Source organism: Megalops cyprinoides, chromosome 7 (genome assembly GCF_013368585.1).
Source record: "Megalops cyprinoides isolate fMegCyp1 chromosome 7, fMegCyp1.pri, whole genome shotgun sequence".
Taxonomy (NCBI): domain Eukaryota; kingdom Metazoa; phylum Chordata; class Actinopteri; order Elopiformes; family Megalopidae; genus Megalops; species Megalops cyprinoides.
This window is the reverse complement of record NC_050589.1, coordinates 26,248,892-26,309,204: the sequence shown is the minus strand read 5'-3', so window position 1 is coordinate 26,309,204 and position 60,313 is coordinate 26,248,892. Positions and strand designations below refer to the sequence as shown.

At 44.9% G+C, this 60,313-nt stretch overlaps 4 protein-coding genes across 13 annotated transcripts; all 4 read left to right on the top strand.

The window, feature by feature from the left end:
* The first annotated feature begins 1,354 nt into the window (after window positions 1–1,354).
* On the top strand, window positions 1,355–10,085 carry LOC118780941 (adiponectin receptor protein 1-like). 4 transcript variants are annotated; one of them, XM_036533730.1, is made up of 9 exons: window positions 1,355–1,434; window positions 3,342–3,426; window positions 3,743–3,983; window positions 4,168–4,311; window positions 4,392–4,563; window positions 5,044–5,230; window positions 6,565–6,752; window positions 6,861–7,054; window positions 7,140–10,085. In XM_036533730.1, the coding sequence occupies exons 3-9, from the start codon at window positions 3,837–3,839 to the stop codon at window positions 7,266–7,268; spliced, it is 1,161 nt and encodes a 386-aa protein (XP_036389623.1). In that variant the 5' UTR covers window positions 1,355–1,434; window positions 3,342–3,426; window positions 3,743–3,836; the 3' UTR covers window positions 7,269–10,085. The 4 variants fall into 4 exon arrangements, with proteins under 4 accessions (XP_036389623.1, XP_036389622.1, XP_036389620.1 ...); XM_036533729.1 differs by having other exon boundaries at window positions 3,746–3,983; window positions 6,565–7,054; XM_036533727.1 differs by having other exon boundaries at window positions 6,565–7,054.
* Window positions 10,086–10,777: 692 nt separating this feature from the next.
* On the top strand, window positions 10,778–20,084 carry LOC118781051 (kelch-like protein 12). 4 transcript variants are annotated; one of them, XM_036533905.1, is made up of 12 exons: window positions 10,778–11,378; window positions 12,386–12,598; window positions 14,747–14,903; window positions 15,355–15,572; window positions 16,621–16,770; window positions 16,906–17,020; window positions 17,252–17,358; window positions 17,549–17,744; window positions 18,082–18,240; window positions 18,335–18,433; window positions 18,523–18,709; window positions 19,253–20,084. In XM_036533905.1, exons 2-12 carry the CDS (start codon window positions 12,416–12,418, stop codon window positions 19,377–19,379), a joined length of 1,698 nt encoding a protein of 565 aa, XP_036389798.1. In that variant the 5' UTR covers window positions 10,778–11,378; window positions 12,386–12,415; the 3' UTR covers window positions 19,380–20,084. The 4 variants fall into 4 exon arrangements, with proteins under 4 accessions (XP_036389798.1, XP_036389797.1, XP_036389796.1 ...); XM_036533904.1 differs by having other exon boundaries at window positions 10,778–11,382; XM_036533903.1 differs by lacking the exon at window positions 10,778–11,378 and having other exon boundaries at window positions 11,401–12,598; window positions 14,750–14,903.
* A 3,390-nt stretch (window positions 20,085–23,474) lies between these two features.
* Window positions 23,475–29,180, top strand: tuba5 (tubulin alpha 5). The gene is made up of 5 exons (XM_036532799.1): window positions 23,475–23,597; window positions 25,769–25,991; window positions 27,401–27,549; window positions 27,767–28,447; window positions 28,539–29,180. The coding sequence occupies exons 1-5, from the start codon at window positions 23,595–23,597 to the stop codon at window positions 28,830–28,832; spliced, it is 1,350 nt and encodes a 449-aa protein (XP_036388692.1). The 5' UTR covers window positions 23,475–23,594; the 3' UTR covers window positions 28,833–29,180.
* A 3,629-nt stretch (window positions 29,181–32,809) lies between these two features.
* Window positions 32,810–59,746, top strand: kdm5bb (lysine (K)-specific demethylase 5Bb). 4 transcript variants are annotated; one of them, XM_036532566.1, is made up of 28 exons: window positions 32,810–33,148; window positions 41,794–41,871; window positions 42,241–42,363; window positions 42,636–42,806; window positions 43,431–43,487; window positions 44,945–45,079; window positions 45,614–45,707; window positions 46,548–46,651; window positions 47,290–47,448; window positions 47,987–48,106; window positions 48,239–48,397; window positions 48,953–49,134; window positions 49,565–49,727; window positions 50,384–50,503; window positions 50,595–50,789; window positions 51,386–51,567; window positions 51,740–51,864; window positions 52,133–52,283; window positions 52,776–52,890; window positions 53,045–53,400; window positions 55,383–55,521; window positions 55,895–56,074; window positions 56,233–56,391; window positions 56,562–57,020; window positions 57,310–57,418; window positions 58,177–58,376; window positions 58,787–59,068; window positions 59,571–59,746. In XM_036532566.1, the coding sequence occupies exons 1-28, from the start codon at window positions 32,996–32,998 to the stop codon at window positions 59,706–59,708; spliced, it is 4,608 nt and encodes a 1,535-aa protein (XP_036388459.1). In that variant the 5' UTR covers window positions 32,810–32,995; the 3' UTR covers window positions 59,709–59,746. The 4 variants fall into 4 exon arrangements, with proteins under 4 accessions (XP_036388459.1, XP_036388458.1, XP_036388461.1 ...); XM_036532565.1 differs by having other exon boundaries at window positions 46,548–46,660; XM_036532568.1 differs by lacking the exon at window positions 43,431–43,487.
* Window positions 59,747–60,313: the final 567 nt, after the last annotated feature.

The following is a 60,313-nucleotide window of genomic DNA, read 5'->3' as shown; positions in this document are numbered from 1 at the left end:
TTGCTTTATCTTCTCTCTTAAATCAGTTTTGTAGGAATTGGGTTTGATTTCATTTGACAGGATAACCAGTGTGATGCAAGAGGAATTCCCGGATGGGAGGCAGTCGATGACTTGGCAGGGTACCTCGTCAGCCTCAACCGTACAATCACTGCTCTATCAAACTCTGAAACAACAGAGATATTGAGATTGTACTCCTGTCTGGATCCCATCGACCAGTCCCCAACCAAGTATTCCCTCAAATGTAAGAAAAAGACCTTGCCAGGGCCATGGAGAGCTTCTCGGAAGCGCAGTGGCTCTGCATCTGGCCAGCAAGCAGCTGAAAGGTATCTTATGCATGTAATATAACTGTGATATTTATGCATGGGTGTTTATAAAGGTGTGTAAATATTATATATATATATATATATATATATATATATATATATATATACCTGAGATACAACAGCAATCTTGTCATCTATTCACAGACTGTTCATGATTCACGGCCAAGCTGCCCACAGACCTGATGTCAACAGGATTTAAGAGTGTGTTGCGCTCAGACTATATACAGGGAAGCCAGAAATAGGCCTAAGGACAACAAAGGCAAACCTTTTGGCATTCCTCAGTCACTTGTTATGACATACTGTCATATTAAACAACTGATTGAAGATTGTAAAGTCATAATGGACAACACCAACCTGGTACTGGTGACAATAAACAACACCACAGTGCCCTCCTGGTGAGTTTATTTTTCGGTTCCATACATTCACTTAGATATGAAAATGTATTTTATATTCATACCAAACAAAATCCAAACAACTGAAAACAATGTGCTCTTCTGATTTTTTCTGAAGGCTACAGGATCGGCAGAAAAGAACTGACCGTGATTCCTTACTTCAAGGGGTGCAGCTCCCTCAGCAGGTCCATGTGGCAAAGGATCTCCTCCTGGAGGCCAGGGACCTCCCATCTGAGCCTGTACAACATGGCCATGCAGTTATGGAGTTCCAGGAACCAGAAAACCGTGAGGGCTCTTTCGCTCTGCTGTCCTAACAAAATTAGACACCATATCTCGTAATTACGAGAAAAGATCTCGTAAATCTTGTAATCTTTGAAATACGAGTCGCCCATCTAAGAAGTCACCAAGGTCAGTCCTGGTCACATACCATTATACTTTTGAGAGCGAAGTGATCACACAACTTTGTCAACTGCAGAATTAAAACGTGTTACGAAGTAAAAGCGTGTAATTTTCTTCTTGGACAAAAAATCCCACACATTGTTGTGACCACCCAGGTACCAGAAGATGGAGCTACTGCGCTGCACTGATTGCGAGACTGCGCAGAGAAACTCTCCAGTGCTCGCCGATGATTTGCTTTGGTCTGGTTTTAGTGGGAAGCCGGAAGAAACGGTAAATCGGCAACTGTTGTGTTTTGGGGAGATCTTGGTGGATTTCGAAAGGTAAGCAAATGTAGCCAATGTTGCAGTATATGTGTTATAGGACTGACCTGCCCCAATGAATTTGGAAGAGGTCGCGACGTCTCAGGGTATCAGTCGTCAGATTTTGGGATCGAGAAGAGAAATGGGGCACCCGAGCGCAAGCTTACGTGATTGATGCAGCTAAGTAGCTTGCTAGCTACCGTGTCTGTTGTTCTATAGTTACGCAAGCAGCGTATGGCTGGTTCCTGACTTACACGAAACCATCAGTGTTGTTGGTAACAAAAATCTGAGGTAGCCCAATGAGACTTGAAAACGATCTGCAAAAGCAAGTTGATTAACAAACTAGGAAACCAACAAGCTAATTATATATGAAGACCAGAACAAGCGATGACTAGCCAGGTAAGAGCTAGATACTTATCAGATTAAGAGTTCGTATGACATGTTTGCAATTAAACTTGTCAAACCTGCTTACTAAACAGGCTGAAGTGACGTTAAAATTTCATGAAACACCGTATCGTTACGTAGATCGCGAACGTTAACGATGTGTCGATGTGTGCGATGTGTCGAAGAAGATGGGTATATTGCTAGCAATCAACATTATGCTCAACGTGAATTTCAACAGACACCTATAACACTCGTAGAACAGTACAATAACTAGCTAGCTATCTGCCTGTGATCGGTACTCTTTGAATGTAGCTAACGTTAGCTGTCTAGCTGTCTAGCATGGAACTCGACGAACAAGGTCCACAACCTAGTCCGTTTGCGTATGTTAGCTAGCTGTTTCAGTTAGACAGGTAAATCCAGACTTCCAGCCAACTAATATTCTCGTACTATTAGTCCAATTGTGTTTCCAAATATTCCTAACATTTGCAAGCTAGAATGGTGACAGAAAGGCGCTTCATTAACTGTCTTGCCATTAGCTAGGTTGTCTGTTCAACCAACAGGGCCTTAAAAGTAGCAATCTAACCAAGTGAGTGAACTGTCATTTAGCTGGGTAACGCTACCTAATTACGTACTGTTTGCATTACATGCTAGCTATATGTCGGCTAGTAAGCTAGTTAGCGAATGTTGGAGAGTGTTTTGATGTTGTGACGTGTCATGAGTTTGTTATCCATGTTAAATAAAAGTTATTTTATATGTCCAGTTCACTAAAAACACGTAGCCAAATTACTAACACTAATCTGACTCTATTTGCGTAATATACAGGGGAATTGAAATAATGGTACTACTGGTAGATTAAATTGGTAGGTGCTCTAACTTATCATATTAGCAAGCCACACTGCCAGGCAGCTCATTTTCTTCTGACGAGTGAGTGTTCTGTAACAATGGTGTTATCATTCCGGCATTTCGACTTCTTTGATCGACTTGCAGAGGGGGGTTTTTTTGCCGGCTCTAGTGAGTTTCTTAGCTCTCCTTGGTAAGGTGTCAGATCTCTTCACGGTGTGGAAAGCTCTTGATCCGTCATGTTTTTCGCCCGAGGCACGTGATGTACATGAACTGGTGAGGAGGTGTTTTAACTGAGCCCTTGGGTATATATGCTACAAGATGACAACATGTTTGTTCGACAAAGCTAAACCTCTTCCAGCTCTGCCTCCTCCCACCCAACCATTAGATGTGGCTATCATACCTGACGGAGTGAAGATAATTGACACATATATAGTTTTATAGTTATAATTCACCTTGCTGTCATGGAAAATGTCTGACCTCACAAGAGACAGCAAGCTGTGTGTCTGAAAGATCAAGCGTATTTGTTAACTGTGAGATCGAATTGTCAGTCATTTTCAGCCAGCCTTAGAATATAATGTTCAGTTGGAACTTGGCAGTGGAACTAAAAAAACATCAGCAAAATGGGATAATAAGGCATAAGAATTCAGATACTGCCATGTTGACCTTGTGTTTTAACTGCTGAAGTACTTCTGTGTTTTCAGAATCGTGGAGAGAGGAGTGTAGCCAACAGTGACATGAGCAGAAGTCTGGATCACACAACTTGCTGAGGTTTTGGTGCTCCCACAGGTATGTGGCACCTTGTGTGACTGATTACCCAAAGTTTAGTGATGAGAAGAGTCCATTTGACATAATTAGACTCATCATCCTGTTTGTAGTCTACAGTGTACCTAGCACACTGTTGGACCTGTTCTTGAACTTGCTAAGGGTCCTTGCTTCCACTACTTTCCTGGTTAGCTATTCTATGGATTTATAACAGTGTGGAGAAAATGCTTACCAGCGTTAGTGTGTAATTTGCCTTTAACCGATTTCCACCTGTGGTTTGGTTGAAGTGTGCCCCTTAGGATCACATTGTTGGTTTCTTACCCTGTGTGTGTACTGACAGCAGTGTGTGACCAGACCAGGCTCAGAGTATCAAAGGTCAAAGGTGAACAGATCAGCCAGCGGTGGGGGTCGAAATTGAACAGGACAGTCTCCCCATGTCGGGCCGTAACGGCTCTGCCAGTGATGCGGAGTGCCGTATATCTGAGGAGAGCCGCAACCTCGAAGATGTGGAGCTGACAGAGTTGGGACCCCTGCTGGAGGGGGCAGCGTGTCCAGGAGGGGCAATCGGGGTCACATCTGGGGTACGTTTGGTGCAGTGGGGTGGGGTAGGGGAACTGACATGGAGAGTCTGAAAGCATATCTCTAGAGCAGACGTGCTAAGAATCACAGCAATACACACACATATTTATAACAATAAGATGGATTTCTTTTGATGGAAACTGGTAGGTAAATGGCAGATTTCACTACAACATCATGTTTCCTCAGAGGGTCCCCGGGCCACTGGGGACCTCAGCTGTCCCTGGCAGTGAGGAGGAGGAGGAAGAGGAGGAAGAAGGGGGCTTGCGGGTGATAACCTTGCCCCTGCAGGCCCACCATGCCATGGAGAAGATGGAGGAGTTTGTGCACAAGGTAGGGCGTGGCCCCTCTCTCCTAGTGTCCTTCTGTTAGGTGCTGGCATGCCAGTGAGCCATCTCTGTCTTGTGTTGTAGGTGTGGGAGGGTCGCTGGAGGGTGATCCCGTACCATGTCTTACCGGAGTGGCTTAAGGACAATGACTACCTGCTCCACGGCCACAGGCCACCCATGCCCTCCTTCCGGGCCTGCTTCGGGAGTATCTTCCGAATTCACACAGAGACGGGGAACATCTGGACGCATCTGTTGGGTGAGATAGCTGGGCTGCCTCTTCCTTTTTGCAAGCCTGGATTGTTGACAGTGACACCTTGGATTTCAGTTATTGGCCTGAACACAGCTCTGCCTGCACAACAATAGGTTCCCACTCACTGGATGAACTAAATTGCACACACACACACACACATATATATAAATATATATATATATATATATATATATAAATGCCTATAGCCAAACACTGAGGAGGCCAAAGCTGGTTTTGAAGTGAGAAATGTTTGTCTCTATATGATAAGCTAGGGAAAGCCGTGAATACAAGTTGGTGTTCCTTATTCATGACAAGTAATTTATGAAATTTAACAAGTAAGGGTTTGGAGGAATTGCTGTGTCTCTGTAGTTTAATGTTAGGCCTTATACTAGTGTTGCCATAGTGTAGCAAGAAGACAGACAGTGTTTCCAGGGCAGTGACCTGCCTGTTTCCCTGGTGACAGTTGTTTCCTGTGTGTCCCCACAGGGCTGATTCTGTTCCTTTTCCTGGGCACGCTGACGATGCTGCGGCCCAATGTTTACTTCATGGCCCCTCTGCAGGAGAAGGTGGTGTTTGGGATGTTCTTCCTGGGCGCCGTGCTGTGTCTCAGCTTCTCCTGGCTCTTCCACACCGTGTACTGTCACTCCGAGAAAGTGTCCCGCACCTTCTCCAAGTAGGACCCACCTTCCTGCCCAACTCCGTCCTTTTTGGGCCGTCTCAGTGAATTGTTGTCTCAGTTGAAGACGTTACAGTGCAGGAAATGTTCTCTGTTGAGGCACCATTTCTAATTTTAACGTTTGTCTTACAATGAGAATGTGTAGGAATGATTTTTCCTGGTTGCCTGTCAATTTGTGCAGTAAGAGTAACATTTTATATTACCCCAATTACTTCTTATTGGCGAAATGCACCTTTCAGATTAGAACCCTGCCATGAAAAATCTATTCTTTCATCTTGAACAGAATTCTTTCATCATCTTTCCATTTGTGTCTGATTGAGGGATCATTGAGGAAATAATGAACTGTATGTCTGCAGAAGGCACAATTGCCACAAAACTGAGCACAATGACCTCTCACCATTTTAATAGGTGGGCCATGCTGGGTAGCTACAATAGCTGTAATTTTTAATATAACAAGTATCTTTTCATAGAAGTTTCCTGTCTATACTGCTTAAATACAGCTTGAGGGAGAGAAGAAATCTCTGTATATGGCCTAAAATGGGCGTGGAAGTGAATGTCTGCTTTTTCACGGCCTGAGGTTGTGTAGCAGTTTGAAATGTCATTTACTTACTCTTCATGGAAAATGAGAGGGACAAACGCAAAAAAATTACAGTCTGCTGTACAAACACGTTTTTATTATGGATGTGGAAAAAATATAGGAGGTGAACTTGAGGAATTAATTCATTCTTACTTTGAGAGAAGAAATCTCAGAATTATTGCTATGCAGGAATTCATGTAACAAAGTATTTTACATAATGACAAGGACATTTACAAAATTACTATGATAATTATTTTCTGCATGCACCTATATTAAGCCAGTTTCAGAGGCTGGCTTTTCCTCAAGAAAAACGATCATAAAAGGAAAGAGGAAGAATTAAATTTTTACCATTTGACATTTTTACATTGTTTGTCAAGTTCTTGTTTATTTTCTGCATGTCATGTCATGTCAACCACATTAAAGACTCTTCGAAACCGGGCATTTGGCACAGTAGGAAAGGCATCCCTTGGCTTATTTGGTTGAAGAAATTAATTGGATTGTGAACCACACTTTCGAGTTCAAAAGGGTGTACCGCACACTGGAGCAGGGAAACAGTAGCAGCGGACATTCACTCAAGTTCATGTCTATGTTACTGGATTAAAAGGTTTAAAGAGGGGTGTGGATGACTGTGATTCTGTGTTCAATGCCAGTTTATATAGGCCTGTCTGATGGCATGGAGGATGCTGGTGCTGGTTTATTTTGTGTGTCTGTTTTTTGGGGGAGAGGATCTGACTGCAGTCCTCCTGCTTTCCAGGTTGGACTACTCGGGTATCGCCCTGCTGATCATGGGCTCCTTTGTGCCCTGGCTCTACTACTCCTTCTATTGCTCCCCACAGCCGCGTCTCATCTACCTCTCGGTGGTGTGTGTGCTGGGCATCGCTGCCATCATCGTGGCTCAGTGGGACCGCTTCTCCACACCCCGCCATAGGCCTACCCGCGCAGGTACAGTCCACTGCGCCTCAAACCCCCCCCCCCCCCCAACTTCAGTGGTGAAACGTTCAGGACTGCATTGTTTGACTCACACCTTCGCCTCATGGCTCCTCTCCACAGGGGTGTTCATGGGCCTTGGACTCAGCGGCATTGTTCCCACAATGCATTTCACCATAGCCGAGGGCTTCGTCAAGGCCACCACTGTGGGCCAGATGGGTTGGTTTTACCTGATGGGGGCCATGTACATCACCGGTGCGGGGCTTTATGCTGCCAGGATTCCAGAGCGCTACTTCCCCGGCAAGTGTGACATCTGGGTAAGATACTAATACTGCTTGCCTCAGAACCCTTCTCTCCCTTTCCGTCTTTTCACCCCTCTCACCATGCTGTCTCCCTCCTCAGTTCCAATCTCACCAGATTTTCCACGTCCTGGTGGTGGCAGCGGCCTTCATCCACTTCTACGGCATATCGAACCTGCAGGAGTTCCGCTACGGGCTGGAAGGGGGCTGCACCGACGACTCCCTGCTATGAGAGCGCGCCCACCCCCCACCCCCCTGCCCTTCCACCTCCACTCCCCCACGCACCACCTCAAGGACAGCCCCCTGGCACCCGACTCCTTCCCAAGTGCCGCCAAGAACTTGGAGCGTGCCATCGGCATGGCTAACCCCCCCCCCGGTCCCTGTGCCTCACGGCCTGTGGTGCTTGCTCCCAGGGTGGTGTGCAACTCGTACACCCCCCACCACACCCCACACCCCACACACTGGCCATGTTCTAGTCTCATCACTCTTAAGTGTGAGTGAGATGGGATGGGGAAGGGTCACTGTGCTGCCTCTTCATTCCTAGGCACATTTCAAGACAACCATCCTGGTTTTAGTCCGTAAAACAGGTCTCTCTGTCTCTCACATGGCTGGGGAAGACCTGTGATTGGAGGACGTTGTCAAAGGGGCGGGATTAAGAGGGCACATGACAAATCATGGTCTGGGAGGTAGGGGAAGGTGGTCAGCTGAGTGGCTTTCGGTCTCAAACACACTGTTTTTTGAGCTCAGGAGTCATTTGCCAGTGCAGGTATTGCATCCCTGGCCTACCCATCAGCTCCTCCTGCTCTGCCTTCCCTCAGAGTCAGAAGGAAAAAGCAGTTCAGTCAGGGCCAGTGGGTGATCTCAATCTCACTGATGAGCACAACCCACAGTATGCCAATCATTTCCCTCAAAATTAGACTACGCCCCTTCACGTTCCGGCACAAACGTGAGGTACAGGTATATGCTCATCAGTTGTGTCCTACTGCAGAAATGGCAGTAAGAAACGGATTGTAACTGGCGACGCCTCAAGGTGTGTGACCGCATTATCCACAGCAGCAGAGCAAACGCTATAAAAGGCTGCTTTAGGGGCTGGTGACCTCTAAAATCCCGGTCTGGCTCACTAAAGGAGAGGGATGAAGGTATAATGGTTACCTGCAGTTAAAAAAACTGTTTATTGGGAAGTCTGAGGTGAAAAGGCAGTGATTGCATCAAAGCCCATTGCTGGGGGTGAGCCAGGTAGTTCTGCCTAACTGAGGTGGTCACTGTTGAATGGGGAAGAGTTAAATTATTACATAACTCTACAAAGCTATAGAAATGTATTACTACTAGGGTTGGGGTCTTTATGCTGCTGTAATTCCTGTAGAACAAGTTGGATGGATTTGACTGGATGATAGAGGGTGGGAGTTGGTTGGTCCAGCAGGTGCTTGGTGATTCTTGGGTGGCTTAGTATAGAGAACAGGGGCATTCTCCAAACCCCCACCACCCCCCTGACTTCAGTCATTCCTCATAATCAGAAGTTTTTATTAATTTATAATTACTTCAAAATTCATATTTTTCAGAATGGGGTCTGAAACAGAGGGATGAGATGATAGCCATATTGCCACTTTAAAATGGGAAGCAAAGCCACATGGGGGTAAAAAAAAAAAAAAACACACATGAAGTTGACCTCAAGCAAGGCCATTTAAGGCATCTGTGTAATAAGCTCTCATCCCTCTGTGACATCCCTGATTGATTGATTGATTGTTGTCTGAGTTATAATTTCAGCTTTGTCATTATGAGCTCCTGGAAAAGGGGGCCTTTTGGGAAGGATTGTGGAGTGAAATGATGCTGCGATAGGTGAAAGTGCACAAGGCCTGAGCACTGGGTCCCATACTGCAGCAGGCAGCATCATCCCACCCCCTCCGTCTCTTCCCCTCTTTGGTAGTCGTCAGGATGAAACAAGCTGATAGACTCAAAGTGAGTTTGCAAAGGTGTAGCCTTGACTTGTTGGGAAGAGCAGCCTCGTCACTAAGATCTTTTGTGTGTGTGTGTGTGCGACACGACAAAGCACAGAGAACTTGTAGCACATCAGAGCAGGGGCCCAATGTAGATTCACTCACAGGAAGATTATATTGATGTCACCGAACTGTGAGGTTTATAAAGGGGGGGGGGGGGGTGATTCCACCATGTCTGCGGCCAATTTTTAAACGACAAGGCTCAGTGATAGTGAAGTCAAAACATGCGAAAATGCAGGAAATATTGTTGATATTAGTACCATACATAATAATAGTTTAGATTTATGCATAGAAAGCGCCCTAATGAAATATCAAAATCAAAAATATAAGACGCGTGTCTTGTTCGACTTTGAAGCTGCTGTATTGGTGTAAGGGTCACGCTCATCTAAATGGATGTATTCTTGGATCTTTTAAAGTTCCCTTTTTAAGACTTTCTCAAGCATATACAATCTGAACTTTGCTGAATAGTAATGTCTGGTGGGCAACATAATTGTATTGTGTTGTGCAAAACACTGCTCTTCGCCTGATCTGTGTCCATAGTGAAGTAAATTGTGACTTAGTATCATTAACTTTGACGAAGCAATGAACAACACAGCTAATGTCTGACAATGTTTAATATCATGTAGAATCAATTAAATTCCAATATTTTCCTGTAGTATTCCTGTGCCTTAAGCTAATGGAAATAGAAAATAAAATGGGAGCAACTTTGTTAATGGCCTGGTTCAGTATTAAACACCAAGATGCAGGGCAAAATCTGTTCAAGAATGTATGAAACTAGGTCAGCTTAAGTTGGATTTTTAGAGGTGTTTTTTTCTGTTGATGTTATTTTTTATCTTTCATTCTTTTCTCTTGATTTACAAAGCAAGAAAAGATCAATGACACACATCAATTAGCTTTTTCAGCTGCTGTACATATAAAACAGGTATTTTTCTTTCCCTTTGAAATCTGCTTTAGGTTGGGTGCTAACATAGACTAAATGGTTTCTGTGCATTCATGACCTGGTGTTGTGTCCTTTTCTGTAGATCAATGATCATCCATTTCCTGAGATGCCCTGTCCACCTAAATGTAAAATGTTATATTAAATATTTAACAATGCTTAAAAATAAGAATCTGTGTCTGCTAAATTTGTTACTCACTGGAATTTCCATTGTTACGCTCACCTTCCTAATACCTGTGAAGGAATTTTAATGTTGTCCATGTTGATTATGAAAGACAAGTTAAAAGGCTGCCAGAGGATATAACTATGTTGTTTATCAGTGATGAGGGACTAATCTACTAGTTGAGAAAGATTGTCTTAGCATCCCCAGCTCCCACTTCACTCAGCATCCAATGTGCAACAATGTGTTTGACTTAATATTTTCATCGTAAATATGCTGAATTATACTCCCATGTTTTAACATTTCAGTGCCATTTGGACCCTGCGGCCCACAACTCTCACATTTTCATACTGGATTTGAACAACAGGAGACATTAATCGAATAACAACGTCCTGTTAACACCTTTCAGTCCGCTGCCGTGTGGAGTTTTACCTCAATCCTAAAATATGATCTTAAATTTGCAGGGATGTGCAATTATTGATCTCTTGGTTAAGTTTCTTTTTCTAAACGCATTAGCTACTGGACACACGGACTTTGGATATAAACAATTACACGCTGTTTAAAACTGAAGATTTGAGCTAGATTTGACCCTTTACCTTAGATTTAAATCTTTGCCGACTTCCTCAAGCAACATCACATGACAATTCCCACTCAAGAAGAAACTCGCTGCCTCTGCCTGTCCGTGACCAGAGTCCATTTCGTAACCCACTAATGCCACGCAACCCATCTGCTCACACAACATAAAGCCATAAACATTTGGAGTGTTTTATTTTTTGTCATTACAGGAATATTTCAACCAAATACTTGTGTTTTTTTCTTGGAGCTGCAACACAGGTTCCTTTCAGAGCGATACGCGTTCCCGAACGATGGAATTCTCGAGTTCGCGCAGTGTGTGACGTACTAATTGTGTTGCGCTTGCGGCTGGTGGTACCTGGGCGCATTACCCTCAGGGAAAGCGAAGTTGACCGAGAAAGCCTGCGCGAATTCCGCACAAACAGTATTTACGCATTGAACGTTGCATGTATTTTTTCAGAATAAAAATTGTGGGCTCGAATTGTTGGTTAGTTTCATTTATTGTTTAAGGTACTCTAACCTCACCGTCCATGCTAGCTTGCTAACGTAACTAGCCAGCTAGATAGGCCTGCAGAAGAAAACCAGGAGCGGTCGGAGTGGCGGTCGCACAGGAGTATGGAGTGCCATCCTCGGCTGCTGTAACCGCAATACACCGGAGTGTCCTGACCGCTGCAATCTGTGGGTAAATTGCATTACCGTATTTATTGACTTTCGACTACGCAAGCTTGTCGGTCTGTCATAGCTTATTAGCTGTATTACGTTTGTGTGCGTCGCTTGCTGTAAGCACAGGGTCCAGCTAGCAAGCTAGACCTAGAAACTATTATTATGTATGGGTTAGATAGTAAACCTACGCTAGCCAGCTACTGAGCTACATTGGACGTGTACTGCAGTGTTTTTGCGATATGTGTGAGATACGAACTAGCTAAATTGTTTACTGGCGAGTTGGTTAAATAGGTAGATAGCTAGCTATGTAAGTATTGGTGAGTTGTGTTGGTAAAATCCTGCTAGTAAACCGTAGCTAGTCGGCTAACCAGGCAATTACTCCGAATAATAGCAACACACAGGAATTACGTTCGCTAAGTCAGTTGACTAATGCTGAAACTATAGTATTTATTGTTCTGGCTATTTGTGTACATATTCGTCATTAGTGATTCAAGACAGCAGCAGTATTGCGAAATAATGCTGATGCATAGCTGAAACCTTGCTGGTGTCCAGCCACACCGTGTCATTTGGTTTAAAGTGATACATTCCGTATACGCTTCTTGGTCTCAACAGTCAAGCAAGTGTAGTCGCGTCTTTAATGCTCAACACATGCACTTTGAATTGCTAAAATGATAATATACGTGCCTGTCATTCTGAGAATATAGCCTCTGAAAGGACAATTGCAATCCAGGAAGTGTGAAGCATTTCAGTTTATCTTCAGGCAATGCACGATATGGGGCAACTAATTTTGGCAGGTTTTACCCTGGGCTGGGAATTGACTGGTCATTGATTTTGCAGTTCAGTTACCCAACTCTGGCATATTGTGCTTTGTCTTATATTGATTTGTATTTACTGTTGGCCTTAATAACCCTGACAGTCTGAGACAGAACAGTACTCCGAGCTCGAGGCAGAGCGTCCAGCAGCTCACTGAAATGCAGAGGATCTTCTTTTGTGTGGGTCACGCTGGTCAGTCTCTCTGCCAGGTACAGCCTGTGCCCCTCCCTCCTGTTGCCATGGCTCCCAAAGACATCATGACCAACTCCCATGCCAAGTCCATCCTAAACGCCATGAACGCCCTGCGCAAGAGCAACACGCTTTGCGACATCACCCTGAGGGTGGAGGGCACCGACTTCCCCGCCCACCGGATCGTCCTGGCTGCCTGTAGCGACTACTTCTGTGCCATGTTCACCAGTGAGGTAACCGTGTCAAAACAACCCACCCCTCACGCCACCATCCCCAGCACTCCCTGAGGGGTCTGGGGTAAAAAAAAAGGGGAGCACTCAACATGTTAGGCCGATGGGCACAGACAGTCCTCTTGATACTTTCTCCAGGCACAGTCTCATGTGCTGAGAGTTCCTCGGGTCGAAAATAATGGCCACCATCACTGGGAGGGTTGTGTAAACTGAGTCCAGAGTTGTTCTTTTATAAAATCAAAATAAAACACACCCTCAAAGGGCTGTTTTTATTAGGGCCAGATAGTCCCAACCATGGGATGTAAACCAAACACATTTCATGGGATTCTGTGTCATATACATACTTGCAAGGTTCAAGTAGGTGTGTGTGTTAAATACTAATTATAATGGGTACTGCTGTGTATTTATCAAAGAACAAGCCAAGGTCACTGTGATCAGCTGCATGCTCCCTCAGCTTCAGTAGTCAGGAATAATGTCTTACAGTGGCACATAACAGGTTTGGAACAGACAGCACTCTCCAAAACAGGCCTTTGTTGTCCATTTTCCACGATGGCTTAATTTATAGTTTTATCAGCATGATGTTGTGGCACTGTCATTTCACATTGATGAGGGAATATTTTCCCACAATATGCTGAAGTAACAAACCATTATATAGGTGCTGTTTGTGAGCTGGAGGCCTGAGCAGAGATGTGTCGGCAGAAATTGAAATTGGCTAAATAGCTTTAGAAAAAGCACTGGGTGTGGAATCCTTTGTTTGTAGTTGGTGACAAAGGTGTTTTTAGGTGTGGGGTTTGTGAGGGAGTGGTGGGCTTTTTCAATAGGAGATCATTGAGGATGAGTGTGAGTTAAAGGTCAGTGCTCAGAAATAGAATGGGACGGACCTAGCTGAAATTATATACACCAGGCTTTAACTACTTTATCCATGGGGGCCAGGATTTTTTTCAATGTTGCAGGTGGGCCAAACATTTTCCAGTTCTTAGTAATAAAACAGGTGTCACTCCCTTAAAATATGCACAGCATTATTTATCACCTTCAAAATAAAGCAGCCTCACCTATGTTTTGCTTGAGTGGTAGATCAGTTCACAACTGGTAAGTGTATATTAAACAGTGAAAACAATGCTGAAAAATGAATATGTCAGTCCTCAGTCAATAAAAATCAAGAAACTTAACTAACAGCTTAACAAGAGAAAAGCGGATTATATTTATTTGGACTGCTAGTGTTCTGGACCTACAGAATAATGTTGTGCTGGCTGGAAGTGTAAGCAAATGCAAATTGTGATGAATACTATTTGTAACTAGGAATTAACTAGTTGAATGGCCCTGATATACACTTAAACGACAGTATGAGGGCATTGTGTATGTGCAGACAAACCAACAAATAAATAAATAAAGCTTTGACATAGAGTTTTTGTCTTGATATTCCCACTAGAGGGAGCTGGTGTGCAATAGTGCAGTCATCCTTCCGAACATTCCCAAAGCATGGCCGAAAAAACATCACTGTAGGTTTGGAGAACATGTCCAGTGCATGAGCAGTATACACACTGCATCCCTTACAAGGACCTCTCGCTATCCCTTCTGCGTTACTTCAGGAATAACAGATAGAGCTCCTCCATCCAGTTAATATATCCGTCTCTTTTGTGGTTATTTCAGTCACTAGCCTAATTGCAAATGTGGCTTGATCTTTACGGATTGTGTAATGCCCACAGCTCTCTCTCACAGTTTGGCACCTCTGCTGTCTGCCTAATTTAATTTCTCTTTATTTCTGTCAGTGTTAGGTGCATGATAGTCATCATATTTGTGCGGAAATATTCAACATTGGTACAGCGTACTGTTAATCATACCGCCAGTCTGTGTATGTTGAGTGCTTTTTTGTCATGTGATTATTTTGAAATGCTTTGTGCATAGACACACACACACATATACATACATATATATATATATATATATATATATAAAATATATATTATTTTTGTATCATGTATGTAACCCATGTATGGGTGAGCGCTGCTCATGACCAAAGTCTTGCTTGAAGCTAACCAGCTAAATTATGATATTCCAATGGAACCTCCAGTTGGTCAGTTTCCCCCCTGCGTTCTCTGTGCTGCACCTCTCCTCTTGGACTCTCACGCACCCATTCCCTTGTGATTTCAGCAGCTGTCGGAGAAAGGGAAATCTCTCGTAGACATCCAGGGGCTAACAGCGTCCACCATGGAGATCCTGCTGGACTTTGTGTACACAGAAACGGTCCTGGTCACAGTCGAGAACGTGCAGGAACTGCTGCCCGCTGCGTGCCTGCTGCAGCTAAAAGGTAACCTTGGAAACGGAGCCTGGATCCCACAGCATAGCAACTGCAGTCAGCTGCTGCAAGTGTCTCAGATTGTGTCTGTGCGTTCTGCTATCTGTTTGCTTTCTGTGTGTGCTTCTGCTTAGCAAGAAGATGATTGTTGGCTGCACTGGGAGTTGTGAGGCTAACCGTCGCAAGCAGAACAGCTTCACTGTCCACTACAAACTGTTGATAGCCTTTTGGATCTGTCTTTGCCACTGGTTGTAACATCACTGGTGTAGATGCGGTCAGGCAGTTTCTCTGGAGGGTTTAATGGCTAGTTGCATTTCTCAAAAGGGCCTGTGCGTTCGTGGAGACAGCACTAGCCTGATGTGGCATATACATTATGTGTGTTCACAGAGTGTGTGTACCTCATGCAAGTACGTGCCGTGTCCTTATGTGTAATACATCCCTGTTCCCATCGGTGGCGATGTAGGTGTTAAGCGAGCATGCTGTGACTTCCTGGACAGCCAGCTGGACCCGTCAAACTGCTTGGGCATCCGGGACTTCGCTGAGACCCACAACTGCCTGGACCTGATGCAGGCGGCAGAGCTCTTCTCCCAGAAACACTTCCCCGAGGTGGTGCAGCACGAGGAGTTCATGCTGCTCAGCCAGGAGGAGGTGGAGAAGCTGATCAAATGTGATGAGATCCAGGTACGGCACCCCCTAGGGGTGCGCAACAGGAATTACTGACATCATTTACACATTTGCAACGGTCCCTGGTATTAAGATGCTGCCAGCAACATGGAAAGGGTTAAAAATGTACATAGGATAAGGGTGTCCAAATAAGGCAATCCTTTGGAGAGAGATGGGGAATTAATCACACATCTCGAGTGGTCTGTGGAAAACCCAAAATTATGGGAGATCTTAAGTGCAGACAAATGAATGCGCTGGGCTGCAAGCGCAAACCTGCAGTAATCTTACTTAATGGCGCTCTGATCCCTGCCTCCTCTGCGGTTTAGCTGACTCCTCACAGTGAAGCAGTGGAGCCAGGTGCCTGATGAAAGTGTCGCTGTGTGTTCTGGAAATTCCAGTCCCCAGCCACCCGTGTTGCCCCATGCAAATGTGATTGCAGCCACGGAGCTTAAACGTGGTGCAGACCCCAGCTGAAGGAGCGTTGGCCTGTCGTTGTCAAACTGGCTGTATCTCAAATCAGACACAGACTAGAGACATGGTGTTTTCTGAAACATGTAATTCAAGGAGCACAACTTTTGTCCTGGGGCGAAATCTGGATTCAAGTCTGCTTCAGCCCACAGTTGTTGTGAGAGCGTAAATTATACATTTTATTGGGCAATTTTAAACATTTGCCCTGTTCATTCACGTCTGGAGCTGTCAGACCACAATTAACCAGCATTTCTTTACTTGTCCCATTATGGCAAGGCTGTAGGAATTCACTGCTGCCAAAAACTTGTTCAGTTTCAGTAAAGTGGGTATCACGTAGTAGATTTTTACCAGGTCAGTGTATGTTCAGGTAACTGTGTGTGTTGGTAAATGCATGTAGGTAGGTACCAGCCAGTTCTGCACAGTGCATCTTTCTTGGACTGGAATGTCGCCGCCTCAGTGTCAGAGGCCCTTTGACATTCCTGTTGGTTCCGTGTGAATTTTGTCACTTGTGGTATGTATGTAGAAGTGTATGACCAGTCAGGTGATCAGGACGCGTGTCTGTGCGTGCGTGCGCACGTGTGTGTGTGTGTGTGAGCAGGTGGACTCTGAGGAGCCTGTGTTTGAAGCGGTGTTGAACTGGGTCAAGCACAACAGGAAGGAGAGAGAGCCCTTCCTGCCAGACATGCTGGAGTACGTGCGCATGCCCCTGCTCACCCCGCGCTACATCACCGATGTCATCGACACAGAGGTGAGGGCGACCGTGCGTGAACCTACCAGGTTTCACCCACCACCGGTCACAGTTCTGCTCGTGTGTAATCCTGTGCAGCGTTGTGCTGCAGCATGTACAGGCAGGCCCGTTTTAATGCCCCTCCCCCCTTTCCAGCCCCTCATTCGCTGCAGCCTGCCCTGTCGGGACCTTGTGGATGAAGCCAAGAAGTTCCACCTGAGACCAGAGCTAAGGAGTGAAATGCAGGGCCCTCGAACCCAAGCCCGACTAGGTACTGTCCTCCACTCCAAGGACATACACGCAAACACTCACACATAGATATACACATGTGCATTTATAAGGCAGCACTGTCTAGAGTGACAGAAGATTTTTTTGCTCAACAAGGTTTATATGTTTATTTTTAAAATATGTGTATGTAGAGGGAGAGAGAGAGAGTTTCATTTGGTACTTCTGGAAGAAGCTTTGTCATGGAGGGCGTTAATGTCACCCTTTCTCTTCTCAGGGGCCAAAGAGGTCCTCCTGGTTATTGGAGGATTTGGCAGCCAGCAGTCCCCTATCGATGTTGTGGAGAAATATGACCCAAAGACTCAGGAGTGGAGCTTCCTCCCTGTGGGTACCAGAAGGCGAGGTCTAGTCATATTTCCACAGCCTCTTCCTGTTAGCATAAGGTTTTCTACCCCTTAAGCTAACAGGTAACATTACATGGGCTTATACACAGGACTGCATCTTGATTCCTGTGTGGTGAGGACCGTACACTGTTGGGTTTTCCAGCTCTGAAGTGGTGGTCTTGATATTGCAGAACATCGCTCGAAAGAGGCGCTACGTGGCCACGGTTTCGCTGAACGACCGGGTGTACGTTATTGGTGGCTACGACGGCCGCTCGCGGCTCAGCTCGGTGGAGTGTCTGGACTACACGGCAGACGAGGACGGGGTTTGGTACACCGTGGCAACCATGAACGTGCGCCGCGGCCTGGCGGGGGCCACCACGTTGGGCGGTAGGTAGCCATGCCTGAATAATGCTCTGCTGCATCGGCAAATGCACATCTGGTAACCTAGACTTTGCTGGTTCAGTTCCCACCTCTGCTGTTGTAGTGCCTTGAGCAAGGAACATAACGCAGTTCTTCTCAGTAAATATCCAGCTATACAAAGGGATCATATGCAAGTTGGTCAGGAGAAGGGAGTCTGCTTAATAGTCTTTTTTAGACTTTGGAGTAGCTAAGTGCAAATATGTAGAGCTGAACACTATGAGTGTTTTATTTGACAGATGTAAGTGGACAGGAATGAGATTTCTGGTCACCTGTTCATGCGTGGTCTGTGTGTGTCTGCCTGCAGATATGATCTATGTGGCAGGGGGGTTCGATGGCAGCCGTCGCCATACTAGCATGGAGAGGTATGACCCCAACATCGACCAGTGGAGCATGCTGGGAGACATGCAGACAGCAAGGGAGGGAGCTGGCCTTGTGGTGGCAAGCGGGCTGATCTATTGCCTGGGTAAGTGGGGGCGGTGGGCGTACTACATTGTCAGTGCTGGTCAGAGACACGGGTGGCGTGTCTGAAATGTGGTGTGTGGTCTTTGTGACATCAGGTGGGTACGATGGGCTGAACATCCTGAATTCGGTGGAACGGTACGACCCGCACACGGGCCACTGGACGAACGTCACCCCCATGGCCACCAAACGTTCAGGTGGGTAAGCACGCCCTGCTTTAGCCAGCTGGCTGGTGGATGTTTTCAGAGCGGCTCTCCTGATTGGCTCCCTCATTTTGATGTTGCAGGGGCTGGGGTGGCCTTGCTCAATGACCACATCTACGTGGTGGGTGGCTTCGATGGCACTGCCCACCTGGCCTCTGTGGAGGTGTACAACATCCGCACAGACTACTGGACCACGGTGGCCAGCATGACCACCCCCCGCTGCTATGTGGGAGCCACCGTCCTCCGCGGTCGGCTCTACGCCATTGCTGGGTAAAGCTGCATCCCGCCCACTTAGAATACTACACACAGATTCCTCTCAGGGGAGAGCATGTGCCCTAGCAAGCTGGCAGAGTACAGTTGTTATTTGTTATTACCCATTAAAGAAAGGTATTTATATAACTCCTCAAATCACCAGTTCCTTAGGTTTTGAGGTTATTTGCCATTTTTATTTACAAAAAGTTTAATGAAAATAATTTCCAAAAACATGGCTTTTATTGTTGTAGCACTCAAATAGGTCTCAGCACTCAGAACATTAATTTCTTGTTCCTGTGTTTACAGCTTGAATAGTAGGCATGAGTGTGCTTTTTTATGACTTGTGACTGAATTTCTGCCTTTTCCATTTGCGCACCTGGATTTTTACCACATAGTAGTCTTTGTCTGCAAGTTTTTATACTGGGGACCTTCTTTTTTTCCTGCGTTGTTTTTGTGCTGGCTGTTTAAGATGCAGCGTTTTGCCTGCACCCCTCTCCTTGTTGCACTCACAGCACTTCAAACCCAATCCGCTCTCTTGTTTCTGCCTCTTTCTGTCCCTAGGTATGATGGGAATTCCCTCCTCAGCAGCATTGAATGTTATGATCCAGTGATTGACAGCTGGGAGGTTGTCACCTCCATGGCAACCCAGCGTTGTGATGCTGGGGTGTGTGTACTGCGGGAGAAGTGAGCCGCGCCCTACGTCTCCTGCGCTGTCTGTGGCAGGTGGGAGGAGGACGAGGAGGGGGGGGAGCGGTGATGGCAACTAAGGGACAAGCCAGTCTGGTTGAATGCCCTGTATTTGGGATGGGAGTGGTGGAGGGTCTCACCACACAGGTTGCCAGCTGTGCCAGAGAGACCTGCCAACACCCAACCCCAGTGTCCTCTCCCACCAGCCACCCTGTGGAGTCTGCCTGTGTAGAATTCAGTTGCCTCTAAGAGATACCCCCCTTACCCTGTCAGAAGGAAGGAAGGGGCTAGAGATGTGGATGTGGGCGTTGTTTTTATCTCCTCGTCAAAGGTCATGACTCCTGAGAAGTTGTCTCCCATCACCCTCCATGCATGGCTGTCGTCAGTGTGAACTGGGCGGGGGTCGTTGCTATGGCCGCCCATGCAGCGACCCGCCCTCAAAGTGCATTATTTCTACTGCTGTGACGAACCCCAAGATGGAAGAAGTGCCGCTCCAGCCTTACATCTGCCACATTTCATAGAGCGGGGAGGTCACCCTCGTCTCTGGGCCTTTGTGTGGGGGAGAGCCCCAGCCACTTGCCCTCAGATTGTTGTGATTGTCGTGCTATTATGGGTGTGAATACAGTGTCAGTCATATCTGGTTTGGCTGTGATTAACTGGGTAAACGCAGTGTATTTTTTTTAAGTCAGTGTGCGGTCACTGAGAAACAAAGAGGTAGTAGTCTGTGTACATTTCTTTAACTGAAATAAAGCGCTGACTTTGATGTATATGTTACTATGACTGCATGTCATTTTATACATTCATACGCTAATGCTGGTCCCATTTAATTCAAGTTTGAAAATTACTTGTCGTCCAATCCTGGAGGCTTTCTTAGTTTTTCTGTAACTCCCGAGTAACGCCCAAGTAAAGTGTACACAATAATTAGTGGTAGAACATTACCTTTACATTTACGTTACATGGTAGAAGTAGAACGGATGTCACATCAGTCAGGAATTAACTGCACTGATGGCACAACCATCCTTTTTATGGAGTGTGAGATTGGGTCCATAGGTTGGAATTACCTATGTGGTGCCACGGAGGGCCAGTCAGGCCTAAGAGCACATTAACAGACACTGGGCATGTCCAGTGAGGCTTGAGGCAGAGACAGTACATAGATCCCCATTTCTAGCTTTTATCTCTTGCTGAAGGGCAGCTCGACTGGCAGGGCAGCTTAAACTAATTATGATGTACAGGAGTAATAAAAAACATAGTGCTTACATTTTAAACAGATCTCCATCGTAAGCTCAAGAAGTGCCTGTGTTTGCCATTTATTTTCCATCTGGGGGCAGTTACCTGCAGTTTCCCTCTCCGCAATTGTGTAGTCACTGTTCCTCACAGAAACTCTTAATAAATATGAGCTAGTCAACAGTCAGAACTTGCATTAACAGAGAATGTATCCTATGACCTAAGTTACTGTGTAGAATGCTCAAGCTGCAACGCCTGGTTATATTTTCCCTTACCTTACAAACTGGGCTCCTTGGTCTGGTTGTAGAGCTGCAGTTCTGTCATAGAGGCAGGGGCACAATAAAAGCAATGCTGCGGTGGTCCAGAAAAATTGGCCCAGTTCAGTCCAGGTTCAGTCTGGTTCCCGGTGTGAATGCTTTCACCCTGGTCCACTACTGTTCGCTCCCCCACCCCTCCAGTTGTCTCACCCCAAACTAGTCTGTATCAGTGCTCTGCTGAAAACGAGAAGTTAGTTTCAATCAAACAGGATTAAAATCTTACCATTTGTTTTCAACTGTCTATGAGTACACATACAGGGTAGTTATGTTTGAGGTGCTGTTTTTGTATATGTAAGGGGATTTTTCCTTTGCCAGCAGCTTTGAAGTACTTCCAGATGTTGATTAGGCTGAAGTTTGTGGGCAGACTGAGCCCGTCTGTGTTGCGGCCGTCGACACTGGTGCTGCTCAAAGAAAAGAATTCCATGCAGTTGTTTAATATAGAGATTGAGCCACATAACAGTGGGGAACAATGTTGCTTTGAAGAGAGGCAATATAGGGCAGTATCAAATTCAGGTAGCAATGCTGGCTCCACAGTACCATGTTCAGACAGGACCACCACACCCAGATAGAGAGACATTGTTTCTCAAGAGGAAACGAGGGCAGGCAGAGCTTAACCACATCTGCGAACAGAGATGTTTATTCTGGATCTCCGTGTTCTGTGCTAGCGGACAGTATATTTTTTACTTTACTGTCCGCCTCTGTTAAAATGTATGTTAGAGGGTATTTACGGCCAGGGTAGTCACATTCTGATCTCCTGGGGCTGCAAGTGCCTCTCTTGGCACATACTTATTCGCTAGGAGGACATTTTGCACACTTAATCCAAGGTGAGAAGCACATGCCTTCCACCTGACCAAAACCAGGAGGAAGTGTCACGCCACCCAAGCAGTGTTTAGATATTCCTATACATTGCGTGTTCTGCTAGTGAGCTCAGCATAGACGGGAGCGCCAGCCCGTGTGCAGCAAAGCCTCATGGGAAAAAACATCACACTATTCATGTGAGCATGATCTCACTATAAACAGTGGCCTACGCTTTCCTGGATGCATGAAAGCAAACTGTCGCTGATGCTGTCTGCAGGTAAGTATCTCAGGCAGTTTAAAAAAGGTGCATGCACCCATTTTGTTGATTTATTTGTGAAAAATATTGCAGTTCACAATAACTGCCATAATGCATATCCTTCAATCGGATCTAAAAATATGATTAAATAAAACATTTGTTTGTGGTTGCAGGGAAAGTAACACAAGGGGACGAAAAGGGAATACATCCAAGTCATTTATTATAAAATACAAAGACTGTATGTGAGTGTCTGCACACATCTAAAACAGGCCATTAGCCTGTTGTGCAGTTTGTCATGTGACTGCAAAAATATACAATCAAGTTCACACAAGAACCATACAAGCAAAACTACAATTAACCACAGTATATAGATGGTGAATGTCAAAAGATGTTCAGCCATATTTATGCAAGAGGTTATAGAATTCTTTATGACCCTTGGGTTTTCATTGTTGGGCTTGATGTCATTGTTGGGTTGTGTGTCTATTACAGATAGATAACGGCTAATCCGTTAATGTTATTATTCTGACTTTACAACAATATTTGTTTTGCTTTCAAATGCCTCAGCCATTTTTTGTCTAGTGTTATCCAAGCAGAGCTGTAAGGATAGGTGAATTAGACACAATGGATGAATGCAGTTTTAATGCCGTGCTAACTACGAAGACAAATCTAAAACTGGTAAAGAGTACTTCTGAACTAATCTCCACGAGATCAGAACTGATGCCATGAAGTCAATCGAGAAAAAAGGCACACCATAGAGGTTGTGCAGCAGTGTTGACTCAGCAGAATTCAAACAGCACCGTAATGCGAACTTGTGAAAGGGTTTATAAAAAAAAAAAAAAGACCTTTACTGTCGTACTAAGGTGAGGAAGTCTAACGACTGCAAACGTCCGCCATCTACACACTGACTTTAGTTGTTCGGTTCTTGCAGCTATGTTTGTATTGCACACGTTTGCTTCTTTTAAATTTAACACAGCTATAAATCTGTACGGAGTGGTCTTTTTCTCAGCTAAATCATAGCGAAAAACGGCGCCTTCTTGCTGGGACAAGTTACTCGCCAGGTAAGTTTTTGAACCGCTTTTTTTAAAAATAGGCCTACTTTAAAGTGATTGGCAACCCACAAACCACGCACTTCAAAGCGATTTTGAATTTGGAACATACCTCTTATCTACGCCTACACCCAGCTGTGGTCTTCACGCCAGACTGACCCCAAACTGTACAAAAGTATGGCATAGCCTACTCCCACTACTGGAATAGAGTCTTTGGATGATTCGTGTCAAATGATTATGCAATCATTAAAAGTGAAATTTTCATGGAAATCTTCAATAGTTCACCCGCAGCAACCGGTAAAATCGTAAAATGAGATTTCACGCGTGTACCAATAAGAGCCTCGGGTTCTCAGTCTCGTCTGACTTCCACCAATTGTAGCGCTCCGCAGGCGGACAGTTCCAACAGCAGTATATAAGTACTTCTTAGTGCACTGCCGTGACATTGCTGTGTTGGCGGGGACCCGTTGCGCGTCTGAAGTCGACGGAGCTTAGAATACCAAAGACACAATTTACAATAAATTACTAAAAAGTAATTTAACAAGTTAAACTACCCACTTTAACCCATAGAGAAAAAAATGGTAAGTTTCTGTGTATGGTTTTAAAAACTTTTAAATCGTTCTTTGTCTTCATTTAAAAAGGCGCCAAAGGTAGGTTACATTTTAAAATGTAACTTTTTCTTTGAAGTTCCGCATGATGTCTGCCAACTCTTATATAGTTGTTAGTTTTGTAATGATAAAAATGTTACATGCCAGGTGTAAACGTAGGTCACTTTAGTTGGGCTACTTTCCTTTTAACAGTCGCACTTTAAAAACTGGAAGAGCAGTTTCTTTAGTGAATGTTTCCTTCCGGCAAGGTGTTGTTAAAGATTTGTTGTAATTTTTTTTCCCCATTTCCGAAGAACAAAGTTATTGTGTGTCATTTGGGTGAGGTGTATTCTTATTGTGCACTGCAGGAATTTAAGGAATCTTCCGAAGAGGCCCACGTTAGCCTCGGGTGTAGAGGAAGAGGGTAGGTGGGAGGCACATGGGGGAGGGTAACCGCAGCTGGCTCCTCTTACGTTCATTTCCTATAAGTCCTGCGTTTCACGTCGCGAATACTGCAGTTGACAAGCTCTACCTGAATGGCCATGGTGTGTTTAAAAAAAAAAAACCTACTGCTAGGAAGAGTGTTTGAAACAACGAAAACGTCTCCGAGAAATGGTACCCGTCGATGTTTTTTTACAATACAATATTGGCGCTTGTCTAATGTAAGATATGGGTAAAATGGTTAATACATCTGCATATTTTTATAGTCCTTTTATTTAGTTCGGCCTTTAGTATAAACAACCTATCAGGTATTTGTAGTCTCAATTTTATGTAAAAGCTGTAGCTGCTATTCGGGTGTAGTAAATTCCAAAAAAAAAATGCTTGGGAGTCCGAGCGTGCCCAACAGGTTATAAATCCGGACATGTGCTGACGGGGACGCCTGTCTGCTTCGTGTGAAGACCAGAAAAATCCTCTTTGTCAAGACAAACTCCGCCCCTCGCCTGCGTGTTTTTTTTTTTTGTCAAATGTGCAGTCAGAATAGGCTAAAACCGGATTGATAGGTGTTGCCCCCCTCCCGCTGCCAAGTACCTTCGGTGGTTTTGAATTGGCGGCGCTTCCTTCGAAAACCAGTTTTGTCTTCCGATTTTTTTTTTTGGATGACTAAATTTGCGTGACAGTTTTTTCAAATCATGCAAACTTTTTTTTTTCCTGATGCTTTTGTTTAAATTGTTCTATGCGTTTCCCGGGTACAGTTATTACCCAATTGCTCACACATACCGTTTTGGAATGGAATGGAACGGACCTTGAGCCTCTTGAAAGAATTGTGGTTTCGTAACCAGAATCGCTCCTGCCTTGCGTCTGCAAGCGCAACAGAACGCCCCCCCCCTCCCGTCCACTCACTGGAGGGCTGCCTATCGGACGGCACAATGGAGGCAGGAAGTTTTACCATTGACTATATGTTGAAGGTCACAGTTTCAGGACTAGTTTTCCCGTCTTTTCCCTCCCCCCCCCACATTTTTGTTTTTTAAAATGCTGGTAATTATGAAATGATCTAGTATTATCCCTTACTTGGATAAGAATTACATGTCACCCTGTATGTGTTTCAAAGGAGCTGATGATGATTTCAGAATAATATAGCTGAGACAGTTTTGGCATGCCGTTACTGATGTCATGTTCTTTTCACCTCACTTTTATGACTGGACATGGTGTGAAGTCCAACCACATGACATGACCATTGTACCCAATAATTCTCCCCACTGTTAATCATAAATTTTGTCGTCATGCCTCGTGTCCTCTTTGTCTGCAGTTCAACCAAATATTGATTTGACTAGAGGCATTTTTTCAGTTGGACGCCATTTTGAGTTTTCACTAAATCCCCTCCCTCTTCGGAGGGGAGGTTGTGATGCTGTTGTTGTTGGCCCGCAGCGAGAGTGCATCTCCATCCATGTGGGCCAGGCAGGAGTGCAGATTGGCAATGCATGCTGGGAGCTGTTCTGTCTGGAACACGGGGTGGGGCCTGATGGGGTGGTGCAGGAGGTGGCAGCAGGGCGTAATTCCCGGCAGGACCCCTTCAACACCTTCTTCAACACAGGGAGCTCAGGCCGCCACGTTCCCAGGGCCATATTCGTGGACCTGGAGCCGACGGTGGTGGGTAAGCTCACCCACTTTAACGGATTTGTTTTTCTCCCCCCTCCCTTTCCTGCATCGTGTGTGTGCTTGCATAGCGTGAGTGCATCTCCATCCACGTGGGCCAGGCAGGAGTGCAAATTGGCAATGCATGCTGGGAGCTGTACTGCCTGGAGCATGGCATCCAGCCTGACGGCAATATGCCGAGTGACAAGACCATTGGTGGCGGGGACGACTCCTTTAACACCTTCTTCAGTGAGACTGGCTCTGGGAAGCATGTGCCCAGGGCTGTGTTTGTGGACCTGGAACCGGCTGTCATTGGTAAGTATGGTGGGCTGAAATAGAGGGGTGTGTTCATCACAGCCTGAGCACCATACCCACAAGACCCAAGATCATACTATGAACATGCAAATTGTTCCCCTTGCACACGCATGTTCATGGAGAGTGGGGTGTACACAAGATACTAAGGGAATATATTGTCCTTTCATCACCATATAACCATATTTTGAGTGTTTACTGAAAAATGTTTTGTCTCCAAATTTCCTAATCTTAAATTATCCCTTGCGGGTCTCTGTTGGTGCCTATACTTAGCCATGTACAGTCTCCATGGTGATGGAAAGGGAAGTTCTACTGGTGAAAAGTAGCCTTGTAAACACTATTGTTTGCTTTAGCTTATCATGAACTTTACAAAGTACCGATGGCCAAGGTCAGATACCTTGTCTGCAGACAGCGACACTGGGCCCATGAGCTGGCAGCTGTCTGGTTTGTATTTGTGAATATTACTATGCAAATATGTATGCAAAAGTATTCAGAGTGCCTACAAACTCAATGCTCATCTTTAAAACAAGGTGGTGCACAATTTTGCCCCTCTGTCATTGTTTACTCACCATTTGATGCCATGGGCTATGACAAACTATAGAGTATTTTAAAAACATACTATCATAATTTATCCTAAACCCTTTACCTACCACCAAGTACATGCATCATGAAGCTTTTAACTGTGGATGCACTTTAGTGTCATTGTTCTGTGGTAAGTAACTTTAGCCAGTAGCGTGTTAAATGAATTTGTTCCTCTAAGATATTTTTGCTTACGTTTTCCATCTTTTTGAACTATTCAAGAATCTCTAGTAGCCAGAGCTGAGGTCAGTTCTTTCTCACTAGGTAGCTAAATCTGTGGAGCCTCTGCTAGCTCTCAACTACATGTGATGTCTGTCAACCAAATGGCTAACTTTGCTGTAGATAAATATGCAATGCAGAAGCTAGCTAACTAGAGAATAAATGCAACACAGTTGGCTAGCTTGCTAGTAGCAATTCACTCCTTTCCAAACTCTGAGGAGCTGACTTCTACCGACTGATTCCTTCCTTTACCACTGACAGTGAGTTTTGGAATAGAAAAATGAAACTTTCTGGATAGTGTGTGGCTACAGCATAACGATTTCACAACACACAGTGGTGCACTCAGCACTAGTTTGATCTTCCTGTGTTACATTCCACAGTCTTATTGCTAACTGAGCATATTTGAGTAATTACTTGACCTTCCGATTACAATGGCTTTAAGTTTTGAAATTGAGTTCTTAAGGAAGAAATGGACTGAAGGTTTATAGCACTATTTCTTGGTTGCTTGGCCCCTTGTGTGCAGTGCATATGATGTGGTTGTAAAGCATCAGTGTTGCTGTCTTTGTCCCCATGTTAGCTCATAGCTTTTAATGATGGTTTCCCTTCATTCCCAGACGAGGTCAGGACTGGAACATATCGACAGCTTTTCCACCCTGAGCAGCTCATCTCTGGCAAGGAGGATGCAGCCAACAACTATGCTCGTGGCCACTACACTGTGGGCAAGGAGATCATTGACATGGTCCTGGAGCGTGTTCGCAAACTGGTATGTGCAGCTCCTCGCACATTAGCTGCGGTCTTGGACTGTGGATGTATTTGCTTCAGTTATTAATGCCCCCCATTAAATCATTACAGGGTAGGGCCTCATATCTTGGTTTAAGTACTAATTCGGTCATGTTTATTCTCAGACCTCTTGCAATTTAAGCATTGTGCAGGCCCCAGTATGCTTTGGAATGGGGTTTAAGCTCTGTTCTTTCTCTTAGACAGACCAGTGCACAGGGCTACAGGGATTCCTCATCTTCCACAGCTTTGGTGGTGGTACTGGGTCTGGTTTCACCTCTCTGCTGATGGAGCGCCTGTCGGTGGACTACGGCAAGAAGTCCAAGTTGGAGTTTGCCATCTACCCGGCCCCCCAGGTGTCCACGGCTGTGGTAGAGCCCTACAACTCCATTCTCACCACGCACACTACCCTTGAGCATTCCGACTGCGCCTTCATGGTGGACAACGAGGCCATCTACGACATCTGCCGCCGCAACCTGGACATCGAGCGCCCCACCTACACCAACCTCAACAGGCTCATCGGTCAGATCGTGTCCTCCATCACTGCCTCTCTGCGCTTTGACGGTGCCTTGAACGTGGACCTCACCGAGTTCCAGACAAACCTGGTTCCCTACCCCCGTATCCACTTCCCCCTGGTTACTTATTCGCCTATCATCTCTGCCGAGAAGGCCTACCACGAGCAGCTGTCGGTCTCCGAGATCACCAGTGCCTGCTTCGAGCCAGCCAACCAGATGGTGAAGTGCGACCCGCGGCATGGCAAGTACATGGCCTGCTGCATGCTGTACCGTGGTGATGTGGTGCCTAAGGACGTCAACGCTGCCATTGCCAACATCAAGACCAAGCGTTCCATCCAGTTTGTGGACTGGTGCCCCACTGGCTTCAAGGTGAGTGATCCCAAATGCATGTGGCCTACATAGATAGAGCTTTCCTTCTGAATTCTACTTGAATCAATCCTGTGAATTTTCCCTCTTTCAGGTGGGTATCAACTACCAACCTCCAACTGTGGTGCCTGGTGGAGACCTGGCCAAGGTGCAGAGAGCTGTGTGCATGCTGAGCAACACCACGGCCATTGCGGAGGCTTGGGCTCGCCTTGACCACAAGTTTGACCTGATGTACGCCAAACGTGCCTTTGTCCACTGGTATGTGGGCGAGGGCATGGAGGAAGGAGAATTTTCTGAGGCGCGGGAGGACCTGGCAGCCCTGGAGAAGGATTACGAGGAGGTGGGCACGGAGTCCGTAGACGGAGACGAGGAGGGAGAGGAGTACTGAGCATCACCCAAACAAGTCACCACCAGTAAAAAGGGATCACTGTCATCTGTTTTCTGAACCTGTCCACTAAAATGTCTTATACTGTCCCCTTTCAAGGGTCAATTGCAGAAAACCCACAGGATTATCACTGATCTGTGAGCCAATGACTGTGCTGGCTAATGCACAGCTGTCTAGAGCTATGATATCCATTTGGACTGCAGCAGTCACGGTTTATTTTGTTTTGAGCACTGTCTGTACCAAAGGGATCACCTATAGTTAGCTAGTACATTTCTCTCTGTATATTGCAATTGACCCTCCTCTGCATTTGTATGAATAAAGTCTGTGAATAAAATGCTCATCCTCCTCGTTCCATATACCCTAAATATGTTTTACTTGGTGTATTTGAAAATTTCTTCTGAAATCAGTCACATATATTTCTTTTTTCCCAATGGCAATTTGTGTTGAGGGCTCCATTCTAATTGCTGTGTATCAGTTTACACAATATAAAAATTAGGTTAAATGAAATGCAGATAAGTGCGTTCACTGTGGTGTAGAAGTTAGCCATGTCGGGTAATTGCTTCATTTCCAAATTACAATATTCCGATAACCACCGCATGTCCATTGTTTTACGTTATTACGCATTTGAAAATGGAATCGTTTAAACGTTGAAAGAGTACAATGCAAAACACTTAAGACGTCATCTCTTCTGCCACGTCGACAGCCTTCGGCACAGGATCCATAGCCTACTTATTTTTGCTCCGCCTAAACTGCGCGTTGCTCATTAACCATCAATACTGTAACCTGGTGTTCCAGTTGTGGAGCTCAGCCGATTAATAGCCGGTTTAACGAGTAGAACTCAAGGGGAAATCATCTCCCAGATATATCCGTCACATGGTACAATTTCGTTTCACATTTGTTGAAATGGTGGTTTCAACCCATTTCACAATATGCTGCGCGGATAATCCCCACAAAAGCCACTGGAGGGCCTCTAATGAGACAGGGACAGAAGGACCCTGTTGCAAAAATATGAGCAGGTTTTGATGTGTTCTCATGAACTGATCCAAAATTTCAATTGCATTTATGTCTGCAAAACCTTTGTATCTAGTGTCGAATTAGCTTTAAGAAGTACCCATAACAGTTATAAGCCTATATTTTAATATGTTTTTGTATGAATGGACGAATATATTAATGTCAACATCTTTTGTAAAAAAAAAAAAAAAGTTGAACAAGGCCTAGCTTGTGACAGTAGCAAGAAAATGTCGCCCAGTTAAAGCACAGAGCAAATCTACAGTTGGACAAAAAATAAACGATTGGTGCATTAAAAACCGTTCTACCCCATATTCGGATGTCAAGATAGATAGCGGTTATTCTTCAACAAATAAAGTGGCTAAAACTGATATCACCGTTCGTAAAATGTCGTGATTTTTAAAATCTGGTTGTTGAGTTATTTCAGCACGTGTATGACGCGAACATGGCGGTTTCCTGATCATACGTGGGCTGTGTCTGTAGTTTCATATCGGATGGCAGGTAATTCAGGACATTTAATGTATGTTTTTAATATTTTCGCTCCATTTGTTACTGTACATATATGTACTGTGCATACAATCTCACATTACACAAATACATGCTGCCAGCGTCGGCTTTCCTGAGATTCTAACGAAGGACAAATTCAGCCCTGCAAATTAATGTGGCGAGTTTTAATTTTTTTACTTATGTCTATGCGTGGCCACATCTTGGCAATATTTTCAATATTTTAATTTAGTCTTCTAGCTAACAGTAGGACCTCTAGCTAGAAATATCACTACTTCGTTGGGTGTAACATCTAAAATAAAAGGAAGTTATTTTGGAACATAACTCATGAACTGCATAACATAGGCTACTATGGCCTACGTAAGACTCCAGCCAGCTACAGTAGCGTTGTCTCATGGTTAGGCTACATTCGTGTATTTCCGGACTAGTACCTTTTTATTTTTATGGTCTCTTTTTCGTATGTACTATTTATTTGTATGAAGTGTATTTTATACAAAACCAGTTTAATCAAAATATTGATTAAACACAGTAGCCAATAGCTCAACAAAAAATGTTGGACACAAGCTCCACCAAATGGCTGTCGATAACAATGCCTACAGTTTGCATATAGTAGGCTCAAGCAGAGTCATTTTACCCAACGAATTTTAAGCGGTTGTTGCTGTATAGTAATCTACATAGCGATACGATGTTAGTACTTAATATTTATGTCGAGGCCCTTTTGTCTGAGGGTGTCGGGTATTGTTACTCCGATCTCTGAAAAACGAATAATGGGGGACTTAAATCGACGGGCGTTAGTCGTGCTCACTAGCCTATAACCCTGTGCGGACCAGACCTTCACCGAGCTGCCTCCTTCAGGTGTCCGCACACATTACTATCTGAGGGAATGTTTGATTTGTCATAATAAAACAAAAACGAGGTTAATCAAGGAACAGATTTCTTCTTTCCCGTATGATGTCGACGGCGAATTTGGCTTCTATTTATGGAAACTAGCTAACGTTAGCTGGATTGCTAACTTGGCATTTAAGTTAGCTCGCGATGCTATTAGAGGCGTGACCTACTTCCATCTGCCACTTTGTTGATAAAGTGCGCTACATGTTTGTCATCTTCAAGACAAGTCAAAGCAGAAATCCTAAATGCTCATTTTCACACTTTCTATAACTGAATAAGAGCACATGTTTTGTTTACTGTACACTTACGTGTCCACTCCTGCGTTTAACAATGAGTTTATTGCAAACCCCTCCCTTCTCCCCCACCTCCTAGCTCACAGGACTGATACCCAATCAGCAACTCTACAGAGTCTATTTAAAGAACAAGTACCGGTCACCGTGAGGCTGTCAACTGAAGCATATCCATCCGCGCAAGTAAACATTATTAAACAGCCTAACGAAATGTTCTTTGCGGTCTGAAGTGAAGGCAATGGGTTAAGACGAATGGCAATTTTGCATTTTTCATCCAATGCAACGTGCGACGTTGACACCCGATTGAAGTGTATGAATTAACATTGCAATGATCTGGGAATTAATCAAACACTGAGTGCAGGGGATTTGAAAAATATAGTGTCAAGATTCTCTAAGACGACGGACACCGCCACACAACGTAGGCATGTTTACTTGAACAAGGAAAGGCGAGAGCTTTCTTGTAATTTTTCTTTATTTGTCCCATCGAATTTCAACAAAAAGTCGTGTAGCTATGACTTCTTTCAAAGGGAAATGTCTAAGCACGTGCTTTCCTCAGAAAGACCAAATGTGTTGAAACCTGACAATATCAAAACAAAAAGCAAATAAACAACAAAAAAAAAAACCATGTCATGTTGGTTTTCACCAACTTAACCAAAAGGCTAAATGCATTTTTATTCATAGACAGTACCAATGATTGCAACTCTCTGTGTCTTCCTTTACAAGTGGAAACCGAAAGATTGTCTTGTCCTCCATTTTTGTTGTGAATAATATGCACTGGTATATCACACGTAGCCTACTGCAGTACTTCAACGTCACAATCATTATGTGCACAGTCTCCAAGGGATGACAAATGAAAAAAGGCGTTCATCCTGAGGCGGTACCGATTCTTCCAATGTGCATTATTAAAATTAAGAATATATGATTATATTGTTATGAACCATGAATATTGTGCATCAAATTTTCACCGAATAAAACCATTCGTTATGAGAAGACGGTCTGATGGCGTTTTGATCATACTAATCCAATCAAAAATACACACAAAAAAATAAACTACCATGGTCTCAATTATACTAGTGAACTCTGAAAGTTTCATTGACAGTCATTTTCCACTACCCTCTACCCGGATAATAATTTGTATGCAATGTTTACATAAATAAGTAAGGCAGGTGGAGGACGTGGAGTTCAGATTTTTTTTTCCATTAAACTGAATTTACAACAAGTATTTGATCATTTTTACAGTATGGGTCTCTAGTTTCTGTGGCGGACGTAGTTGCTGCCTCAGCACAATCCTCTCACGATGGTGTGTGCGTTTGACTGGGAGAGTGAATGTTGATACTGATTGTTTGAGTTAAAGGGAAGCGTCGCTAGAGAGTCGGAGGCAGCGAGACCCGGACAGCTGAGCCGATACCAGCAAGGTTTGACCCGGTTACGACCAAGCGACCCGTATTTTCTTCGCTTTGGAACCGGACCCCCACGATGACCCAGCCTCGGCCCGACGAGTTCATTCCGCCCCCGGAATGCCCAGTCTTCGAGCCTAGTTGGGAGGAATTTGCCGACCCTTTTGCTTTTATCAACAAAATACGGCCTATCGCGGAGAAAACGGGCATCTGCAAGGTCCGCCCGCCGCCGGTGAGTGCTGACAAGAGGGGCTTAAGGATCCAGAAGAGGCTCCGGTGAAAATCCTCCCGTCCGTTATTATTTTGACCTATTCGGAAATATGACATGCATTTTTTACAGCTTATTAAAACAAAAGTTTTCAATATGGCGGCTTGGGCTTAAGGGAAGACTCATCTTTTGTGTGCAAAGGAGCTCTGGTTGCACTAGCTAGCCTCATATTGGAAATGGCAAAGTAGCTGGCTTGTTGGCTAGGTACTGCCACTTCGTTGGTAAAGTGTGGGATGTGCACTTGGAAACGAGCTGTCCGAAGTACCCGGTCCAGCTATAGTGCACATTTCTGAAAGACCTGATTGTTTTAGTGATGGAAACGTCATCCTAAGAATTTCTGAAGTAGCTAATTAGCCGGTGTACTATAGCTGGGAAACTAGCTGTGTTCTTTTTAGTGTAAAGACAAAACCGGTTGCCATATTAGCTAGAGCCAACTGATTAATAGATTGCCTTGTTTTCTCGACAGCTAGCTGGCTAACGTTCGGTATTTATGAAATCTTTGGTGAATGATAGCTCGGTAATGTTGTTGCAGACTTTGCCTATCGATTGACAAGCCAAGCTGGCTAACGCTAGGTCACACAAACATCCGTCTCGGGGCTCTTAGTCAAGAAAAAAATAAATAATAATAAGTCAGTAACGAAATGAATGGTGTTTCGGAAACAAACAGTCAGCCTATAGCTGATGATAAAACCAGGTAGCGAGCTTGTAGTTTTGGGACACGCAATGCGGAAATAAACACTTTGTAAGCCACCGGACAGAGTGGAATAGCTGATTAGCTGTCGTGTTAACGAATTGTTTTATTTTTCACGGACACTCATCTTTCCGGCTACTTTGCTAATGTTGCCTAGCAAACTTTTTGTTGGTGTAACTTATCATTTACCTAGGTGGCTATGATAGTAGGCTTAGTTTGGCCAACAAGCAAAGTGCATCCTCACGGTACACTATGTCACATAGCTAGCTTGCTGTTTTCGGTATTTGTCACTGTTTGCTCTTAACGTTTAGTCGCTAAAGGTTTATTTTGGTAGCCGAGCAGCTTGTTGGCTAATGTTAGTTATACATATAAACTAACATGGTATATGCCACCTAGCTAATCTGACATCGTGGGGGAGGGGTACATTACTGTGAAAGCTGTGAGAACAGTGAGTGTTTCAGGGGAAAGAAGCTAACTCCCTAGCTACTGTCGGCTAGCAAGCTAAATTTCCTGCTAACTAAATGTTTTTTTTTTTTTCGGACGATCAGTGAGCTACCCGGTGGAGTCCTTGATAGACTTCTGCTGGTTACATTGATGAGAAAAATATTGAGAAAGTAAAATCGCATCGATTTCATTGAAATGAAACAAAAAATTGTATATTGACATTACGTAAGTCTCATTCAACAAAAGTGTATCAGACGGGCTTTGAGACTGGTTCATTGGGACTGTGTAGTGGTAGAATGTCGTGGTCCCTGGCTAGTTCGACGACAATAATAGGGGATGTTTGTGTAATTGAACAGCAGCGGGCTAGCAAATTAGAGACTTTTCAATCTGAGTGGACTTTTAATGGCGTACGTTCAATGCTTGCTCACAATTTCTGGCAGATAATAAAGCATTAATATCTACCCCAACAATCGTTTTCATGATATTCTTCCCAGTGTTTTTTTTCTAAAAATTGTTCTTAACCTGGGTGTCAGTCGTTAGAAAACACCACTAATTTGTTCTGTAAACATTTAAGGACACTTTTGTCTCTAACAATACACAAAGTTGGAAAAGATAGCTAGCCAGCCGCCGACCTACCGGTTGTACGTGCAATATTTCACGCACTTATCTTGGTACACGAATCAGTGGCTAGCTAGCTTGCACTGAATGGAATTTTAAAGTTAAAATTCAACCGTATAATCAAAAAATGTGGGTTTTAAAATAAACGACTGCTTTTATTGAGAAAACCAATGTAATTAAGGTTACCGTGTGGCTTTTTATGAACAGTTACCTTTTAAAAACTTAAAATGCATTTTAAAAATTTAAAACATCTAAATATAATTATATTGAAGGCTGTTTTTCTTGGCTATAATTTGTCTTTTTTTTTTTTTTTTTCACAAGGTACCCTATGCAGCTAAAGTCGGGTGGCTAGTCTGAAATATATGGCCGACGTTTGGCAGTTTCGTTTTTTCTTCCGCTTTTATTAAAGCCCGTTGGATTTTATGTTACCTGTCATATGTCCTCGAGACCAACTTAACGCGAGGAACTGTGGAAAGTGGATGTTGAAGAAACCTACCAAACAGGCCTCTTACTTGGGTGTTGTCCTCCATGTTGGCTTTGTGGTTAGCAGGGGCTGAAGAGTGTTCCATCTGGCCATTTTGTGTGTCTATACTGGGATTATAGTGGACGATTTAAGAATGTGGGTTAGGGCTCGTTTATGTACACCATTGTTTGCCACTCTGTCCGCCACAGTCACTTATAAGGACTGTAAAGTTGAACGCTTGAATTCACCCTTGCTTTGAATTGGAGTAGAACTGGTGATGTGCTTGCAAACATGGCCACTGTAAAAAAATAAATAATTCTTGCATGTCTGCACTAGTATTACCAAGGGAAGATTATGACATTGTGTGTTAAGATAACCCCAGATGCATACAAGAAGAAGATATTAACCCCTTATTCCTTTTGACTGTGCATTTACCCTTTCTCGGAATTGAGATATTTATTGTTTTTGCATTGATTGCCTCTATGGCTGCTGAAACTGAAGCTTGTTTGCACAATTTAGCCTACACTAGATTTCTAAACAGAAAATTTATGATGCCAAATAAATTTCATATTTGTCGTCATATGTAGGAAGAATAACCTTGGAAGCCAGGTATGATAGTGGAGCATATTGAAAAATGGTGTTTTTAATTTATTTCTAGGGAGCATCCATTTCTGCTTGATATTAACCCCGGCTGCTCACCCATGCAGATCTATATCAGTTACATTTTCGTATGTTGTGAGATGTAATTAGTCATATGTTTGACATTTGTTTTATATCTCATGATATCTGTACGTTATGATAATTGTTAGAAACATTTTCCTAATGGAAAATGCATCAACCTACATTTTCATTTTAAAATGGCAGCTTGTCTGAAGGCTTCTTGAATCTTTTAAGGCATTCTCTGTGTTGACTGCAGTAATGCATTGAAAATTATTTTAACATGTAGCAAAGCAGTTTGTATTGTAGGGTAAGTACCATACATACACAGCAACTTAAATGTCATTAATGCACTAGGCTAATGTGAATTGAACCCTTTCGGCAGTATTTACATTGAATAACAATACAGATTTAATACCCAAGTATGCCTCCTGTGGTGCAGGCTTTAAAGTTGGCAGCTCCCAAGAAAAAAGAAGCTTTTTGCTATATAACCTGTGGTGATAGTCAGCAAACTGTCATGTTGCCATTTCCCTCTATGCTGGTATAACTGCTGCAGTGAAATACTTGTGATGTAAAAAAAAAAAAAAAAAAAACTCAGTGTAGGTGTACTTGGTGCTGACTTTTTCTGATTGGACCCCAGCAGTAGTTCAAGAGAAATATGGTGATGAGATCCAACCAGGAGCCAAATCAGCTAATACATGTTTCTTTTTATGCTTTTAGAACAGAAGAACATGCTGCTGAATTTATTTGTGGTTGGTGTTGTAGGATTTGTCAATCAAGAGTTTAAACCTTATTCCTCATTCCTTTTTCATATTTTTGTTGGCTGAAGTGTTAAGCCAAGAATTTAAGATGGGAGTTGGTTGCCTAAATGGTGTAATGGTGATTAGTTATAATGCGTCAGGATATGCGAGGGGCATTTTTTTTTTAGACTTTACAAGGAAGTACAGCAAACCCAACGTTGGAGCGAAGAAATCCATTGACAAAGGCTGGAGGTTTTACAGGATTGCAATTCATACTTTTTTGCTGTTGTAATGAGTCAAACATTGCGCTCTTCATCTTTTTGTCTATAATTATGTTTGCTAGGTACTATGGAAGTGGATGTCCATAGGAATTGGCACCATTTTGTATTCTGTGATATTCAGTGAGGTCAGGCCTGAATATGTAGCTTGTTCACGCATCAAAAAAAAAAAAAGTTCACACCCAGGTCCTTCCCATGGGGTAGCTCTGCTAGCTTTTAACAGGAAAATACACTCTGTTGTAATAGAAAGGAATCCTGCTCCTCAGCCTCGTCTGATGGTTTTCAGCTCCAACTGTAGGACTGATCAAGGAGTTAAAAGTGGTTATACTGTAACATATTATGAAAGGTGCAGAGGACCGGAAATATTGCATTACTATGGTCTTGATTTTATGAATGATAATATGATGGATATAGAAATGGTCAAATATGACTAATTTGATTGTGTAGGCCTAAGTATGCCTGTTAATGATGCTGTTGTCCATTTAAATAATTTAAATAATTGTCTCAATTCTTGTGCATCATGTCTTTGGTATTATCTAGTGATTTTCCATTGCCAACTTTTTGATAGGCTAAATGTTAGCTTTGCATTGGCTGTGTCCAAAGCTTTTTGTCTGATTTTATTGCAAATGACCTCCAGCGCTCCTAATGAAGCATGGTTTCTGTTGCAACTCTGGTAAAGAAACTTCAGATGAATTCCTACGTCTTATGTTGTGTGGATTAGGGTTTTGCACTGGTGTCACCAGGACATTCATGATGTTCATATTGGATGGAAATTCCTCATGTTGCCATTGAGAAAGGCATATGTTTGCAGTAAATCTGGTTTTTAAAAATAAATAGATACAGCGTGTGGGTCAAAATATACCTGAAGTCTACGCTATCCCCACCAACATTGCCAAAGAGAGTTCTAGTAATCAGTTGTCATGTGAAACCAAATTTAGTGTTTCTGGAAATAAACTTTAGCTAGCTAATTTGCTAACCAGTAATCTTGTCTGCTTCAAACATTGACTAGCTGGCTAGCTACCTGACAAAGTTCCATGATCCTGAATTGATAACATGTTGGCCTTGGCGATAAGAAGATTATAGCTGGATAACTATTTGTAGGAGTACTGTTGAGTTATAGTCAAGGAAAATGTTGCTAGCTACCTTGGCTGAAATAAGCAGTGCCAAGAAACGTGTTAGTTGTTGATAACCACTGATCGTGTTCAACACTCACAAATTTCAAAAACATTCACAAATGTCTTTTCTTTTTTGTGGTGGGAAACTGTTAAAATGACTTGGCATTTTCTAGAAAGCACAGTGGTGGTGTTTTTTTAAAAACTCTTTATCTGTGCATTCACGTATGTTGAGTGTAGGCTCTTGGAAGGCAGTGGGATGCCAAAGTTGCCCTCATATGTGGCCAAGCCAAGGGTTGTGAGGTTGTGAGACTGTTGAAAATGTGAGGATCCTGAACTCACTGTTTTTGGTAGGTGGCTTCTGTGTGGTGCCTGTTTTTGGAGGGGGATGGGGTGGATGGGGCATTTTATCTCTTGTTTTTTCTCTGTCAAACTGTTGGTCCCTCTCATAGGCCTCTCTGTGGTACCTGTTGTTAATGCCCATTTGGCACAGACTGGTGAGAGGCAGATGTAAAGACATTAACACATTTTACTAATTTAACAACCCTCCTCACAGCAGAGGTCAGTGGTAGTCTTGAAGTACCTGCACTCACGGCAGTTTAAAGGCTTTGCCAGCCTTATGTCCTCTAGAAGAATTAAGAAGAAAAAAAAGATGCATTGCACAGATCTTCCATTTGGCGGCTGTTATGACTTCCAAGGTCAAAGATGCTTTTGGCAAAACTAGCCTTGGAAAGCAGGTGGCTAAAAGGGAATTTTGAGTCAAAGTTATTATGTTTACTCTAACAATTCATTGATACCATATTATATTTTGTCATTACTTCCTTAACCTCTTTATTTTGTGTCTTTAGTTGATACAAGATCATGCCCATTTCTTTGTTTTCTGAGGTTAGTGTGATGAGAGCTCCTGCAGTAAGTTCAGTGGAGCCTGTCCCCCCCTCCTTGAGTGAGGCGAGTGCGTGTTTTTGCTTTTTGTCTTTTTTTCGTGTGCTGGCCGTTATCTCTGCGCTACGTGCTTACCGCAGAGCATGCGATGGAGATCTGCTGTTTCACAAACAATTCCTCCATCTGGCCTAGGCACAGGAAGCCAGGCAGGCGGAGTCAGAGGGCCATCTACACAGCCCAGATAAAGGGCTGTGCCGCCGTCCCCTTGAGCGGCACCCTCGCTCTTGTTCACCGTGACAGCCATGTTAATGGACTTGGCCAGAGGCCTCACAATTCGGCCTGACTCCCAGTTGTTTAGCAACAAGGTGAGGGCCCCCCCCAATGTGATTTACATGACAGGTATTGCTACTCAGGATCTGTCGATCCCACACCTACCTAGGTGACCAGAAACATAAACACCAGATGATTTTTCAGAAAATCAAGCAACGTGTACTGCTTTGCCAGGGTTGCTGGACAGTTGAGCTCAGTCCAGATCATGGGATAATTACTTGTGAAATAATGAGCTGTTTTAGAAGGCTGAATCATCCCATGATTGTCAGTTCTTTGTTGTGCTGAAGGACATCTTGGTCATATTGTGCATTGTTATTCTTGGTTGTTAATTTAAAAAAAAAAAAAATTTTTTTTTTGGTAAAAATTCTCTCAAAATATTTTCTTCTGAGTCCCCCATTTCCTGTGAAGGGAGCCTTTATATAATGGGTCAGTTACTGTCACTAGCACTCTGTGAGTCTGTTGCAAGCTCAGTTGGAAATGATTGTAAATCGTCCATTGAAAGTTTTTCCTCACGGAGCTTGCACATTAAAAGGTGTTTATTTTTAAGACCACTGTGTCTACCTCAGTGGCAGCAGGGTAAATGATTCTGTCCCCACTTTAAATGTATTTTAAGTGTATTTTTGAAGCTGTAATCCTCCATGATGTTTATCATTGAAGTTTTTTAAACTTTGAGGAATTTTAGAATAGGTACACAGTTAAAGAACCAACAATTCCAACTCCACACAGGAGTTGGAATGGACAGAGGTGGTGCTATTTGGGGCTGTCCTGGTTCCTATTGGACAATCCTGAGGCTTAATCAAAGTGAAAATCCTCTTGTGAAAGGGTCTAACCTTCCTCCCTTGAATGTGAATGTGAATGTGAGGATGCACAAACTTCAAACCTCTGAGACTGTGTTGAAGTCCACTCAGTTCCGGTGATAGGATTGCAGTCACCACCTGCTTTGGCAGCCTGAGGCATTGTCCTAAGAGCTGGCTGACTGAATAGCTCTGCTCCCTTTATCTTGGCTTTTCCATGGTTCGCAAACACAGTAGGTCTATACTTTTTTTTTTTTAATCACCACCATGTGTGTCTGTGTCTGAGGTGCTGTTATGACATGCATCCAGGTGGTTGGACCAAGGAAAATATTTTCTTGCCGGTTTCAAGGCCTACAATGGCCACCACTACCCCCACCTCCACCCTCAGTCTGCTTTAGTAAACAAAAGCCAAGGTGTCCCTTCCCATGGACTTAACTGTTTGATAACTGGCAATATCCTCATTAAAATGTTCTCTGCATTAATATAAACAAAGCTATGTGACTACTGTAACCAGTTGGGGGGATGGTGGCTTTTCTCAATACTCATGAATATTTAAGTATCATATTGGTTGTTACTTTTGCATGAGGATAGATAGAAGTCACTGGTGTTTTTGTGTCACAAGGTAATGTGTCATTTATTTAAGAAGCCCACATTTTGTGTGCACTGGGAACTGTGTTAATTGTTGGTGTAGACAAACGGCTGTCTCTGAAACTTAACCTTTTAATGGGAGGAACATTGGCCGTTTTTTTTCACATTCTCCTGCTTACAACCCATTTTGTATAGTGGCTAAAATTTGTGTGATGTCTTTTTAGTTCTGTCCTAAGTTTTCACTTTTGCACGCCTGGCTAGTGAAAGGTTTTCATGTATTTTTTTTATCTTAGAAACCTGTAAGCATTGTCAGACTGTATGGAACCACTGGGTATTTGTGGTTCTGTTGTACAAATTGTGGCCATTTGTGAATACAAGCATATATTGTACCCACTTTCAAATAAGTCTTGTGGTTTGAATCAGCAAGGTGTAAGAATGGATTTATATTTTCCTCAAATGTGCGCTTATATGAATTGTGTGTTTGCTGCTATGTGTGGAGTACCCACCTTGTATTTTAACAGTCAGAAGGCCTTTGAAAACGCAGACAGGGTTTGTTCCCAATGCGGAAGAGTAACCAGGAGTTGGGGGATGTTATCAATTGAGATGTTATTGGTATGTATTGTTACTGGACCAATAGGATTGGCTGGTGCACAGGATATGGCCTGTTACATCACTGTGGCCTCAGTGCAAGGTCATATCTAGCTTTAGTTAGTGACCTTCAGAGTATGAGTGCCTCTGGTGACCATGTCATTGCTTCACTTCCTCCCCACGGGGCTAGATGCCAATCTGTGTCACTGGCCTAGCCCTCCAGTGTACCGTGGTTAACACTCACTGGGCGGAGGATTGCACGACACCCACTCAGCAAAGTGTTCATGGCAGATTAAACATGTATTGCTGTATTAGACAGCAAAGCTCTTCTGTACAGATTGACTTGAGCGCAGACGACTCTCATGCAGTTTTCAGAAAGACTGATGTTGCGAACTGAACTGTATTTTTTTCTTCTTCTTCCCAGGACTGGCAGCCTCCATTCGCATGTGATGTGGACAGACTTCACTTCACCCCCCGAATCCAGAGGCTCAATGAATTAGAGGTATCATCACTTTGTGCTGGGAAAAGAGTGGGTTGCTTTTCTGCTTTGGTCATAATAGTGGTTGTTCTCCTTGTCAATGGACGCATGACTGAAATAGTCTCATCAGCACAGATCTCCGCAGGGCCCATTGTCCTCACTATAATACTTGACCCTGGGTCTCAGGAAAACAAATCGAAAGTCAGGTCAAAGGTTACCAGAGGATTGACCTGTCAAGAGAAAGCTTCTCCTGGCTTGTCAGTGACACAAGGAACTTGCTAGCCAGTTGGAAGATGACACAAAGGGGTTGAGTTAACGATTTATCTCTTCAGTGGTAGAATTTCTCATTTCTCAGTGGTTTGTATATTTTTTTTCTGAATTCTCTATTTTCAGGCCCAGACAAGAGTCAAGCTGAATTTCCTGGATCAGATCGCCAAGTTCTGGGAGCTACAGGGATGCACGCTTAAAATTCCTCATGTAGAGCGGAAGATTTTGGATCTGTACCAGCTCAACAAGGTAGGTTCTCTTTCAGTTCTTTGGGCATAAGCCACCGACCCCCAGGTTGTTTCCAATTCCAAAGCATTCACAAGTGGAAAACATGTAGCACACCATCAAAGAATTTGCACTGAAAAATTCAGAAGTGCTGAAGTGTTCGAATCTGCGTAAAACTCCCAGAGCTAAGGATTCAAGACTTGCTGTGCGGCCTGAAGCCTCTCCATTTTAGCTGATGGGCGCCTTTGTTGCGCCCGCCGACGCTCCTGACAGCCAAACGGTCTTTATTTCCCCAGCTGGTGGCTGATGAAGGTGGCTTTGACACGGTTTGTCGGGAGAGACGATGGACCAAGATTGCTCTGAAGATGGGCTTTGCTCCTGGGAAGGCAGTGGGCTCTCATTTAAGGGCACATTACGAAAGGATTCTGTACCCTTACAACCTGTTTCAGACTGGAGCCAACCTTCTGGTGAGTGAGCTGCCTCCCCCGCTCCCCCCGCCCCTCATTAGTGTTGCCGTTCCTGTCACATTAGCAGATGGTGCTCTGAGCTTCCTGGTAATGCCTCCTTATTGCCTGTTGAGCTGAGCCATGCGTCCGTGGAGCATTGCCTCACGCTGCCTGTTTCACTGTCAGGTGAAGGAGACTGCTCAGGATGTGCTCAGATTAGAAGGTTGTAGTAATGGCTTCATTTGCTTATTTCATTTTATGTTAATTTGTTTATTTGCTTGCAGTTCTTACAATAGCTTAAAAATATTTTGCTTTGCTTGTTCTGCCAGTTTTGCAAAAATCAAACCTATAACCCATACCATACACCTTGACCAGGATAATGTGGTTAATGGCTGCAAATATTTCAAATTCTCAAAGAAAAAAAATATGTAATTGGTAGCATGTTTAGAAAACTTGGTGTGAAACCCTGATTGTGCTATCATTTTAAATTCAGAGTCAAAATACACCAATTATGTGGTTATAAGAGTGACAGATATATCCTAAAGATGAAGCATCCCGTGAGGAATATGATCACATCTTTGTGACCTCTAACCAAGAGGTCGCCATAAATTATTGCATAACTTTCCTAGCTCTCTCTTGTATTAGGCACCTGAGCTATCTTCCAAACTGATGCATTTAGGGGCTGTTCCAGATCTGGATAAGGTACGTCTCCCTCTAGGTTACTAAGCCTAGGGGTCTTGGAATGTAATGTATTGGCTGTCACTTGCTGAGTGATGGCTGACTAGGGACTTGTCAAAATGGTTCACACAAGTCTAACAAAAACTGCAAGTAAACCCCCATTTTTGGCAACACCCTTTTTTTCTTCACCTTGGTATGGTTAACAAAAAATCAGACAGGAATGATATTTTTCTGGGCCCACTAAATGGCAGTAAAAATTGTAGAGCCCCATATTCACTGACTGTGCAACTCCCCCAAGGTAATGGCATTATTTTAGCTTTAGCTTTATTTTACCATTAGATGGCAAATGTACTAACAGATTCACCAGAATAGCTGCAGCTGATAAACAGTAACTGCACTGCTGTCTCCGAATGCAGATGCCCTGTTACTCAATGCTGTGTGTGTGTGCGTGTTTGTCTGTGTGTGTTTTCCGATCCACTGCCCTGTGCACCCCCTTAAGGTTTGCTTGACTGACAGTTTGTGTTCTGCAGTGCATGCTCCCAGTACTCTACATTCGGCCCCTTGCTTTCCTCCCCATCCTCTTCCTCCAGAGGTGTGACCCCAGGTCTCTCCGGCGGTGTTTTAACGAGACAGAGCTCCCCGAGCTGACAGCATCACTGACACTCCCCTGAAAAAGCCCAGCGAAAAGCAGCCTCTATTTAGGAGAGAGGGCAGTTTTAAACACCCTCCCCAACCTCTCTCTAGTCATGAGGTGTTTTGGCCTAATTGGTCATTAATTTAGACAGGAAGGCCACATTAGGACCAGAAACAGTGCCAAGCTTATTTCAACACAAAACCTGTTTTTTTTTTTTTTGTTTTTTTTTTTCTAAATCGCAATATTTTATCTGGAGCCCCAAACTTTTTAACACTGGAAGTGTCTTAGATGGTAGACTGTTTGAGAAAGGATTAGTGTAATTTTAGGCTTTGGTTCTGCTGGGTGACAAATTTGTCATCCTTCATCTCTATTAATCTGTCTCTGAATTAAGCTTATAACCTCAGTGAAATTTCTCTGTAGGCTGGATATTTTACACATTACCTTAATCTATAATTAATTCACAGAAAGCATACATTGTAATTGAAGTCTCCTCTTAATTGGTTTCCAGAAATTAGATGCAAATTCAGATATTTGTGTTTTATTATGGGTGCTTTTCCACTGTTAAAGTCCACTCCCAAAATTCCTCTATTTCTTCTAATACACTTCTACTTTATGCCAAACCTCCATCAGTTGAGGATTTGATGTATTTGAGTGGATTAGCTAGATCTGCTCCCACCTCCCTCCCCAATCATCATGCCTTAGCACATTGTTGTACCAAAGAATCCCAGTTGTGTGCAGTTTCCTTGGTTACCCATAAGCAGTTATGTGGAGTCAGTTTAGGGGGATGTAAAAGCCAGCGGGATGCACATGACTCAGGCCTCATGTCAACATGTCTGCCCCCCTTCAGTGCATCCAGAAGCCCACCCTGACCAACGACACCAAGGACAAGGAGTACAAGCCCCACGACCTGGCCCAGAGGCAGTCCGTCCAGCTGGCGGAGACCTGCACGCCCGCCCGCAGGGCCAAGCGCATGAGAGCAGAGGTGAGTGCTCTCACCCGGGGCGCCGCTCTCACCCGGAGCGGCGCTCTCCCTCACTCCCTGCATCAGTCGCACACCACCTGCACACTTCCTCTCTTCTGCCTGCCCTGACTGCACACACTGCGAGTGACTCACTGCACCACTGTCAGTTGAAAGTTCCTGGATCCCAGGCTAATTGAAGTGAGTCACGTTGTGTTGAAATCTGAGTAATTGGCCACTGCTCAGTCGGAAGAGATTTTTAGGCTAGAACCTGAGGCTTTCTGCTTCCGGTGGTCGCAAATGACATCGTTGACATGCAGTTGGATGCCCCAAGCCAATGTCAGCGCTGTAGAGTTTTACACGTCTGGTAATACTTCGTATGGCTCAGTTTTCTCTGAAACCATTCAGGGACAGGTGAATCAGGTACCATGATGGGCGCCATACCTGTAGATGCCACTCACTCAGCATCACAAAGATTGCTTTTTAAAGGGTATCACGACCTCTCCAATGCCGGCCTCTTCAGTGAGCACCAGCACTAATCCTTCCCTCCCCTTCCAGACTGGCTGTGTGAAGACTGAGCCCGGAGAGCCGTGTGAGAACAGACCCAACCTGCGGAGGAGGATGGGGTCTTTTGTGGCTAAACCTGAGCCAGGTGAGGATCCGCACACTGCTCACGCTGAATCACTACGATCATATTACGCTTGCATTCACATAGAGTCAGTCTGGTTCAGCACTGTCTAGACGTACATTACATTACATTTATGTAGCAGATGCTGTTGTCCAGAATAACTTGTATAGCTTTCCATTACATCCAGTTTTCCATTTATGCAGCGGGATATTTATTGAGGCAGTCTGGGTTAGCTGCCTTATCCAAGAGCAGTGCCCCACCTGGGAATCAAGCCAGAAAGCTTTAGGGTTACGAGCCCTGCTCCTTACTACTACACCACACTGCTGCAACCACTCTTTATTTGTAAGAAATGCTGATCAAGGAATCAATCACTTATAGCGGTTGATAGCTTTAAGGCAGACCAATACAAATTCATCAGATGTTCTCTTCTCAAATGATGTGTGACTGATACGATTCTCAGCAAGGCAGTACATGGTGCAGACTGAAGCGGCACTAAGAGATTATTTTCAGCAGCAAAGCGTATCTATTCTGTTTCTTTCAACAGAATCTTGAACAAAAGTAAAATCTGCTGAATCCCAAAATGTACTTAGAATGTAGACAGTGGTATTGGAAGAAGGCTTTAATATGATTATACACTCCTGCTTCTCTGGAAGTAGAAAACATTGATGTTTACCTTAAATACAATACATTTTAAAACAGGTGTTTTCCTCTGAAAAAAAATGTGTGCTGTAGTATGTTACCAACAGTGTTCAGATCCACAGCAATGTTGAATAGCTTTCGAATCCTCATCAAACCACATTTTATTGTCTCTATTATGCCTGAGCTTAATGATAGATTAATAATGATAAATCTCTTGCCTTGCAGAGAAAGAAATTCCTATTCAGGTGAAACAGGAGGCGGTGGAGAGTAAAGATGTGATGAGCGAGGCAGAGAAAGCCAAGCTGCGGAATAAGAAGAACGCTCCAGCAGTGAGTATAGTAAGTGTGGACTTCTGATCTACTGTTATACTGGGAACGCCTGCCCAGTGATGGTAATGTACACAACTTCCCTTATTAAAAATACATAAGGCAGTCCTTATGAAAAGCTCTACTGAACAGAGTATTGGGATTTATGAATAGCTCTCAGTAGTCCTTCCACCAGAAACATATGTGGGTCTGTACAGTATAGATGTGCAATGCCTAATTGAGACTAATCCAATTGCGCTTCATCTGAATGTGGTATGAAAACCTTGTGACCGTGCTGGTTTTCATGACTGAAGTCGGCTTTGTTATGAGAGGGAGCTGCAGCCTCCCGGTGCACCCCCTGGGTCGCAGATGCAGCGGCGGGGAGTCCCCACGGGTTGTAATCGGAGAGCAGGGCTGGGTAGCTCTAATGGCCTTATTTACGCACCCTGCTGTTGCCGGGTCCTTAGGCTTTCCTGCTGTTTAACCTGAAGGAATGGCTGGTACATTTTATTCCTGCTTGTCAGCCCCACCGCAGAGAGACGTTTTGGATAAACAAATGCTTTGGTGAGGTCTGGTATGAGGTACCCTTTCAGAACAGGCTGTTCTACAGGCATTTGCGTGTGTGTGTGTGTGTGTGTAACTCCTCTCATCCCCGCCTGCAGGTGGACCTGTACGTGTGTCTGGTGTGTGGCAGCGGCAGTGACGAGGACCGCCTGCTGCTGTGCGACGGCTGTGACGACAGCTACCACACCTTCTGTCTCATCCCACCCCTCCATGACGTCCCCAAGGGGGACTGGAGGTGCCCCAAGTGCCTGGCTCAGGTAACGAGCGCCTCCACCCTCCCCGAAATGAAGTCAATTACCTCAGTCTGCCAGCATTACCCACAGCCCCTGAGGTCGGGTGATATAGGCACAGAGCTTAATGAAGAGAAGAGAGGCGCCTCTATTGCCCTCTCCACATAAGACAATCTGTTAGTGGGATCCCAGGGATGCTGCAAAAGATGGTCTGCATTGGCTGTATTTTGATCAGAAGGCAACAATGTGTGAAGTGTTTGAATTTCCATAAAGACCAAGGTCTGCTTCAAACTGAGAGGCTGTAGATAGAAAACAAAACACTCATATTGCACTTTGTTTCCTGCTATCAGTTCTCTTCCAGAGCCATTTGATTTTATACGAACTTCTATGTTACGTACTATGATTATCTCTGTGACCTTTTAGTGACAAGTGTTGTCTGGTGGGATGACTCATTAACAACCACAGGTGTACTGCTCAAGATTATTCAAGTGATGTTATGGAGATAATAGCAAATTTTACATGAATCCCCCAACCAAACCCCCCCCCCCCCCACCTTTTTCCACAGGAGTGCAGCAAACCTCAGGAGGCCTTTGGCTTTGAGCAGGCATACAGAGACTACACTCTCCGGGCATTCGGAGAGATGGCTGACTCCTTCAAATCGGATTACTTTAACATGCCAGTCCATGTGAGTATGGGCCTCAGTGCAGCATGCTAATGCTAACACTTGGGCTACATGCTAACTCTGAAAGGCTAGTCCTCTGGAGGACTGAATGGTGCAGTAACTGTGTGTGTGTGTGTGTGTGTGTGTGTGTGTCAGATGGTCCCCACAGAACTAGTGGAGAAAGAGTTCTGGAGGCTGGTGAGCACCATTGAGGAGGACGTGACAGTGGAATATGGAGCTGACATTGCATCCAAGGAGTTTGGGAGTGGATTCCCCATTAAAAATGGCAGAATTAAAGTGGCTCCACAGGATGAGGTGAGCACAGCTGTCTGTCGGAGATCTTCTTTTGCGGTCGTTCCACAGCATGTTCTTGGATATAAAGCCTGAGTGTGTGATGATGACCTATCCATCAGTATCAACCTCTGATTTCAATATACTCTGCCCCGGGGTAGCTGCATTCAAATGAGCAGTGTATCAGTGGCCTCACTGGCATTCATTCAAATAGGCTGATGTTTCCACTTTCACATCACACATTAGGTCAACTTTAGTGACAGGGACAAACAGGCCGAGCACATGTTGCTGGTCGACACAGCGCCTGCTGTGTTATTTGGAAGAAGTAGTTCATCCAGAAGTTAAAACACTATGACCATTAAAACACCATGGAGTTAACAGTGACCATGTGCTTTTGTTCATTGTTTGCTATTCATTGATACATCGGGTGTTTTTATATTAATATTACAAAGACAAATTTCTAGTTTTTGTGCAGCGTAACTGACAGTCTTTGAAACTGAATTTTAATTCTTTGTATTTGTTTACTATTTGATTCTGTTGTAATATGTAACTGTGCAAGCCACTGGTTCTCTGCGGCAGGACTACCTGAACTGTGGCTGGAACCTGAACAACATGGCCATGATGGCTCCCTCGGTGCTGACCCACGTGACAGCCGACATCTGCGGGATGAAGCTGCCCTGGCTCTACGTGGGCATGTGCTTCTCCTCCTTCTGCTGGCACATTGAGGACCACTGGAGCTACTCCATCAACTACCTGCACTGGTACCATCTTTTATTTCCACTCAACTGTAACATTTTTGGACGAAGCGAAGCCAGCCAGCTGTGTGCTCTCAAGAATGATCAGTCATTTCGCACAGAAAGGACTGAACGTTACCTTTCAGCCTCAGTTGTGCTGTGACAGAGGCTGCTTGAGTTGGAATGGTTCTCATTTTGCAAAATGCATGCATTAGTCTTGTGAAAGCAGGTTGTGTGCTGGCTGTTGATGCCTTTTCTTTTATCCTGACAGAAGCTGTGGACTGAGCAGTGTCGGTCATATTGTTTGTTATTCTGTGTCTTGGTAATAGTTAGACTCCGTTCAGTGTGCTTGTAAAATGCACCCATATACTTCTGCCAGCTGGATTGCTTTTTGTGAATAGTAGAGAAATGTTATAAAGTGCAAAGCGCTGAGTCATCCCCCCCCGCCGTGCCTCAGGGGTGAGCCGAAGACGTGGTATGGAGCCCCGGGCTACGCAGCGGAGCAGCTGGAGGGCGTGATGAAGAAGCTGGCCCCTGAGCTCTTCGAATCTCAGCCCGACCTCCTGCACCAGCTCGTCACCATCATGAACCCCAACACGCTGATGGCCCACGGCGTGCCCGTACGTGCACCCCTCCAGCCTCCCTCCGGTCACGCCCGTCACTGCTTCCCAAGCTCAAATCATCAAGCTCTGTTGCTTTTGTATTGTTTTTGTTTTTCTCAAGCCCTCATAAGTTTCCCCCAAAAAACATTTGCTTCATTTTAGAAGTCTTTCCCTTCCATGGCTTGCCCTAACATTTGATTAATATGCTGACCATATTTTAGGAAGTGTTCTTTTTTCTGTCTGCCATTTTTTAGGTTATTTCAGACTGAAATGGAAAAATTTCCAAAAATGTAATCCTCCGCAAATATTTATTTTAAAGGTCAGGCCACATTGCAAAGAGGGGCAATGGAATTCAATCCTAAATTGAAAGTATTCCTTTGCTAGTTGGGGGAAAAGAACACTGCAAAAAGGATATTCTTCCTTTCTTTCCAGCCCTTGTTTCCCAACTATGACCCAGTTTATACATCAATACAGAGGAATGTGTTTTAGTTTGAAAAAGTCATAATACTGTGGCTTTATGGCAAAACAGTGTTAGAACAGCGTTATTTATGTATGACACAAGGACAGTAGTCTCAGAGCAGTTCCTGAGTAAATAGTCAACTTGGATAAGTCTGATCTGGCTACGCGTTGCAGTTTGCTCTAGTTTTTTTCTTTTCCTTTCGTTTCTTCCTTAGATTTACCGAACCAACCAGTGTGCAGGAGAGTTTGTGATCACCTTCCCCAGAGCCTACCACAGCGGCTTCAACCAGGGCTTCAACTTTGCAGAGGCGGTCAACTTCTGCACTGTGGACTGGGTAGGCAGCCACTGCTGGTTTCAGCGTGCTGGACAGTGAGTGGTGAGTTTGCTGGTGTGCTGATGAACAGGAGTGTCTGTGCCCGTCTCAGATGCCATTGGGCCGGCAGTGCGTGGATCATTACCGGCTGCTGCACCGGTACTGCGTCTTCTCCCACGACGAGATGATCTGCAAGATGGCGTTCAAGGCGGATTCCCTGGATGTGGTCTTGGCGTCGGCCGTCCAGAAGGATATGGCCATCATGATCCGGGAGGAGAAGACCCTTCGGGACAAAGTCCGCAAGATGGTGAGGGGCATTAGCCAGTTCGTCTACCGCTGTTTTCAGAGGCAAAAGACACAGCACAGTGTCGTTTAGGCAGTGTCTTTGCATGTAGACGTTTTCAATTTGAGCCCCTGAGCATTTTTAAAATGACAAAAATGGTCCGCAGTAACTAATGTGGAAAAAAGATTCTGGTTGCATGTCTCTGTACAGCGCTGACACAGTGGCTCTTTTGCTCTTTGCACAGCACAGCAATCCAGTTCAGTTGACATGACAGCGGTACTATGTTTCTACCGCTTTACCCTGAACTGAAAACTGCAACCAAGATTTTGATGTTTACAATGTGCTGGCTCGCCATTCATGTCCTTTATTACTTATCTCACTCCTGTGTAGTGTGATCTCTGTCTGAGCAGGATTTCTGTGTCAGAGAGAGCAAGAATCCACACTCAGAATGGCAGAAGTTCTTACGCTCGTCAGATGATTATCCAATGCTAATACCATGTAGAGTTAACTGAATCCAGAGGCAGGAATAAAGGCCGAGTCAGGGCTTCCCTCCCGGAGTTCCCTGTAGGGTGTGTAACCGTCGTGTGTGCTGTGAGCTGACCTCCGCTTCTCTGCCCCAGGGGGTGGTGTGCTGTGAGCAGGCCGAGTATGACCTCCTGCAGGACGACGAAAGGCAGTGTGCCAAGTGCAGGACCACCTGCTACCTGTCTGCTGTCACCTGCCCCTGCAGCCCAGGTGTGCTGGTGTGCCTCCACCACATCGAGGACCTCTGCTCCTGTCCTGTCACCAACTACACACTGAAGTGAGTCCCAGCCCCGGCAGGCGTGCGAGTGTGCGCACGGCGCGTGTGCGTGTGCACGTGTGTGTGTGTGTGTGTGTGTGGGGGGTCTCGCCTGTGTGGAAATTTGACAGGAGTGAGTCGCGTTATGGTGGGGTAATTCTGGTGTACTCACATGCCCGATCTCGACCCACAGCTATAGGTTTACACTGGATGACCTGCACCCCATGATGAATGCTGTGAAGCAGCGTGCAGAATCCTACGACGATTGGGCCTCCAAGGTGACCGAGATACTGGAGGCCAAACTGGACAAGAAGAGGAGTGAGTGATGTCATTTGGCCATTGTAACCCCCTCATTAAGATATTCATGGCTGAAACTGGCAGATAAATGACTACCCTTTGGGCAGAATTACCCTTTTCCTGTTCTAAGTTTTCAGTTTAATTAACACATAGAATAGATTTAAGGAAGTATGACCTTTTTGTGTCTTGAACATTTTTAGTTCTTTTAATTTACTCTAAAATGATCCATCTGGAGTTTTTGATTGAATGTATAGGCCAAATTGATCAAGTATGGTTCCTGGCTTCCCAGGCCTGGCGGTGTTCCGCTCACTGATTGAGGAGTCGGAGACGAAGACGTTCCCAGACAACGACCTGCTGCGACACCTTCGCCTGGTGACTCAGGATGCGGAGAAGTGCGCCTCTGTGGCTCAACAGCTGCTCAATGGGAAGCGGCAGACCAGGTGCTCACCTGCTCCGATGCCCAGTGCCACAGCACGTTCACCAATCAGCACAAGGGAAAGCCACCATTACCCGTTCTCAGTAGCATTGTATGATGACAGTAATGCTTGCCTAATTTAACCAAGTGACTTGCATAACTAGTGACTTGCATAATTAGATTAAATACTTTGAAAAAGGATCAAACTCCTTAACCTTCCTGCTCCTTAACCTCTGCAGCACATCTTTTGGTCAGGGATGTACTGTTGTGTTCTTTTGTCTCCTGTATGATTGTAACTACATGAGTAAGGTGGTAATTATGATTGCCAGTATGAGATCTTGCTGTGTTCTAAATGTGCATCGTTCACTCAGGCTGGCGTGGCTGAGCTAATGGGAAAAACTGTTGAAGTGAATCATATGGCAGTTGTGTACCATAGGAGGACTTCTTTGCTGTTATTTTAATTATAAGCAGCGAGTGTGTGTTCCTTAATGAATGTCGCCACCCCGACCCCCTGCAGGTATCGCTCTGGAGGAGGGAAGTCCCAGAACCAGCTGACCGTAGAGGAGCTGAAGTCATTTGTCAGGCAGCTGTACAACCTACCCTGTAGCCTCAGCCAGGCACCGTTACTGAAGGTACAACAGTACCCAGAGACATCATGTCTCTCAAATTCTCCATTGTAGAACCTTCAGCTGTCCTGTCCCAAGCTCATTCAGTTCTGAATGAATTGTGATTCTGAGACTGACTTTTCTCAGTCCCGCCAAATACTGCCCTGTGTGCTTATATCAGGACCTCCTGAACCGGGTGGAGGACTTCCAGCAGCACAGCGAGAAGGTGCTCGGAGAGGACACCCCCAGCGCGGCCGAGATCCAGGGCCTGCTGGACGCCAGTGTGGAGTTCGACGTGGAGCTGCTGGAGGTCCCGCGGCTCCGCGAGAGGCTGGAGCAGGCACGCTGGCTGGAGGGGGTGGAGCAGGCCAACACCCAGCCCGCCAGCCTGTCCCTGGACGCCATGAGGAGGCTGATCGACCAGGGCGTGGGGCTCGCCCCACACCGCTCCGTGGAAAGGGCCATGGCCCGCCTGCAGGAGCTGCTCACTGTGTCCGAGCACTGGGAGGACAAGGCCCGCAGCCTGGTCAAGGCCAGGTGAGAGAGCGAGGGCCAGCTCAGTCACAGACACACTCATGCCTGTCTGGGATCCCTGTACATCTACCGCTTGTCAGTAACCCCAAATCTGCATGATAGGCTGATGTGAATGAATGCAAACCAACAGTTCTGCCATTTGCCAGATGCGCTGAATTTTCTCTTTGTTGAGACATCACGTGCTGTTTCCATTTGTAATATGTGGGGGTGAAACTCCAGTCACACCGGAATTTCTGAAATTTGAATCTGTCATGGTCATAATCTGTTTGCCCACATCTAAAACCGTCAGTCAGACCTACGTGACCATTCACCAACTCACTGTGATTGGCAAGTAAAAGCAGTACAACTGTTACACAAGTTACTGTTTTCCATTTGTTTGTGCTTTTTCAGTTAAAAGGCAGGTTTGATGAAAGGTGGAGATGCATCTTGTTTGAAAATCAGCTTTAAATAATAAAACTAATGTGTCCGAGTCCAGGACTCTCATACACTCTTAAATGTGCGAAAGGCTGTCGTTGGAATTAATCCACTCTGTACCATTGGTAAAGCCAGTGTGCATTGTACAGGAGACACAATTGCTTGCAAGCTTTTTCAGTAGTATATCCTTGCTGTTCCTGACAGCGCTTCATTTCGATCACAGCAAGAGAAAAATACTGCTGCTACAGTCTCCAGCAGCACAAAGTGAGCATGTCGCCACAGTTTTCACTTTATTTTAGTTTTTCCATTGATGCCAGATGCACTGCAGACCACCACTGTTAATTTCAGAGAGGCTTGTGAGGGAATGAGGTGATGCACATATTTTGGCTCTGTGTGTTCCTGATTGTTGTTGTCTTTGGGTTATAAATGCAGTTGGCTGCTTCCCAGAGCTTGACTGCATACAAGTTCTCTCTTTGCCACCCAAAATGTGGCATTACTGACTCTAATCTAGTACAGCAATAAGTGAGCTACCATCACCTGTGACTCCTTTTGATATTATAATCCCTATAATCCGTATTTGACAAGCAATTTCAGCATGATCGACCATTTTGTGCATTGGACAAGTACTTACGGGATATTTTTTCGCTCCTTTGATGACTGTAAGATGCTGCTCTGAAGGTCTTTTTGTGACATAAAGCAAACCACAGCGATAGGGTTGTGAGGACAGGACACTGAATCGATGCATATCTCACGAGAAGCTGCTTAAAGTTAATATGGCACTGATGCACCGAGAAAAATGTGCAAGGTTTGCGTTTCCGAGTCCAGGGCTACTTCCTGAGAGATTAACCGGATCAAACTATTGTGGTATCGCCCGACAGGCTGTCCAAACAGCCTGTCTGTAGCAGTGGGTCTACTGGTCTACGTTTACCAGCCCCACTTCAATAGAATGGCATTTCCTTTATGTTGGGGTGCTCGAACATTTACAGGGGCTATAGGCCTTTGTTGTACTGCCTACACAATCTTGCTTTGTTACAATTCTTCAAGCGGCTTGAATCGCAGTGGTGATAGACATGCAGTATGTGTTGAATTGAAACTCAGTGCATGTTTGGTAGGGACGTATATCCCCCGCCTGGACCCCCAATTATCATTTGTAAAAAATTTATGTGTGTGTGTGTGTGTGTGTGTGTGTATATATATATATATATATATATGTATAATGTGCATATATATGTAATTAAAACACATTGCAATGCTCTGTACAGGTCCACTGTAGAGAGATGTGAGCTGTTTGTGGCATCATTTACATTACATTTTTATTTGCCTAGCAGCCACCGTTACACAGAATGAATTGCATAGGTTGCATGTCGTGTACACAACTGGGTATTTACTGAAGCAGTCTGGGTTAATCAGCTTGCCTAAGGGTATAACTGCCCCACCCAAGGACGCAAACCTGGTGAACCACACCAAACCTGCAAGGACCTGCTGTTTACCGCGATGCCACACCTCCACCCAGAGTCTGTATATGTCCATCTCTGGTCTCATGTTCTAACCGGCTCCTCTCCTCTTCTCAGGCCGCCTCACTGCTTGGAGACTCTGGCTGCTGCCGTCCAGGAGGTGGAGAGCATTCCTGCCTATCTGCCCAACTGCATCCTGCTCAAGGACTCTGTGAACAGGGCCAAGGAGTGGCTGGAGGAAGCCGAGGCACTCCAGGTATGATTCCTGTCCCATCAGCCCACCGGCAGAGCTACAGCAGCAAGAGGCTTTGATCGTTTCACTCTTGTTTTGCTAAGTTTCTCTCCTGCATCCTGATCTGCTTATCTTGTACAGACTCTCCTCTGGCTCTGTGAATGGCGAGAGCTGCCAAACTAAGCTATCTCCGAGTCCATGCGCAATAGCTTTGACCTGGGGTGGTATTTTGAACAGTTTTCACTTGGGGGGAGCAGGATGGCGTCGTTGAAAGGAAAGCAAGGAAGTGGGTTTTGTTCTCTGTCTTGGCTGTGGCTCTCTGGACAGCACTGAGGGTAGCTTGCCAGCAACCAAGCAGGTTTCTGTGGAGAGGAATGACACACTCTCACTTTTTCAGCTCGGCAGCCGGATCCCGGTGTTGGACACCCTGTCTGACATGGTGCTGCGTGGGCGAGCCATCCCTGTGCAGCTGAGCCCCCTGTCACGGCTGGAGTCCCTGGTCTCCGAGGTGCAGGCCTGGAAAGAGTCCGCCGCTAAAACCTTCTTGATGAAGAACTCCCCGTACTCACTGCTGGAGGTAACCCCACAGCACCATAAATAAAGCTGCCAACGAGGAACGTCTTCGGCAGACTTCCTCACGGGCTGCTGCTGCTGTCTGACACCGTTTCACTCGAAAAGCCGTTAGAATCTAAAGGAAATGACCCCCCCCTGAATCTGGCTGAAATGTCTGCACAGGTGTTGTGCCCCAGGTGCGAGGTTGGAACAGGGGCTCAGAAGAGGAAGAGTAAGAAGGCAAAGGACGCAGTTCAGTACAGCAAGAAGAAGACTGTGAAGCTGGACTGTCTGAGCGATGTGGAGCGGGCGCTCTCTGAGAGCAAGGATTCCGCTTCTGCTGTGAGCACAGTGCCATTTCATCTTTCTTTACTTCAGTCTTACCTTACCTCACCTTAGATACACCTTTCAGCAAAGGGCTCTATATGTGGTGCGGCATGATGGGATGTGATCAAACACATGAAACGCATGGATGCACGAGGCCAGGCGCTGACGCTGTTTTTGAATTCCAGATGGCCACCCTTGCCGAGGTGCGAGTGAAGGAGATGGAGGCCCTTTCCGCCCTGCGGGCCGCCAACGAGTCCAAGCTGCTGCCCACGGCGGACTGCGCCGACCTCAAGGTGTGCGTATGCCAGAGGGCCCCCGCGGGAGCCATGCTGCAGTGCGAGCTGTGCCGTGACGCCTTCCACAGCGACTGCGTACCGGGGCCTGTGGAGCCGCGGGCCGCCCAGGCCTGGCTGTGCCCGCTCTGCCAGCGCTCGGAGAAGCCCGCCCTGGACAAGATCCTGCCCTTGCTGGCGTCGCTGCAGCGCATCCGGGTGCGCCTGCCCGAGGGCGACGCCCTGCGCTACATGATCGAGCGCACGGTCAACTGGCAGCACCGGGCGCGGCGCGTCACCTCTTCCTGCAAGTGGCCCGGGCTGCCGCACCGCTGGGCCTCCGCCAGTCACGCCCCTGAAGCCAGTGGAAAGGTAGTACCTGTTTTTTTCCCCCATACAGTCAAACAGCATCAACTGTTTATCCCCTTAGATGAAACTGCAAGCTCACAGATCATCAGTTCTGGGTTTTGTGTGGTTTTTGGAATGCTTCTGGAAATGGTTCTATGTTTCACAGTTTGTAGCCACTCCGAACAATAACAATAACAAATTTCATTAATTCATATCTTTAATTTTTGCAGTGAATTGTGAGATGCCCAGTAGTGCGGCCTTTCAATCAATTATTTGACATTTGGGTATGCTTATTTTGGTTTATTTGCTGCAGCAAGCGATGCACTGCCCAGGAACAGCTTCATGTCTGACTCAGGAGTGGAACAAGACAGGCCCATCTCAGACGGCCTTCTACACAGAGCAACGATGCATTCCTCTTCAGGGTTAGTGGTGCTGTCGATAGGTTTTTGTAGAAGCACCCATGTGGTTGGCTTTGACTGAAGACAGAAACATGTTGGTAGAAATCTCTAGAGTAGTGTGATCTGAGTAAGAGAACTAGAGTACACACACAAAATACTTTCATGAGTCCTTGAATCAGTCATTGAATTTTTCCTCCGGGTTCAATATTCGTAATTGTCTATTAAGCTTGGCCAAACACACTTTCATGGTTTCCGAGCAACCTTGGCTCTTATCAAATAATTGCCTTTACCTCACTTTCCATGTAGAAGGTACTTGGAGGGGCTTAAAATAATTTGCGCGACTTTGTCCTGTCAAGCTGCTCACTAACATTTGGAGAGCTCTCACATATCTTTACATTCCGAGTCAGAAAATATGTGGGACCTGTATATTAACTTCATATGCTAGGTGACACATTCATGATTCTTGAAATGAACAGCCTGTCTACATATTTCACTTGCATAACATTTTGTCACTTGGCAGATGTTCCTACGCAGAGCGACTCGTGCAAAGCCAAGGGTACAACCGTGCATCTGATTAAGTTACATGAACAACAGTACATACAGAACATGACTGACCACACCTGAACATATGTCAATCCATCACAAAATACTGTGTTAAATAGGACCTTTGAGAAAATACAACTGCTGTACTAAATTTTAACGGGTACTATACTACCCTACAGTAACACACATGAAAAGGAAAGACTTTTTCTGATTGGGTGCTCTGTATGTGTTATGTGCAGGTCTGAGTCCTGAGTTGGAAGAGCTGATGGTGGAGGGGCTGCTGCTACAGGTGTCTTTGCCTGAGACCCAGCAGCTCTACCACATCCTGCTGAACGGACTGGCCACGCAGCAGACAGACGGTCACGCCTCACCACAGGGCTCAGACTGCGACAAACACAGGCAGCACAACTCTCAGGGAAGGAGCCCGCCACAAAACGAGGTGATGAGTGCTGGCTGGAGCTCTAGACAACCACAGATGTTCAGTCAAATCTGTCTTTCAGCTTTGAGCAAATGTAACCTAGCATGACTGCGTTGCTTTGTTTTGTTCATTTTGGTGATGACCAAAGCCACAGTTTTGTGTAAGTGATGAGAACAATTCACTCTTTAAATTGTTAATTAAGGAAATGTATTGATAGAATCAGGCTGCAAGCATCTGTTCTCGTTGTTCCTGAATACAACACTAATTTGCTACGAGCTTGTCTTTCCATTCTCCTATGCTGGCTCATTAGTCTGCTTAACGATGGGTTTGTGGGAATGCCAGAACACAAAGTCTTATTTCCTGACACTGTCCACAGACTGCATCTTGTGGCTTTGGGTTCTTTGTGTGCTAATGTGGAGTGTGTCCTTTAGGATGGGGTCTCTAGTCTTAAGAAGGAAGCTGTGAACGGAGGGGCAGACAGAAAGGCCAAGCGTCGGCTGGAGAGGGAGGGCCCCGAAGGGGAGTGCAGGGATCGTGTGAAGAAGCCCCAGAAGAAGAAGCCCAAACTGAAGCGGGAGAAGAGTCGGGACAGCAAGGCAGCCTCCGCCTCCCCCTCGCCCTCCCTGCCCTCGGACTTCTCCCCCTCCGAGGACTCAGAAGAGGACATGGCCCTCTGTCCAGCAGAGAGGTGTCAGCAGCCTGAGGGAGACGAGGTCAGCCGCTGCCACCACTCAAAGCCGTTACCGTGTGACCTGGTCATTCAGATTTCGTGCAGGGTGATCCTCGGGGGTTTTCAGAGTCCATTTGAGCGGGGCCTCTGAAACAGACACGCTCAGATGAACTGCTGAGTCTGAGAACCATCAAACTGGTGTGATGACTTTTTTTTTTTTTTTTTTTTTTTAAATCTATCTACTCACCCCCTCCCCCAAATGTTAACACATGTCTTCAGAACTCATGTCCAGGAGCTTCAGTCTTGAATTCTAGCTAGCCACCTAGTCTCCTAATTTAGTTAACACACTCAGTTCAGCCAGTTTATCCTGTTACTTGCGTTCTGAGGGTGTCAGCAGTTTAAAATGGGAAATCTTTTCGATCAGTGTGCTCCAGTAACAGCGTTGAGTAGGCACATTTTCTATAGCGTTGTGCTGCCTGCTCCTCTGATTCCCCCCTGGACCCCCTCCGTAAATGACTGATGCATGGTGTGCTGACTCTTTGCAGGTCGACTGGGTCCAATGTGACGGCAGCTGCAACCAGTGGTTCCACCAGATCTGCGTGGGCGTGTCCGCCGAGCTGGCTGAGAAGGAGGACTATATTTGCGTCAGCTGTACTATAAAAGACGGCCACATGCGGAAATGAGAAGAGAAGGAAGGTCTGGAAAGAAGACTGGCAAGGAATACCAGTTTTTTTTTTTTTTGTCTTGAAAGCCACAGCTCTGAGCGGGTAACTGACCCCGCCCTCGTGCCCCTCCCTCCCCTTCCCTTTTGTAATAACGGTGCTACTTCCTCCTTACGGGATTGTTTTCCAGAACTCTTAGACTGTTTGGTCACTTTTTGTATTGATTTGTTTTCCTCCTCCTATGAACTGTTTTTGTGGTTGTCTAAAAGTCACAGGATGTGGAGTGTGCGGCAGGGGTTTCCGTCTCATTGGCGCAACAGAGTCGATCGACGAAGCACCTCGTGGAAAAAAAATAAATAAATAAACAGGATTCTTTTTTCCTTCCTCTGGGACTTTCCTGCATGCAAAACCAGAGACCAGAGACACTGGGTGCAGGAAATTTTTTTCACCAAAAAAAAAAGAAAAAAATTCAAGAGAAACTTATTTTTTGGAAACCCACTGTTTAGTACAACCGTCTGGATAATATAAAAACTTTTTTTTTTCTTTTTTGTAGATTAGGTTTATTTATCTGAGCAATAACGTCTATGTCTGAGTTCAGTGGCTTGAGATCTCTGAAGAGTGTGTTG

Bases quoted from the DNA above. Each gene is read 5' to 3' on its own strand.
- LOC118780941 (XM_036533729.1), top strand. From the start codon at position 3,837: ATGTCGGGCCGTAACGGCTCTGCCAGTGATGCGGAGTGCCGTATATCT. The intron at 5,231-6,564 runs GTAGGACCCACC...CCTGCTTTCCAG, and splicing joins GTGTCCCGCACCTTCTCCAA to GTTGGACTACTCGGGTATCG. The intron at 7,055-7,139 runs GTAAGATACTAA...CTCCCTCCTCAG, and splicing joins CCGGCAAGTGTGACATCTGG to TTCCAATCTCACCAGATTTT.
- LOC118781051 (XM_036533901.1), top strand. From the start codon at position 12,335: ATGCAGAGGATCTTCTTTTGTGTGGGTCACGCTGGTCAGTCTCTCTGC. The intron at 16,771-16,905 runs GTGAGGGCGACC...CCCCCTTTCCAG, and splicing joins CCGATGTCATCGACACAGAG to CCCCTCATTCGCTGCAGCCT. The intron at 18,241-18,334 runs GTAAGTGGGGGC...TTGTGACATCAG, and splicing joins CGGGCTGATCTATTGCCTGG to GTGGGTACGATGGGCTGAAC.
- tuba5 (XM_036532799.1), top strand. The intron at 27,550-27,766 runs GTATGTGCAGCT...TCTTTCTCTTAG, and splicing joins TGGAGCGTGTTCGCAAACTG to ACAGACCAGTGCACAGGGCT. The intron at 28,448-28,538 runs GTGAGTGATCCC...TCCCTCTTTCAG, and splicing joins GGTGCCCCACTGGCTTCAAG to GTGGGTATCAACTACCAACC.
- kdm5bb (XM_036532565.1), top strand. From the start codon at position 32,996: ATGACCCAGCCTCGGCCCGACGAGTTCATTCCGCCCCCGGAATGCCCA. The intron at 41,872-42,240 runs GTATCATCACTT...CTCTATTTTCAG, and splicing joins AGAGGCTCAATGAATTAGAG to GCCCAGACAAGAGTCAAGCT. The intron at 58,377-58,786 runs GTGATGAGTGCT...TGTGTCCTTTAG, and splicing joins GGAGCCCGCCACAAAACGAG to GATGGGGTCTCTAGTCTTAA.